Below are 60,948 nucleotides of genomic sequence, written 5' to 3' on the forward strand. Positions count from 1 at the left end.
CACGGCAAGCTAAGAAGGTAAGCTGGGAGAGGTTCTTGTCCGGCATTAATTCACACACACAGGAGACAAAAATATGGAAGGTGCTAAGGAGGCTTAAGAGACAACAAATACATCCATTGCCAAGAGATTCTTAATGGAAAAGGGAGAAAAATTGGATAAAGTGCTGAGCAGTAACTGTCTCTGAGAAGAGGACAATTGCCACGGGTTGATAAAGAAGGAAACAAGTTGGAAGACCGGGCCGGCGCTCTGGGTGAACACTTCCAGCACGTGTCTAGTTCTACTCACTATTCGGAGAACTTTCCGAGGTGTAATGAAATAGAAGAACTTAAGCTACTGAATCAGAAATGTTGTCCGAACGTTCCTTATAACTGTCCTTTTAACATTGCCGAACTTAAAGCTTCCTTATCAGCATACCAGAGCTCTGCACCGAGTCCCTGTAGAATCATGTACGATATGCTTAAGCACCTGCGCTCCGACACACAAATCACCCTACTTACACTTACACACTTACCTCCTACTACTTACACAAGAAGCTGATGTGATCACAGTTTTGAAGCGCGATAAAGGTATTCCATTGCTGTCCAGCTACCGTCCTATAGCGCTTACGATCTGCCTTTGTAAGCTTTTTGAGAAAATGGTCAACTGCCGTCTCGTACATTTTCTAGAGCCCAGCAAAATGACTGACCCATTTCATTGTGGCTTTAGGGAAGGCCAACCTACAACCGACCATCTCGTGCGCATCGAAGCAAACATCCGTGATGCATTTGTATTCAAGCAGTACTTCTTGCCTATATTCCTCAAAATGGCAAAGACGTACGACACGACATGGTGGTGTGGTATATTACGAGACCTATCGTACATGGTCATTCGAGGAAATATGCTTAGTACTATAGAAAGCTACCTGTCCAACCGTACTTTCCGAGTGAGAATCGGCAATATATTGCCGTGTCCATTTCTGCAAGAAATTGTTATACCTCAGGGAGGCATGGTGAGCTGCACGCTTTTCTTTGTTAACCTTATGTTAACAATGTTAACATGTTATCTGTTTTTTTCTATTGGTGAATATGTGCACACTTCTTTCTTTTTCTCTCTCTCTCTCTTATTGACAAATTAACAGGAAGTTTTTTGGTATGAGTGCGTGTATATGCATATATGTACTCTGAATGTATGTATCAATCTGTGCCTGTTGCCAAGAAAAGGGGCAAGGACCTAGTCAAGCTGCTGCTTTGCAGCTTTTTGTTCTTGCCCTAGTGTTCTTTTTCTGCTGTAAAAAAGAATGCTGAAATAAATGAAATAAAATGAAATGAAATGTTCATGTTAACCGTCATGACATCGCTCCGTGCATCGCTACCTCCAGCAATTATGTATTCTGCCTATGTAGACGATGTACAGTTAGGCTTGAAATCTTGTAACCTTGCAGTTTGTGAACGACAATGCAAAGCATGGCCTAAACAAGGTGTCCAACGGGACAGAAGAAAACGAATTCCCCGAACTTTCCTCTATACTTCCATAAAAAAAGAGAGGGCTGGTTCCTGATCCCAGTATCGTACTGCATGGGCAACGAATACCCGTGAACATGAACTGCTGACGAAGCGCTTTTTCGGAGAGCTGTCGCCAGCTGCTGCCGGTAATGTCAGAGCCGAGCAAAGGTTGACGTCCTTCTCGTAAGAGAAGGGAAGGCGCGGCACTGGCGATGTTCTTACAAATCACTTGTGAGAGCGCTGTAATCGCGGCGCATTCGGGCGCACGGAGCGCACTGTCACGTGGTATTTTTTAAACTCCGCGAGCTTTCGTTTTTCCCGAATAAAAACGGCCACGCTAAGTTTATCTCGTAGGAAGCACCTGGGTTGGGCAATATTTGTGAAGCTCCCCAACTTTTCTATGGACGCCTGAACGTTTCAAGCTATACTTAAGAAGTTAATTAATTTATCCCAGCTAATTACTCAAAAGAAGACGAGAAAGAAAACGGTACTCTAAATTTAGATAAACCTTAACAACATCCACGCGATTTCTGTTCTGAATAACGCATAGGTTTTTCCAAAAAAGCGAGAGCGAGAGAGAAAAAAAAATTATTTGCAATGAGATGGGTGACTTCCTCGTAGTGTGGAGCCCTTAGTTCAGGGCCTTTGACTTGCGCCGTTCCGCATCCCCGCTGGATCAGCCGTTGCTGCTCTTGCAGGTCTGAACTGGTCAGCGGAGTCTCCCAGGAAAAAGGTGAAAGAATAAGGGAGTAACACGGAGGTTGTGGGAACTGCCAGGTGCAATGATATACACAGTAGTAACCGTATGAGGGATATTGTGTGGGATGGAAGAGGTGAACATAAAAGAGGCAGGGAAATGAATTAGTTTGAAGCTGTCGCCACGCGACGACATCTCCTCGGCTAAGGGAATTGTCCTTGTGGGGGGAAGTGTGCCTTGCTATCTCTGTAATGTTGTAGAGTTTGAGTGTAGTTCAGTGGTTCTGTCGGTGCGTCGCCTGGATTGGACAGCTCTTCCAAAAGCGCCCGGTTAGCGAGCTCTCGGGCTACCGCATTAGCACGTTCATTACCATGGAGAGAGGCGTGTCCAGGTGTCCAGACCATACGCACCCTGTGTAACGCTGTGGGGTGTAATGATGTGAGGATGCGGTGTGTGCAGGATGTCACCCTCCCTTGTGCCAAAGTCCTGCAGGCGGTCTGCGAATCAGTGACCACTGTGATGGGTCCATGCGGTGCCGGTATGGATGAAGCGTGTACGATGGCTAGGGCGATAGCAGCCTCTTCCGCCGTGCCACTGTCCAAGGTGTTGAGCGTGGCCGAAGCCCTCAGAATGTCTGCACTATCTAGTAGTACTAGACATAGGGCACGTGTCTGTGTGTAGCAGGCCACGTCGGTTTATAGGACCGGTGTATTCGATGTGTAATCGCCAAAGGGTCGAGCCAGGGCTTGTGCTCTTGCCTTTCTTCGGCCTTTATGACAGTCATGTTGCATCTTACGGGGGATTTGAGCCACGTGAATTTTGTTGCCAAAGCTAAGCGCAAGTGTGCGGTCTTCCTATTGTGGTTTTCTTCGTTTTTGATGTCCCAGCCGGGATAGAATGAGGCTCCCCTGCATTGTTCGTTGGAGACGTTGCACTTGGCTGTCTAGATGACGTTCGAATAGTTCGCGGATGGTGTTGTGCACCCCGAGTCGTAGTAGGAGCTGCGTGGACGCATGTTGGGGTAGTCCCAGTGCTGCCTTTAGTACTGTATGGAGGAGGGTGTCCATCTGGGGAATCTCGGTCTGACTCAGGTTATGATAGGGGAGGTGGTAGGTTAATCTGCTAATTATGAGGGCTTGCACGATTCGGAGTACATCTTTTTCTTGGACTCCTTGTCGGCGGTTAGTAATGCGCTTTATCATGTGCGTCACTTAGGTGATTTGTTGGCGGAGTATATGTAGGGTATGTGTGGCCTTCCCGTTGTGTTGTATGGGAAGGCCTAGTACACGTATCATGTGCGTTAGTTGGGTGATTTGTTGGCGGAGTATGTGTAGGGTATGTGTGGCCTTCCCGTTGTGTTGTATGTGAAGGCTTAGTACATGTAGTCTGTCTACCCTTGGAATAACGTTGCCATTAGGATGCAATGTGGTGGCTGGTGGAATATAGCCCTTATTGCGTTTTTTGAATACATGTAGGAGCTCCGACTTCTCAGCTGCGCATATGAGTCCTCCGACCGTTGCATATTCTTGTACTATATTTACTGCTCCCTGTAGTGTGTATTGAATGGCGCCGTCCGACCCTGTGGTCACCCAGATTGTTACATCATCGGCGTACAGGGCGTGCTACACGTTAGGAATTTTGTCGACGAGCAGTTGTAGCTTTGCCATCACCACGTTGAACAGGGTGGGTGAGAGTACCGAACTATGGGGAGTCCCGCTGCTGGAAAGTTTTATTATATCTGACCGAATATCACCTAGGCCAGTGGTGGCCGTGCGGTTAGATAAAAAGGCTCGGACATCCTCATAGATGCTTTTTCCGCATCGGGAGGATGCAGGATAGTCTAGAATGAGGTCATGTCAGACGTTATCGAAGGGCCCCTTGAGGTCCAACGCCAGAATGGCTCTCGTTTGAGCTTTACTCGGACCATCTACCACATCCTCCTTAAGTTGTAGTAGTATGTCCTGCGCAGACAGACCTGGTCGATAGCTGAATAAGGTACTGGGGAAGAATTGGTTCGCTTCGAGGTAAGGCTGGAGGTGCATTAGAACTACGTGCTCGAAGAGTTTGCCGATACACGAAGTAAGGTAAATGGGTCTGAATTTTGAAGGGACAACGGTTTCCCGGATTCCTTAATTAAGGTAATATCGGCATGTCGCCATTCTTGTGGAAGCATTCCGTGTTTCTAATTGACGTTGAAGTATGCTTTGAGTTGCCGTATGGCCTGATTGTCGAGGTTGCGCAGTAGTGCATAGTGAATGCCGTCTGCTCTGGGCGCCGTGTTACGTCTTGTGCCATGTAGGGTGGCCCTCACATCCGTCTCTGTAATATCGCCGTCCAATTGGGTTTCTTCATCGTGTGCAAGTTTCCAGTCAACAGGAATGTGTTGATGAGGGAGTAGTTAACTACATTAGAGAGGTCTTGCGGGGAGAGGTCAAACAATATTATTGCCAGGCGGAGACAAGCACGAATGTTGTTTATGCAAGGCGACTGCTGAAGGCAACAGCTGACATTAGAACATGGCGGCCGAAGCGCCCCAGCAGCAACAACACTTCTTCGTCATCGTCTCTTGTCTGCACGTCCTGTTCGGCATCGCGACACTACGCCGCCGGGGTTGAAGCGCCGACCCGGCGCAAGCGATTATAGCCCGGTAAAGGCACGCACAAAAGGTTTTAAACGGGAGACACGAACAACATCAATTTTTGGCTGTACGGACGACGGGCCTGGCTCTTCGGGAGCAGTCTCGTACGACACGTCCGAAAGCTCTCGCAGGATTCGGTAGGGTCCTGAATATCGCGACAGAAGTTTTTTCGATAGGCCCACAAGAGGAGATGGTGACCACAGAAGCACGAGGGAGCCAGGTAAATACTGCAGGTCCCTATGGTGCGTATCGCGTGCAGCCCTGAGTTGAACGCGGGCAATCTGACGGGCCTCTGCTGCCATAGAAATCGCATCGCGGGCATAAGCGATGGGCCACTGTGTGACTTGTGGAAGGGCAGGGTCCAGGGGCAAAGCGGGATCACGGCCAAACAGTTGATAAAGTGGTGAGTAACCTGCAGTGTCATGGCGGAATGAATTGTATGTGAAGGTGACATATGGCAGAGCGACGTCCTAGTCCTGGTGGTTTGGAGAAATGTACATAGCTAGCATGTCGGTAAGCATTTTCTTCAGTCGCTCTGTGAGACCATTAGTCTGTGGATGGTAAGCAGTGGCTATTTGATGTTCAGTAGAGCACATGCGGAGGAGATCATCAATGACCTCTGACAAGAAGTAACGTTACAGATCCGTGAGGAGATCACGTGAAGCGCCTTGGTGCAGGATGGCGTTGTGGAGGAGGTAATCCGCGACGTCAGTGGCACAACTTGTAGGCAGAGCTCCCGTAACGCGAAAGGCGTGGCGTAATCGGTTGCAACCGCAACCCATTTGTTGCACTTAGTTAAGGAAGAGAAAGGGCCAAGTAGGTTGAGTCCCACGCTAAACAAAGGCTCAGTAGGAATATCTATGCGTTGTGAAAGCCCAGTTGGAGCCATCGGAGTGGGCTTCCGGCGTTGGTACAAGCTGCAAGCAGTCACATACCGGCATACAGAGTGGTAGTGGTCGGGCCCGAAGAAACGGTGCCGGACTCGGTCAAAAGTGCGAGTAACGCCGAAATGCCCAGTGGTGAGTGCGTCATGGAGTTTTTGAAGCACGTTGCGTTGAAGGTGGCCCGGTACGGCCAGCAGTAGGTCAGCACCATCAGGGCGAAAGTTGCGTTTGTAGCGGACTCCGTCGGAAATACAGAAGAGACGTACGCAGGCAAGGATCAGGAGTTGGCGTGCTTAACCGACCGATGATGATTCGCAGAAAGAGATCACGGCACCGTTCATCGCCAATGTTAAGGAAACCTTTGATGGGCGTAACGCTCGTGTCGAATTCGAGGTCTGTGGCTTCCTGTGGGTCAATATGGTGGCGAGACAAGCAGTCGGCGTCCTGATGTAAACGACCTGATTTGTACACCACAAAGAAAGTGTACTCGTGCAACCGCAATGCCCACAGCCCAAGACGCCCTGTAGTGTCCCTCAATGAGGAGAGGCAGCAGAGCGCGTGGTGGTCAGTAATTATGCGGAAATGGCGACGAAATAGGTATGGGCGAAGCTTCGCTATCGCCCAAACCAGTGCTAGGCACTCTCGCTCCGTGATAGAATAGTTGCGCTCGGCCGTGGACAGAAGACGGCTTGCGTAAGCGATAACGCACTCTTTACCACGCTGAATCTGCGCAAGAACAGCGCAAATGCTGTGACGACTAGCATCTGTACTGATTTCAGTGGGTGCTAAGGCGGCAAAATGGGCTAAAACTAGGGGAGCTCGTCAAGAGTCCGATGAATGCTGTGAAGGATTCGGCCAGCCGCTTTCCCTACGCGAAAGCGACGTCATTCTTTAAAAGCTCTGTGAGAGGGTGCACAATGTCAGCAAAATTTTGAACGAGGCGACGAAAGTAAGAGCTTAAGCCTATGAAGCTGCGAACGTCCTTAAGTGAACATGGCACAGGAAAGTCTTGCACATTCCATTGGCGTTTACAAGGTGCCAGAGAACGGTTATTTCACGACAACCGAAGTGACACTTCGCCGAGTTGAGCTGAAGTTTCGTAACGCGAAACATAGCAAGGACAGTCGCGAAATGCTCAATGTGGGCTTCAAATGTTTCAAATATTTTCAACATGCTTAATGTAATACCAGCTGAACCTGGAGCTTTGCCACGGAGTGTCGAAAGAGGTGCTCGAGCTCTTCCATCGGTACCTCTATAAAATCGTCCCCGGATTGAGTCCCTACGATGTTTACCGGCAGCTGAGCTGTAAAGGGCTGTTCTAAGCCTTTAGACATTTTATCTAATGATTCTACCATATGCTTTGGTGACAGAAGAGCTGAGTCAATATTTATGGGCGCTGGAATGGATTTCGAGCGCGGGAAAACCTAAAGGGTGCTTTTTATTACCCCATTTCCACAAAAAAATATAGTGTTGTTCAGCAGGACTATCCTTCGCTAATGAAATTGTCCATTTAAACGTAGCAGCCGCATATATACAATTACCAAAACAATTTTCTTCCATGCAGCTTTTCGGCGTCTATAATCTCGTGCGTAATCGCTATTCCGCCATTGATAATCGGTACGTTTTTTTGTTGAAAACACAACAAACTGATTTTTTTAACGGTACTTTTCAAATTGACTCGAAAGCTTATCGTTTTAATATATCTCTTCATACCTGTCATGGTAGACAAAGTCGACTGCATATTATATTTAATTTCTGAATAGTCCACAAACGTCTGTGCATGCTTATTTAAATAAAATATGGGGTTTGGTATTATCAATGACAGCGGTGGTCACTGCTACTGGTGGTATCGACCACAGACCGAGAAGATATGGAGATTCCTGAGCAAGGAAATGTCAAATTTAGGTCATGCACATCGGGAATGTGCACGAACGAAAATGACAACTTTATAATTTCAAAATGTAAAATTGTTAGCATCAGTCCAATCCCATAAACGTTTTCCAGGTGAGTCATTGCGGAAGTCCCATGACACATGATGTGAGTGAAAGTCGCCCGCAAACAATGTTGTTTTTTTACAGTAAGCCGCTGCGACATAAAGTGAGCATACGTCTTGTAGCCCAGCGGGAAATTAGGAGTTAATTATAGAGAGCGGGGTGCAACTTGGAATTGTTATTTCTAATATGAACAGTTCACAGTCGGACGATAGAGTATGATGTCAAATTTTTGCTTCATCACAAAAAATTGGATGAAATGAAAAAAAGTTAATCCACCATCACGAGAAGGCCTGTCCAATCGAAAACGTTTGTAGTTGTTTAAAAGACGGATTTGATCAGCGGACAAACGAATGTCTTGTAATATTATTAGTCTGGAGATTGTTGGGAAATTATATATAATAAATCTGTATCTGTGGGAAGTATTGAACGGCAGCTCCACTGGAATATCCTTAGACACCCTATGTTGATGGTAGGGAAGCTGCCACACCTGTTTAATTTAGAATGTTCTCCTTCAGAAAGTCATTGCTTGTATGCGATTCTTTCATGCACTTTTGTTTTAGAGTTAGGAGAATAAGAGTTTGTAGTAAGCGATCTTGTGAGTCTAAGAAATTGAGCGCTCATCACGATTGCCTAGAGAGTCTGAATTAGTATAGCATTCATGATAAACCTATGGGAAGTCGGACGTCGGGCTAAATTCACAATGGTAGAGGGAAGATCTGTCTGACACTCAGGTGAAATGAAGCGGCCGAATTTTGTACACTGTAGGTTATTGTATGAGACATAGCAGAGAATTGCGTGGGTGTTTAGCCAAATAGTCAGATAGGTTCAGTAGGAACTTTTTAATGCTTTTTCCATCGCTTTCGCTATCACTGTTGTAATTGTCTGAGAAATTGACGAGTTTATGCGGAGTGACTGACGGATTATTATACCAGGCATATCTCTGGGTCTTGCTATGAACTTCCGCAGGAGTTTCTTCATGACAGTACTGCCTCCTCTCAATTATTTCGATCAAGTGAATCTCTTTAGATATTGCAAGGCAGTTGGAGTAGTTGGGAGCACTATTTGCATTGCACAAACGGCATGGCTAAGCCTGAGACGTTCAATCCTGTGCAATATGGCCGTCTCCGCATAAACGCCATCTAGCATCTGATCAACAGCCCTTAGCGCTGTGTCCGTGCCGCCAACACTTGAAGCACTGTAGCGGTCGTGGAGCTAGGGGTCCAACTGTGTAAATTATTGGCCATGCCTTTATCTCTTATGAGCGAGCCACCCCCGAAAATGTTATTACGACTGTTTCTGCAGGGGCTTTATAATTGTCTATAAGCCTGGTACAGTAGTACACGGAAACTTCCCCTGCTGCAGAAGCTGTCTCTCGGATTTCTTATGAACTTAAGCTTATGTTCATACTGCGGACTAGGCCTATGCAGCAAGCTAGGTGAGGAGGGATGAAAGAGCTCACCGGCTGCGTAGTAAAATTAGTGCATTTCTGTAGATGCTGTACACAGACCTGGTCTGGTGATCAGCAGAGGATCACCCAAGGGCCAAACTGTCGGACCTCGGTTATTTGCTGGAAGTGCGATTAGGCTGTCCGAAGTTTGCATTGAATAGTCTTGGGGTTCTCTATACGAATAACTCATCTATCGGTAGGTACCAAAGTCACAGGAACTCTACTAGTTACACTAAGAAGAAACAATTCGCTCAGTACATCTTGAGGGGGAATGCAAGCGGACCATAGGGTAGACCTCTGGCTTGGAGATGAGCCAGGCATCACCTTATGTACAGCCACAACTTTCAATGAAAGGGATAGGAACGAAATAATAAAGTTAAGAAAGGAAAATTAACTGTCCGCTACTTGTCAGCAAACCCGGATGAGGTCCGAAACAAGGCACATTAGGGCCACCGGGTGGAACGGTGGGGAATCGTCTGAGTCTTGTCCTCACCGTATGTGCTGACGTGAAATTCTTCGTTGTCATGTTCGGGAGAACATCGTCGGTACCACAAAGAAAGAATACATGACAATGATGATGATCAGCCTCAAACACGGCACATATCCGCAATAATGTATACGCCTAGAATAAGGCGCATACATTAAGGTGCGTAGCCAGTCTTTCCCGTTTCTGCTGCTGAAAAACAAAATCGTAAAAAGAATTATGCGTGTTAAATAGTGTAAAAGAAGAAAAAGGAAAAGAAACACTAGCCGATAAGATTTGTCGGTTTCACCAGATATTATGGCAAATTGAACACGTGGAGGTTTGGAAGCTTTCTCGAGCTATTCAATACTTAAAAAATGACATTATCAATCAAAAAGGGAAAAACAACTACTTTTTCCGGTGACTCACCTGTATCCAACATTTTCGTCTGGATTCCGCGTATCCCAAATCTATGAAAATTTGTCCCCTGCGCATTGCTGTACATGCTCATGCATCCCGTAATATTGCCGTTCGTACTTCAGCCCAAGCTTATATGCGGGAGAAAAACAAAAGAGCGAGACGCTGCATACTGTAACACGCTCTAATAAACTTTATAGAATGCCGAAGCTGGCTATTATGCAGTTAAAGTTTTTTTCAAGACATCATCTGAGGATGTACGAATCATCAATAGTAGAATTATACGTTCCAAAAAGCATCGGATGTAGTTGCAGTCACGAAAGCTACGCTATGAAAACGTGAGAGACAGATGATTTTCTGTGAATTTCGTTTACATACTGTCATTAGATTTCGTGAACTTGATTTTATCGGAGACAGTTAGCAGCCGTTCATGTCTGCTACATGCGAGTCATCGAAACTCATTCTTGGACGTTTCTGCACGTAATCTGTCCCGAGTTACAAGACAAATGAAATTTCCAATCGCAATTTTTTGTTCCAGTGAGCCCCTCACAGATTGACAAATGCCGCGAGAGACTTCCGGTGGAGTGTGGGGGTGGTGCAGTAAGGGCCACTCTCTTTTTTGGCCCTGGAATTAGCGCAGTTTCATCTGCATGGATGTGTTGTGAGTATCTGCATGCATTCGAAAAGTTTTGATTCATTTTTCATGCGCGACCATGGCGTTATGGTAAAATTGTCAAAAAAAAATATATTTCTGTATGTTATCATGTACAGATAGCCGCGTCTAATATTTTAATTAATAAGGAAGTTGTCCATGCGTTCCTTTGCATTAAAATTATAGCATTCACAAAAGTACATCAGCGTTAAAGTCTTTCAGAGCTAAAGGCGCATATAGTATGCGTGCCATTTCAATCACGAGTTGTGCTCGTTTTGCCCTTATCAATAGTTTTATGCCATAAGGTTCAAAACACAGTAATAAACTATTCTATATTTGCAGGTTTGATTTAAACGAATTCGCACACTTATTCTTCAATACACTGCAAAAAAAAAAAATTGGTGCCCCACATTACGCAACGTACTACAAATCATGTGACTGCATGCGGGTGTAACTCGAGTGTTCCGTACTTTGTTTAGCTTCCATCTCTGTTTTCGCATTCTCCAGCTTGGTAAAATGGGAGACACATTTTCCTAAATATTTGTGGAGGCGTGCCTTACACGAATCAGGCTTACGTAGATATTCACTGAGTATATATATAAGATAGAGTGGATTATGAGTGAGTACATGTATAAGTGTAATATTTCATTCACAATTAGTGAAAGTGGCTCCTATGGCGCTCATGGTAGCACAAGAATATCGGCTACTAAAAACACCGAGCTTTTACGTGTGCCTTTGGAGGAACATTTAAAATATAATCTTTACCTTCATTTGCTAACACAGAAAGTCTCGTGTGGCGTCCACGTATTCAATAAATCCAGTAACTACTTCCGGAGACACATTATTCTTTCCCTATATTACTCTTACATTCATAGTCATCTCTCTTACTATATATCATCTTGGAGTAACAATTATCACTGTCACCTAGACGTTCTTCAACGACTTCAACATGAAGCGCTCCGACTGGTGACATTTCGTAACATTCTTACGCTCTCAAAACTAGGGTACCAAAGCCTGAATAGTATACCACTAACAGAACTGTTGAAATTTATTTATTTTATTGATTTATTTCACAATAACCCTAAATAAGTTAAGGATATAAAAATGAAATTAAAGGCTATCACTAAATATATTCAAGCTTAAACGGTATGACATCTTAACCTCTGTTGTTGCAAATGATTTCCTCAAAAATACTAACATTATCAGGTTTTCTACAAACAATAATTTACTTCTTCCCCGCGTTCGAACAAACTACAAAAAATTAAATGCTGTCTGCTTTGGGGCATCATTCTGGAATTCTAAACCATACGAAATGAAGTCATCCTCATCGGTACATATGTTTCTATACCTCCACAACAAATACCTACTAGACCACTTAAATGAAAAATAACACCATAAAAATAATTATGACATTCTTGTTTTCTTTATATTACCTGTTTCTTGCTTCTTCCGTTGTCCTTTTTTTGGTTATTGCGCATGTGTAAATCATGGAAAATATAGTTGTGTTTCTATTGTTCCCGAAAGCATCAGTTTCGCCTTCGCTTATTGCGGCACCGCTTTGTAGATTTTGGTTTTCTTCTTCAGTTTTGTTGAATTCCTTATTTTAAATAATATCATGAAGCCTGTGCAATTTTTTCAGTTGCAAATGTTTTCCCGCTTACGCTAATGTATATTGTCATTAATTTATATTATGTTCTCATTAGATTTGTTTGCTTCTTTTATAGCGCTGCGTTTGCTCTAGCTTTTCTGTTAGTATTTAATGTTGATGTATTCCTTTTGTATTTAGCTGTAATCTATAATTGATATGTAGCATATTATCTGGCTCCCTAGACAGTTTCATAACTATGGGACTACCGAGTGTAATAACGTCACTAAGGATGTTGTCATGTGCGTAAAAAAATTTGAATAAACTTGAGCTTGATGCGCTGAGATGCGCAATAACTGCTATGAAAAATAATGCAACCACTGGCGGCCGACTATGAACACTCACACTGTCGCCGACTGACTTTTCAGACACGGACAATGCCTCGAATTGCGGCCTGTTTTGGATGGTTCGCACAAATATTCAGAAGTTTTGATTATTTGTCGTATTTTTTTTTCTTGTAGTCACGCTCCATCGTATTCTGTAAGGGTTTCTCACTTTAATACGGCCACCTGCTCGGATGGAGCAAAGTATTACAGCATCACAATTCAGAAGTGCGCTAGAAAGGCGGTATAAGTCAAACTTACTCAGCCAATTAAGGCACGTGATAAGGTTGTAGATTGGTTTCCCTTTTGTTTATTTGGCATTTCCTGCATTATTCAATAATTATGTAGCTCTCTTGTGTGAAGTGTTAAGGACTGTGAATTATTGAAGGCCAGTTCTCCCTGTGCCCTACTGATCTGCGGAGGCTTAATCTAATTCATAATTACTTAGCTTCATTACATAAACCCCATTGGAGTCTATTTGCGAGGACGCATAATGGCACGTTTCTTGCTACTTGTCCGGATCAACCTGCACTTTTCGTTTTAAGGTTTCCTCTAGATAGGGGCTGGTGAAATTAGTGCAATTTGTAGTCTGGCGGTAAGAGTGGCTTGCACGTAGCGCTTGCAGCATTGTGTGTGGCGGGCAAAGGTCCCTGCTTGGTGCTTGACATCTTGCTTTTCTGCAGTCTAATCAGAGCTTATCTCTCGAGTGGCCTTTGGCCAGAAAATCCTCCTCCTTGGGAACTGCGGCCCCATGGCACTGAGCAGCGGAGGCATCAAGCCGGCCGAGCTGCGTCGAACAACTCGACCTCCCGACGCACCATCTGGCGGCAGGGGTGCTGTTGTGTTGTCATCGGCGAGCGCGCAACTATGGAATGCTATCCACGCTTCGTCGTCTTTTCGACACCAAAAGAGCTGGCGACGAAACCAGTGTCGCCTCAAGATAATTGACAAGCGATTATATGTCGTGTCTTCGTCTGTTCAACGACCCAGAGCTGTTGAACGAGACGAGTTCTGGAACTCTATCATCGGCGATGCGCGTCCCTAAACGGGAATGTCGTTCTTTGTGTGCTTCCTGTGAAAGAACCAGCGCCCTCCCGGACCATGATGGCGCCCAGCGTCGACTATTGACGGGCAGACAGAGAACCTCCCTTCAAGGTGACCACAACCGCCGCCGTTTTTGGAAGTGGTGGTGACAGTCAAGACGAAAATCTCTACAAGCTGGCCGTTACGGACAGCATACTAGTTGCTGCGAATAGTTTACGCTGATGATTTCGTGAGAACAGCATCGACCCCGGTTTCATATGAAATTTCATCTTCATTGCATCGAGGGTTGGTCGAATGTTGGACACCAGAGGCGGATTCCGGCAGGGTGGTGCGACAAAATGGGTGTATTTTCGCGGACTGCGCGACAGTTCCAAGTGGCCGAGAAAAACATTTATTTCTCTCGCCGAGTGACAAGGGAAAATGAATGGCTTAAAAAGCGGAGCTGGAGTGTTGAAAAGGGTGCTCGGAAATGTAAAAACTGACACAGTGTGCTCCGACAATCAATGAGCTGTTCTTGTAAACCATGGTCATGTTCTTGTAAACCATGAACACACACCATGGCTGAACATTTACGTCGCATGTTTGCGCCGCGAACAGAAATTTCTGCATACTGTAGTTATCGCTGCACCGAAATGCTACACAGTGGGCCACCGACGGCCTTGTGTGAACAGGCATCAAGTGAATTTCACTTGATGTCAGGGGAACGAGCTAGGAGATCTCCAAATTGTTCCGCAACATGCGACGGCAACACACTTAAGCATCGCCGCGCCGGCTCGCACAAGCCAGAGATGACGAAAGGCTCCGCGCGTGCCCTTTCCTCCTTGCCCGATAAAAAGGTCTATACCAACCGCATCTTATCATACAGCAGGTGCCGTCCTCTACTGGCGTGATGCTACTAAATACCTAGGAAAGTGACAGGATAGTAGGTTACTACTCTTTGACTTTTACGGAAACACAAAATTAGGCAACTGCGCAGAAATAAGCACTGGTGATGATAATGACCTTACGATACTGGAGAAGGTACCTGATAGGAAACCGTTTCAAACTTCGCAGATAACCAGGTTAACTTACCCACTAGAGTTTTCGCAGTCGAAGAGCAGTATAGGTTGATGGTTTAGCGAAATAGAGCAATTCAGGTTTGCCGTCGTACATTGCCCTGGACAGAAACATCACGCAGGGTGCCGATACCCAATTTCGTCTCCACGTGCTACAAGAAATCTAAAGAAGCAACCGAAACGTGTTGCAGCCTTCGGAAGGCACACATGCGATGGAAGTAAAGATTGGCAAAGTATATGTTCCGGAGACACAAATTACGTGAATACTTATTATCAATGCCAGCTTGTGAAAGCCAATACAAGGCTCGAGGTAACAGGCTAGTTTTGCCAGAGCGTTCTGATATTCTCTTCGAATTCGTTCATCTTGATTTTGCCGAAATCAAAGAGTAGGGGAGCAAGTTAGGAAGACGCAAGCGTTCCTTGTCGCCGTGGACAAATGCACATGTTTCGTCGCTGCCAAACCTGGAAAAGAGGACGCGAACTGCATGATACCGTTGCTGGAATGAGGAGTACTCAAGAACGTCAAAGTATTCGTAGCAGGCAATGGCTCAACTTTTAAAACCAAAGAACTGTGACTCTGTGCTGAGGAAAGAAATATTAGTCTTCATTTCCTAGCAACGTATACCCTTTGAAGGCGGATTCCTTTGCAGAGCTAAAAATGGGCGACTTGAAGATGTACATGCGATTATACCCAGAATTCAAAGGTAACTAAAACTGTCTTAAAAGGAGCCGTCCTGCATCACAATACATCGTATATAGTAGGCTTAGGTTGCAGCCCACATTTTGCAGAATTTGGCAGTAGCGGACAACGAATAGAGCGTGGTGAAAAAAAATATTGTAAAGAACACCACAAGACTCCTTAGAAGCGATAGAAATATGGAGTGACGATGAAAAATCAATTTGGCCTCAGACGCAGCCCAAAGATGCCGATGATGGAACCAGGTGCGTGGATTCTTGTCTTTAAGGGGCTTCGTTCGAAAACTCCTTTTAAAGGTCCCTAATATGTCGTGAAGAGAGCCAAACAGGAAGGACTGCTGAGGACAATATACTACCAAGAATCCAGTGAAAAAGTGGAAAAGGCTTTAATTGGGAATTCCCATCAGTGTTTCCCGGGGTGGAGGGGGCAACACAGCCAATTGGGAATGTGCGGCCATTCATATTGCCAGCGTGGTTAGGAAGGTAGCGAGAAGATGACGACGAGATTAGGAATTGAAATATAACAATAAAATGGGGGGTCACTAAATGCAGCAACTTTATTCAAATCGATCCAGCAGTTTCCTGATGAGAGCACTTCTGCGTCTTAGATGAAATTTAATATAGCGCAGTTGTGGTTGGCCCCTTTAAAGCCGATGACCGCCGCCGGAAGGCATAGTGCTCTTTAGGAAGGATGGAATAAAAACAGAAATTGAACACAGCGAAAATAAATACAAACATAAATTGAAGATATGAAGACAACGATCGAGAAAAGAGCAATATGTCAGATCAGAGAGGCTGAAGTAAAACATAGAGCGTGGCAATATGAACAAAGCTTACAATAAGAAATATGGTTAATCCCTCATTAATAGGAATTGGTAGAACGCAAAATTGAAACGTGCCTTCGCAGAAGCTGTGGCATGTTTGCTCCCTGAACTCACGGTCCGCTGCAGAGAGAGGCGCACGATTTGCGGGTCGGCGACCGTGTGGCAGGCTTGCTTGGCGCGCGGCGTACTGCTGCCGAGTCGATTCGGCAGAGATACGAGGATTTCGGTCTGGTTCCGTAGTGTCTTGGTTAGCCGGTTGATTTGCGACGCGCTCTTCTTCAGGAATGCGAGTGGCAAATTTCGCAGCGTGCGCGGCGAACGCTAGAAGGCGTTCTGCTTCACACTGACGTGTCTCTCGGCAGACCAAGGCAAGATTCGACAAAGGATTCGCCAATCGAAGTCGTTGCCTTTCTGCGCCGCTTAGCGTAGGTGACCGTATGTGACGACGCGTCACAGGCTAATCGTGCGGGAAGGACAAACCTTGATGGATGTGATGTTATTGGGGCCGGATCACTCCAGAAAAAGGGAGAAGCAGCACGCGATAGCACAAACACACATCGGACTTGTATTGACGTACACGACACAGATAACGGCACACACACGTGACAATGCCTCATAGGCGACATGCACTATCTCTATGGATCGGTGGATTATGATTGGCCTACAGTTCCGGCGGAAGCGTGTGTCGCCTTCTCTGAGACCTCGCGGAACTGATGCTGGCCAGCGGGGTCGGACAGCAGTGTCGGCCGGCGGGTCGGACAGCCGTGTAGGACGGCCGGGTCGGACAGCTGGGTCGGACGGCCGGGACGGACAGCTGGGTCGGACGGCCGGGACGGACGGCCGGGTCGGACCGCCTCGCGGGGCTCAGGTAGCCGGCCGCAGTCACCGGGTCGCGTCCACAGCTGGCGGGGTAGCCCTGTGGCCGCTCACCCGAACGCTCGACCGCCCCGGTTCAGGACCGCCAGCCCTCCTGGACCAGTGCCCAGCGGAAGAGCGGGGCGAGGTAACCTCCCAGCAGGCGACAGTGTTGCTTCGGGTGTGGCGTATTGGCGCGGGCGGCGATAGCTCCTCTGGGCCAGACGCCCAGCGAGGAAGCTGTTTTCCGTCGACCGCCGAACCTCGCGCACTGCTCACGCCACGGGCCACACACTCTCGCGCCACGCTTTTCGAAGTGCCACTGCCGACGCTCCCAAATTGGTGTCGATGATGATGAGGATGATGATGATGATGATGGCTCTCTTGCGGGTATTCGCACAGAGTCGCTGTCATCTTCGCCACCGCACGGCGCACTGTCTTCGTATGTTTATACTTTCCACTCCCGCGTACCATATATTATGACAATACCCCCATTCTCAAGAAAGTTGTTCACAACTATTCTAAGACAAGGACGCAGGATGGAAAAAAAAGAGAGAAAGGAAAATTGCCGTGTACGTTTGTCCACTTGTTCATGTACGCACACGACACACATTGTGCACAGGGCGTTGCGCCCAGATAAAGTACTAACGCACAAGTCTGTTCGCTTTCAAATAAAGTATAAATACTTGAATGGTCGCATTGTGCAATCGCATTTTGCAAAATGAGCATGTGATTACGCGCGACTGAAGTTGTCAGCTCCGACATTGTCACAATCTTTTATATAGTTAATAGTAAAAGAATACTCCTGCAAAAGGAGACTCCAACGTAACACTCTGTTGACGTGCCTGGCACGCTCCTCTGTGGGCTTGTTTCCGCTGTCCTGGTCCCCGGCGCTTTCTCGACTTCGGAGGATCTTGTGTCGGCGCTTCTAAATTTTCAGGACCGAACGAACTGGTCGTATTTTTGCAGGCACACACAAGCATGCACTGACGAGGAAGTGGAGCGGCCTGTACTTTCCCTTTAGCGATTGTCTTTTGGCACTTGTCGCACGACTTCACGAAGCGTTTTACGTCTCAGGCCAATAAAATTCTTGTAGGACACGGTCGGTTGTTCTCCTGATACCTTTATGTCCTGCAATGATGTTTTCATGAGCCACTTCTAATACGCCATGTCTAAATGCTTTTGGTATGACCACCTGCTTAAAGGTTCTGCCAGTGGCCTGGTGGTAAAGGCGATACAACAATCCTTTTTCTTCAACGAATTCGTAACTGTGACCCTTTCCCGAGTTAAACAACTTGCTCACTTTGGCAAAACTATGTTTCAGCGTGTGGTCTTTCCGCTGTTCCTTAATGAGTTGTCCTTTTGTCACGTCACGTGGAACGTTTGCCGGAACGCACAAGGGGCGAATCTTGCCTTGTTCTTCAGTTCTGGCTTCAGCCACGCTCGATACATGCTGAGGCTTCCTAGGCGCCTTATTCAGCTTCATTTCTATCGGCGACGACTCAGCGTTGGGAGGAGCGGGGTGCTTCCAGTCAGAATCCGGATCGTATGGTCCTCTGACGCCTGGAAGATTTCCCAGAACAAGGTCGTAGAGGGGCTCGTCCATAGATGCCACTGTTAACTTGCCTGTAAAATACGGCGTGTTCACTTGCACGACAGCTTCAGGCAGGTAGATTGTTGAGCCGTCCAGAAGAACAACTTTCCTCTTCCTTCCCGTCGTATACACCTCTGGAACGAGTTCCCGTCTGGCAATTGCGGTATTACAACCGGTGTCTCGTAATACACGAACACTTCTTCCCATCAGCCGGCCTTCAACCACTGGCATCCCGTCGATGAGGAAAGTTACAGCATTATCAGGTTTCTCGTCGTCGCTGTCACTTGATCGGCGAGTCTTCTTTCCTGGACGCTTTGATTCTTTCACTGGACGAGTCCGGACTGGTCGAGATTCGGTGAATGCACACGCAGAACTTGGTTTGACGTCCCCGTACCGAGTTCGGCAATTTTCAACTGTATGTCCCGTTCTGTCGCACAACTCACACTTCAGCATACGCTTAGGTGGGTCACGGCAGTCAGGAGCCAAATGTCCAAACCGGTGACAGAAGGTGCACATAAGTTGCGGTTTCCTGGGAGCTTCAATGTTTTTTCCACCAAAATCCTTTGTGTTGTCGGTACCTTTTCCTAAGTTTGTCCAGTTCTGCGCGTCAAGAAAGCGATCCGTCAAGCTAGCAAGTTCGTCAAGGGATTTGCACTCTCGCTCCTTCAATAAAATGACTAGCTTTGGCTCACAACAACGCAGAAACTGTTCAGAGATCATGTGATCTCGTAGACCTTCATATGTTTTAGGCACATTAGCCATCTCAATCCAATGGTCAAAATAGGCTGAAATTCTTGCTGCTAACTGTCTTCCAGTTTCGCCCCCTACTGCTCGTGCCTTCCGAAACTTCTCTTGGTAGCCTTGAGCCGTGAATTGAAATCTCTGTAGCAAAGCTTTCTTCACCTTCGGGTAATCTAATGAATCGGCGGCAGTCATCCTACCGATCACAGTTAATGCTTCACCAGTTAGACACATGCTCACAGCAAGACCCCATTTTTCTTGTGGCCAGTCCTGCCCTGTTGCTACGCGCTCAAATCGCTGTAAATACGCGTGTAAGTCATCGCGTTTCTCGTCGAACAAAGGAAGTAACTTCTGTGGTTTGAGGGATGACGAGGAGGTGCTTGGCGCAGCCAAAATTTCAGAAGCTGCTGCCGGCACATTCCGAGCTCCTTCCTGAAGCTGAAGCTTTAGTTGGAGGATCTCACGCTGCCTCTCGTCAGCTTCCTTGGTTGCCTCTCGCTCCGCAGCTCTCTCGTCCCTTTGTTTAGCCTATTCGGCTTCAATCCATCTGCGAAGTTCTGCGCCTGACAATCCTATTTGCAGTCCTATAGCCGTGATTTTCTCTAAATCCATGGTGCCGTCTACTAATGTGTGTCTGCGCTCAAGCGAAACTGCCCCCTTTCACTGTATTTGCGAGTGAATCCTGGCAGGCTCGCCAGTTTGTGATGTTATTGGGGCCGGATCACTCCAGAAAAAGGGAGAAGCAGCACGCGATAGCACAAACACACATCGGACTTGTATTGACGTACACGACACAGATAACGGCACACACACGTGACAATGCCTCACAGGCGACATGCACTACCTCTATGGATCGGTGGATTATGATTGGCCTACAGTTCCGGCGGAAGCGTGTGTCGCCTTGTCTGAGACCTCGTGGAACTGATGCTGGCCAGCGGGGTCGGACAGCAGTGTCGTCCGGCGGGTCGGACAGCCGTGTAGGACGGCCGGGTCGGACAGCTGGGTCGGACGGCCGGGTCGGACAGCTGGGTCGGACGGCCGGGTCGGACAGCTGGGTCGGACGGCCGGGACGGACAGCTGGGTCGCACGGCCGGGACGGATGGCCGGGTCGGACCGCCTCGCGGGGCTCAGGTAGCCGGCCGCAGTCACCGGGTCGCGTCCACAGCTGGCGGGGTAGCCCTGTGGCCGCTCACCCGAACGCTCGACCGCCCCGGTTCAGGACCGCCAGCCCTCCTGGACCAGTGCACAGCAGAAGAGCGGGGCGAGGTAACCTCCCAGCAGGCGACAGTGTTGCTTCGGGTGTGACGTCTTGGCGCGGACGGCGATAGCTCCTCTGGGCCAGACGCCCAGCGAGGAAGCTGTTTTCCGTCGACCGCCGAACCTCGCGCACTGCTCACGCCAAGAGCCACACACTCTCGCGCCACGCTTTTCGAAGCGCCACTGCCGACGCTCCCAAATTGGTGTCGATGATGATGATGATGATGATGATGATGATGATGGCTCTCTTGCGGGTATTCGCACAGAGTCGCTGTCATCTTCGCCACCGCACGGCGCACTGTCTTCGTATGTTTATACTTTCCACTCCCGTCCCGCGTACAATATATTATGACAATGGAAACGGCGTCGTCAACTCAATAGAAGGTCTACACCGCTTCATCATCATCATAATCAGCCTGGTTACGCCCACTGCAGCGCAAAGGCCTCTCCCATACTTCTCCAACAACCTCAGTCATGTACTAATTGTGGCCATGCCATGCCTGCAAACTTCTTAATCTCATCCGCCCACCTAACTTTCTGCCGCCCCCTGCTACGCTTCGCTTCCCTTGGAATTCAGTCCGTAACACTTAATGACCATCGGTTATCTTCCCTCCTCATTACATGTCCTGCCCATGCCCATTTCTTTTTCTTGATTTCAACTAAGATGTCATTAACTCGCGTTTGTTCCCTCACCCAATCTGCTCTTTTCTTATCCCTTAACGTTACACCTATCATTCTTCTTTCCATAGCTCGTTGCGTCGTCCTCAATTTGAGTAGAACCCTTTTCGTAAGCCTCCAGGTTTCTGCCCCGTAGGTGAGTACTGGTAAGACACAGCTATTATATACTTTTCTCTTGAGGGATAATGGCAACCTGCTGTTCATGATCTGAGAATGCCTGCCAAACGCACCCCAGCCCATTCTTATTCTTCTGTTTATTTCCGTCTGATGATCCGGATCTGCCGTCACTACCTGCCCTAAGTAGATGTATTCCCTTACGACTTCCAGTGCCTCGCTGCCTATTGTAAATTGCTGTTCCCTTCCGAGACTGTTAAGCATTACTTTAGTTTTCTGCAGATTAATTTTTAGACCCACTCTTCTGCTTTGCCTCTCCAGGTCAGTGAGCATGCATTGCAATTGGTCCCCTGAGTTACTAAGCAAGGCAATATCATCAGCGAATCGCAAGTTACTAAGGTATTCTCCATTAACTTTTATTCCCAGTTCTTCCCAATCCAGGTCTCTGAATACCTCCTGTAAACACGCTGTGAATAGCATTGAAGATATGGTATCTCCCTGCCTGACGCCTTTCTTTATTGGGATTTTGTTGCTTGCTTTATGGAGGACTACGGTGGCTGTGGAGCCGCTATAGATATCTTTCAGTATTTTTACATACGGCTCGTCTACACCCTGATTCCGTAATGCCTCTATGACTGCTGAGGTTTCGACAGAATCAAACGCTTTCTCGTAATCAATGGAAGCTATATATAAGGGTTGGTTATATTCCGCACATTTCTCTATCACCTGATTGATAGTGTGAATATGATCTATTGTTGAGTAACCTTTACGGAATCCTGCCTGGTCCTTTTCTTGACAGAAGTCTAAGGTGTTCCTGATTCTATTTGCGATTACCTTAGTAAATAGTTTGCAGGCAACGGACAGTAAGCTGATCGGTCTATAATTTTTCAAGTCTTTGGCGTCCCCTTTCTTATGGATTAGGATTATGTTAGCGTTCTTCCAAGATTCCGGTACGCTCGAGGACATGAGGCATTGCGTATACAGGGTGGCCAGTTTCTCTAGAACAATCTGTCCACCATCCTTCAACAAATATGTCGTTACCTGATCCTCCCCAGCTGCCTTCCCCCTTTGCATATCTCCCAAGGCTTTCTTTACTTCTTCCGGCGTTACCTTTGGGATTTCGAATTCCTCTGGACTAATTTGTCTTCCATTATCGTCGAGGGTGCCACTGGTACTGTATAAATCTCTATAGAAATCCTCGGCCACTTTAACTATCTCATCCATATTAGTAATGATATTGCCGGCTTTGTCTCTTAACGCATACATCTGATTCTTGCCAATTCCTAGTTTCTTCTTCACTGTTTTTAGGCTTCCTCCGTTCCTGAGAGCATGTTCAGTTCTATCCATATTATATATCCTTATGGCAGCTGTCTTACGCTTGTTGATTAACTTCGAAAGTTCTGCCAATTCTATTCTAGCTGTAGGGTTAGATGCTTTCATACATTGGCGTTTCTTGATCAGATCTTTCGTCTCCTGCGATAGTTTGCTGGTATCCTGCCTAATGGAGTTACCACCGACTTCCATTGCACACTCCTTAATGATGCCCACAAGATTGTCTTTCATTGCTTCAACACTAAGGTCCCCTTCCGGAGTTAAAGCCGAATACCTGTTCTGTAGCTTGATCTGGAATTCCTCTATTTTCCCTCTTACCGCTAACTCATTAATCGGCTTCTTATGTACCAGTTTCTTCCGTTCCCTCCTCAGGTCTAGGCTAATTCGAGTTCTTACCATCCTGTGGTCACTACAGCGCACCTTGCCGAGCACGTCCACATCTTGTATGATGCCAGGGTTAGCGCAGAGTATGAGGTCTATTTCATTTCTAGTCTCGCCGTTCGGGCTCCTCCAGGTCCACTTTCGGCTGTCCCGCTTGCGGAAGAAGGTATTCATTATCCTCATATTATTCTGTTCCGCAAACTCTATTAATAACTCTCCCCTGCTATTCCTAGTGCCTATGCCATATTCCCCCACTGCCTTGTCTCCAGCCCGCTTCTTGCCTACCTTGGCATTAAAGTCGCCCATTAGTATAGTGTATTTGGTTTTCACTCTACCCATCGCCGATTCCACGTCTTCATAGAAGCTTTCGACTTCCTGGTCATCATGACTGGATGTAGGGGCGTAGACCTGTACAATCTTCATTTTGTACCTCTTATTAAGTTTCACAACAAGACCTGCCACCCTCTCGTTAATGCTATAGAATTCCTGTATGTTACCAGCTATATTCTTATTAATCAGGAATCCGACTCCTAGTTCTCTTCTCTCCGCTAAGCCCCGGTAGCACTGGACGTGCCCGCTTTTTAGCACTGTATAGGCTTCTTTCGGCCTCCTAACTTCACTGAGCCCTATTATATCCCATTTACTGCCCTCTAATTCCTCCAATAGCACTGCTAGACTCGCCTCACTAGATAACGTTCTAGCGTTAAACGTTGCCAGGTTCATATTCCAATGGCGGCCTGTCCGGAGCCAGTGATTCTTAGCACCCTCTGCTAAGAATCACTGGCTCCGGACAGGCCGCCATCGGAACACCGCTTACACCGGGGAAAACTTCTCATTCTTCAGTGTGGCTGGGGGGGGATGGGTCGGGCTGGGGCCTCACGATCTTTGCAAAAGCTGCCCATGTATATATATATATATATATATATATATATATATATATATATATATATATATATATATATATATGTAGACTCTTCTTTATTATCCCGAGTGAGTGCCCCACCACCAGCCCCAAAACGGTTATGATGAGTATGTGCAGATGAGACTATGAAGCGTATCAATAATGCTCGAAGAAAAATGAATAATCCTCACACTAAGTTCCCTACGCGCCCAAGCAGCCAGCCAGGGCGCGCCTTAGCCAGGAAGGAGGGAAACGCCGAAAGAATTGTTTGAGACGCGAAACGTGAACGATCTTTGAACCACGATAACGATTGTCCGAAGAAACGTCTACGGGAGGAGCGCGATAGTTCACGGGGGATGTTTGTTCTTTAATAATGTAGGGTCCAAAAAAGTGGGATTGAAACTTCTGACACAAACCGAGTGTACGAATAGGCGTCCAAAGGAGCACTTCCTCTCCAGGACGAAAGGAGTCGTCGCGACGAGAGATGTCGTAAGGTTGCTTGCGATCAAGCTGACTGACTTGTGTGTTGAAATGAGCACGTTGACGGTATTCCTCAAGTCTCGAGACGATCTGTTCTGGTATACTGGCCGAGGTGTTAGTTCGGGAATTGAAGAAAGCGGCGTCGATAGTGAATGTCGGTCAACGGCCGTAAACTAGGTGAAAGGTGAGTGCCCCGTAGTTTGTTGGATAGCGGTGTTGTGAGCAGGTGTCACAAAAGGTAAAAGTTTGTCCCAGTTGTTGTGGTTTGACCCGATATACATTGATATCATATCTGTTACTGCGCGATAAAATCGCTCTGTTAAGCCATTTGTTTGAGGGTGATATGCGGATGTCGTCTTATGAACTGTGCCACAACCTCCAAGTACTTCTTCAAGCATTGTTGACATGAAAGCCTTGCCGCGGTCACATAACAGTACACGAGGTGCACCATGACGCAGCACAATGACATCCAGAAAGAAGGTGGCAACGTCTGAGGCCGAACTAGAGCGTAGAGGAGCGGTCTCTGCGTAACGTGCGAGCTGGTCAACAGCTGTCACGATCCATCGATGACCTCCCGTCGTTATGGGCAGGGGGGTGACTAGGTCTATACCATCGATAGCAAAGGGTGTCTCGGGACATGGGATGGGCTGTAAAAGCCCAGCAGGAGGCGAAGTCGATCGTTTCCGCCGTTGACACTGGATGCAAGAAGCGACGTACTTGGCCACAAAGGTAGACATGCCTGGCCAAAAGAAACGCCTCCTAACGCAGTGGTATGTCTTGTGGAAATCCAAATGTCCAGCAGATGGGTCGTCGTGAAAGGCTTCAAGGACTTGTGTGTGCAGCGAACGTGGGAGAACATGTACCCAGCGGTGTCCGTCAGAGTTATATATGTAGCGGTGCAGCACATCGTCGTCTAGCTTAAAGAGCCGCAGTTGTTGACGTAATCTGGCATTTTGTGCGGTAGTAGTTCCGCATGGGCGTTGGATAATGCTGTTGCAGTAGGGGTCACAACGTTTACACAAGTGAAGTGAGGGATACCATTGCAAGATAACGTACCAGTAACTGCTACAGGTAATAACTGGAGTGGAGACAGTCTCATCATCAAGTGGCGAGCAATGGAAAGATGTGCTCAAAGATAATAGTGGAAGGGGGCAGCGAGAGAGAGCGTCGGCATCTTGATGCTTTATCCTTGTAGACTTGTAGACTTGTAGACGTCAAAATCGTACTCTTGTAAGCCGACCACCTAGCGACCAAGGCGTCCAGACAAATTTTTTATTGACTACAACCAGCATGAGGCGTTGTGGTAGGTTATGACCATGAAGTGGCATCCATAAAGGTATGGTCGAAATTTTTGTATGGCCCAAACTAATGCGTGACATTTTTGCTCTGTGATCGAGTAGTTATTTTCGGCAGCCGTTAATGCGCGACTGCCATCGGCAACAACTCTCTCGTGAGGTGGTATCACGCTGTAGAAGTACAGAACCGATCCCATGGCCACTAGCGTCGGTGTACAACCAAGTCGGTGCGTTCTCATCGAAGTGACAGAGGACAGGGTCGGTGGTTAATGCTTGCTTGAGGGCTTAAAAAAAAGTTCGCAGTCGTCTGTTCAAGGGAAAGCAGTGCCCGACGTGAGCAACTTGTGCAGCGGCGACGCCATGGCAGCAAAATGACTGATGAAGCGGCGGAAGTAGGATGCCAGGCCCAAAACACTTCTGAACTTTTTTTTTATTTTCAGGGCGAGGGAAGCGAAGCACGGCCGCAAACTTGTCGGCATATGGTTGAACGCCATCTTTACTGATAAGGTGGACGAACACTTTGATGTTCTATCTGGCAAAATGGCATTTGTTTGTGTTGAGTTGGAGTCCAGCGTTGCAAATGCATTTGAAAAACTGGCGCTGACGAAAAGTTGTAGAAAACGTAACGATGTCATCTAAATAACACAGACAGGTCTTCCACTTAAGGCTCCGTAAACCTGTGCCGATCATGCGTTCAAATGTTGAGGAGCATTAAATAAACCGGAGGGCATGACGTTGAACTCGTAAAGTCCGTCCGGTGTTGCAAAGGCTGTCTTGTCCTTGACCGCTTCGTGCATGGTGATTGCAAGTACCCGGACCGGAGGTCTGGATTTGAGAAATATTCTGCACCCTGGAGGGAGTCAATGGCATCGTAGATTCTTGGCAACGGATATAAGTCTTTGAGCTTGACCTTATTAAGGGCTCGATAATCGACGCAAAATTGTACAGAACCGTCTTTCTTGCGAACCAAAACAACAGGAGACGACCAAGAACTGGACGTTGGCCGAATGATGTCTCTATTGAGCATGTCGTCAACGTTATCCGCAATGATTTTCCGTTCTGTGGAAGACACGCGATACGGGCGGCGGCGTGCAATCGAACTGCCTTCGGTTTCGATGCGACGTACTGCGACGGAAGTGCGTCCCAGAAGCTTGGAGGGAACGTCAAATAAGGCGCTGTGTTTTTGCAGTAGCACGAAAAGGTATTCCTTCTGGGCGGCAGTCAGATCAGGGTTTATCACGGCCGTTAAAGCAGCGGCAGCAATATGATCATCAGTTGTGGTAGACAAAGGCGGTGATTCGGTGTGAAGCGGTGCCAGCGAAAGAGGTTCGGTGTCAGTAAGCAAGTCACAGTGATGCCTTGGGAGAGCATAACTGGCGAAGAAGTAAGGTTGCAAACAGCGACGAACGCTCCACCATCCTGAAACCGCACCGGGCTATGAGTAAGGCTAAGCTCACCAGAAATGCAGGGACCGCTCGGCCCAAGGAACACATTACCATTAACAATAGTGTCAGAAGTAAGTGTTAGAATATGGTCATTGCTCGCGGGAATGAAACAGTCGGTAGACGTAACGAAACGCAGGCTGTGAGCATCGACAGCGGACGAAGATTCAGTGTCCGTCATATGAATAGTTAGCTGACGGCAAGAGATGAAAGCTGAGACGGAGGACCGGAAGTCCCATGCCAAAATCATCGCGTAGGTACACGAAGATAGCACGACAAACTGAATGTGGTGAAAGATACCATCAATGAAAACACGCACAGTGCAAACACCGGAGGGTTGAACAATAACTGCATTAAGACAACGGAGGGGAGGGCCATTACACGGTGTCTTCACTTTTCGCAATCGAGAACACAAGTCACTACTAATAACGGAAAGCGATGCGCCTGTGTCAACCAAGGCTTTGGTTCCGACACCTTCAACACACGCCAAAAGTACATTAGACGGGCGCTTTGGAGGAGTTTCACGTTGTCCAAAAGATGAAGCTTTCCGTCCTGAAACTACACCATGCAGTTTTCCGGGTGGTGATCGGAGGTCTAAGCAGCCTGTCGAAGAGGGGAAGAGGAGCGCCGCATCGGTGATGGAGTGCGACGACGCGAAAACGCAATGAACCAGCAGCGTTGAATTCTTGCGGAGGTGGGGAACGTCGTGGATAATAATTGTAGTAAGAATGCCGACGTTGTGGTACAGGGCCAGAAAACTCATCCCTTTCAAACCCGTCATAGCCACGCCTTTCATCTTGCTGACGGCGTCAGCAAAACCTTGAAATGTGGCCACGGATGCCGCAATAGTAGCAAACCGGCCGAGGTGGGCTCCATGCGTTGTAAGACGGTAGAGGCGGTGGTCTTGTAGTGATAGGATTCAGGTACCCGTGCGGTGCAGGTGCCTGTTGTGGTGGCTTCTGGGAGGGTGGCACTATAGAGGCAACGTGAGCGTAATTTGGTGTAGAGATATGGTGCGGGCTCGGGACATGCGGACGAGTCATGGCAGCTAGCTCTTCCCTCACGATATGGCGTAGGCCGCCACCAGGAGGCGTCACATGGACCTCAGGAGCGGTTGGCGAAGCTTGGGCGTGCAGTTCCTCACGGATGATGGAGCGAATCAAGGGACGTAGCTCGCTGTCGTTGGACGCCTTGAAATCAGATGTGTCAGGGTGTAAGCGGGGCATATGAAGCTCATCTTGATGATCACGCGTACTGATGATGTCTGCGACGGTAGTGGGGTTCGGCACTACAAGAGCATTGAATGCCACAGTCCCAATACCCTTGAGCAGGTGGCGTACACGGTCACTCTCTGTCATCGAGGTGTTCACGCGGTGTTCACGCGGTGGCAGAAGGCGTGGATGTTCTCCATGTACGAAGTGTACGACTTGCCCGAGTACTGAACACGCGCAGCAAGCTTCTTGGCGATATTGGAGCGGACAGACGAGTTCGCCAAAATCTGTTGCAGGTGGTGTTTAAAGGTACTCCAGTTGACGAAATCGAGCTCATGATTGCAAAACCAAGTTTTCGCGACGCCGGTTAGGAAGAGGGCGACGTGAGCAAGTTTTGCAGAGTCGTTCCAGTGATTAAGATCACACACGCACTCGTATATCTCCAACCAGTCTTCAACGTCATCACCTGGAAGTCCACTAAACACCGGTGGATCCTTCTGAGGGGTGGTGACCATCCAATAAGGGGTTCCCACAGGACCAGGCAAGGTGGATGTTGTGGTATTAGCCTGTTGGTCTTGGGAGATGGTAGAGTGCAATTGGTAGAGGCGGCGACCCGAGCGGAGCTCCAGGGATATAGCGTAGGTGAAGCTGGAAAGAGACCGGGAGCGAGAGGACGAATGAACCGGACAGCACACTCCACCACTTGTCAGACAACGTTTAAGCAGCCAATCTCTTCTTTATTCTCCCGAGTGAGAGCCCCACCACAAGGCCCTAAAACGGTGATGATGAGTATGTACAGATCAGAATATGAAGCGTATGAATAATGCTCACAATATATATATATATATATATATATATATATATATATATATATATATATAGCATCATCAGCCTAGTTACGCCCACTGCAGGGCAAAGGCCTCTCCCATACTTCTCCAACTACCCCGGTCAATATATATATATATATATATATATATATATATATATATATATATATATATATATATATATATATATATATATATATATATATATATATATATATATATATATATATAAATGCAAAGGAGAGTTCTAGAGCGTAGTTCTTAGGCGCCCATGCATGCGTTGAGCGTCGGCGTGCCTCGGCGTCCCTCGTAACTGTGCAAACAAGCACAAGGAAAGATGAAGGAGCGAACGTGGAGTGCAGCGAGTGGAGGGGGGGGGGAGGAAAAGCGGTGATAGCGAAGAGAGCGCGAGGAGAAAATCGGAGGAGGAGACTACAGTTTAAGCATGAGGTAGGAGGCTGAGGAGGAGAGTATGGTGATAGGGTGAGAAGAAAAACATAGAGCCGCACGATACGGGCTGTGCTGCAACGACCCCTACGACCGCTACGACACTGCGCTAAAGTATCGCAACATGGAAGCGCTGTGACCTTTTCACCGATGGCATGCGGCGAGCGCGTTGAAAGATAGAAAAACAAAGCACTGCATAAGCGGAGGTCTGTCTGCGGCAGCTTCTGTGAATCACGCTCCCGCGTCACCTACGCGCTGCCTCTTACGGTCTTCTGATTAGCGGGGCAGTCGTGCAGCTCTTCGCTCCGTTTGCAACGTGCCGCACGAGAAGATTGTCCGCGCCAACCACTATATCGAGAAATGAAAACATGTATAGGACTGCGCTCAAATTTCGCGTTAGAGGGTATTGCACTCGGCGGTGAAACTTTTATTGCGATAGCAATAAAATTATATGGACACTCCAGCCGAATTTCTGCCGTCGCCGTGAGGTTACTTGTATCCGCTTAGTATCCGCTGTGCTTTCTACGTTTCGTACGCGTTGAAGCGAGAGATGCACGGAGGTCAACTGGCTCGCGGCTGCTGGCGCGATTCCTAACTCCAGCGTTTTCACAGGCAGTTTCCGCTGTTATCGAGCTATGTGGGTTCGTGTTTACCTGTGTGCGCGTGAAACCGTGCTGGTTAATTTAGTTAAAACACATTGACGGGCTAGGTGGTGTGAATCCATGATAGAATGTGTTAGCGTGACTGAACAAGGACGTAGAAAGAAGGAGTCACCACACAAGGACAGCCCTGTCTCCGTGTGTCTGTTTCTTTCTACGTCTTCGTTGAGTCACGCTTGCACATTCTATTATTGTTAATTTAGTTAGTAAGCGAATGTTTAGAAGCTTATACGGCCGATAAAACTATTATCCTTGCTTCGTACAACTGTATATTAATTTGATATCGCAATCGATGCTTCGCCTTCCCGGCGGAACTGCCAATTTTTTTTCATGAATCGTTAGCATTGCTTAATGGAAAGAGAAGCAATAAAGATGCACATATAATCCATGTGAAATTCACATACCGTTGATAAAAGACTCTGTCGAAGGGGTCACCGAAGTGTGCAGACCTTTTGCAGGGTCAAAAAGCACGCAAAACACTTAGAAGCGGGGATAACATAAAGCGACACATTCATTCTCTAGACTTAGGCTATTCATAAGATTAGAAAATATCGTTAGTAGGCTACCTCCTTCTCTTTGAAAACGTATTAAACTTTGTCGTATGTATATATTTAAATATGATGTGTGTCTGCATGGTGTTCAAGGTCAAAACAAAAAAAAAACGGTGAAGTTAAAATATACGGATGAGGTAGCTGGCGCTCGTGCTTCTGTAATGCGCTTGTCCTCCTATTGTCAGAATTTGCAGAAATAAAGCGAAAGGACCATTTAAGAGGCGTGCATGTCTGCGCCCACAATGATGTATTAAGCTTGTAGCCACAAAAATAATTTAGGTGAAAAGGTAGAGGTAACTCAGAACAAACCTCAAATGAAGTAACAGAATTCTGGTAATGACAATTTAGGGGCCGTGTGTGTGTGTGTGTGTGTGTGTGTGTGTTTGTGTGCGTGCGTGCGTGCGTGCAGAAGTGGGGGGGCAGAAGTTTTCTAGCTTACTATGTTTTCCCCCTTTAAGTGAGACCACAATATGTTATTTTTACAGTAACAAACTACGATCCTAGAAGAGCTGCAGCTTCCTTATTGTCGACATGCCAGGACCATGGCGGCAGTAGAGTGTCCTGTAGTACCCCTCACAATGGGTACGGTTGCTGCGAGTGCTGTGAGTTACATTATCGATTGTATTAATGTGTTTATTTGGGACAGGAATTACACAGGATGTTCTTTTTTTTCTGTCGACATGCATACAGATATTATGTACAAAGGCTATTATTAAAGACATGTTAATGCGCCCTTATTTTTTATTCTGGAAGATCGCGCCTGATTTGCGATATTTATAATCGAATTTCAACGCTCAGTCGAAGCAATGTCGAGACCCTTCTCGCGCCGAAGCTACGTCAGACGAAAACCCTTTGTCACGATGTGTGTGTCGAAGTGTCAACGATGGCAACCCGCGTCAAATGCTGATACAGCACATGGCGGCTGATGCTTTTGCCTGGCAGAACGTGCCGTATCGGCATGTGCAGAAGAAGAAGTGCTAGCGCAGCGGACGCACTTCGCGACGGCTCTGCCTTAATGAATATTTTCCGCTGAATTATCGAGTCGAATACCTGAAAACCGACCACCATCGGATAGAGCAAATCGACCCGAACCCAGGGACACCGAGACCCGGGGTGAGCGACCATTTTCGAAGATTTTTCGAAGTGAGAAGCCCAGCTAAGCTTAACGCCGACTAGGCCTATATCGGAAGCCTACCGGCCCCCGGTAGGGCGGAAAACGGTGTCGCAGTGTAAGCCAGAGGTTCGGAAGCACTTCCGAAATGGAGGTAGACGAGGCAGAAGTGGGGGAAACCCTGAATACCAAGTCGAGAGAAGACAGAGATGATCCCGCGAGCCGCGCCGAGGACGGCGACGCGGATGGATGGATCGAAGTTACGCACAAAAGAAAGGGCCGCGCGAACGCTACCCAAGAGGCAGACAAGCGAGGCACCCGCTGGAGAAGCCCGACGCGCAAAGGCGGGAAGAGCATAGTGAACAAGATTCTACGAGCAAGCAAGATGCCCAGGCTACCTAGAGACGACATCAAGATAATCGTAAGACCGAGAGACGGGCTGAACATCAGAAACACGTGCAGCGCCAGCCTAGACGAGGCGATACGCAATGAAGCAGGAGTGAGCAGTGACGAAATCATCACGATCTGCCCCAACCACACGCAAAACATCTTGGTGGTAAGCACACCTGACGAGACGACGGCGACTAAAGTCGCCAAAATCAAGGAAATAAAAATCAACGGGAGGAAACACACGACCAACGCGTACGTCTCGGCACCAGAAGAGATGGCCAAGGGGATAATCCGCAACGTTCCCCTCAATTACACACAAGACCAGCTCGTGCACGCACTGGTGAACGTGAGGAACCCTTCCCTGGCGTACGCCAAGAGACTGGGCAGCACGACCACCATGATACTACTGTACGAGGGCAACAGGGTCCCCGCGTGGGCGCACTTCAACAGCATCATGATGAGAGTATCCCTCTATCGGAAACAAATAGACTTTTGCAAAGAGTGCGGCAGGCTCGGGCACAGACCCGATGTATGCCCCAGACCGGACGACAAGCTGTGCCCGGCGTGCGGTAGCAAAAACCCGGCCAAAGACCACGAATGCACACCTAAATGCAAGCTCTGCGGAGAAGCTCACCCCACGGCGGACCGGACTTGCAGGGCTAAATACAAGACACCGTACATGGTAAAACTAAGAAGATGGACAGCGAGAAGAAACGAGGAAGAACTCTTGCGAGTAACCGGCTCACAAGAACCTGACGGCGGGGACAGCAACCACACACAACCATCTCCCGCGCCCAGATCCAAGTCCAGCTCCAGGTCCAGATCCAGATCCATGTCCAGGCCGGAAGCGCGGGGACGACCGATCTCGAGGTCCAGGGACAGATCCAGATCCAGATCAAGGCCGGGAGCGCGGGGACGACCGACCTCGAGGTCCAGGTCCAGGAACAGGGACAGGACCGGGAGTGGATACATATCCACCTCGAGGGGGACGAAGCCCGAAACGAACGGGAAGAAGCAAGAACAGACGACACCAGCAAAGGTGAGCTGGTCAGACGTAGTGGCCAATCGCGAATCGGGAAGGTCCGGCAATACCAGTAATGATAGGGGCAGGTACGATCACATAGAGGAACGCGTGAAGGAATATCGAATGGAAAACCAGCTACTCAAACAGGAGCTAGCAAAGGCAAAAAAACAAAACAGCGAATCAGCCAAAAAAATTGACGAACTACAGAAAACACTTAATGAAATACTTACCAAAATGCAGACACAATCGTCGCCCCCGTCAGCCGCCTTCGCTTCCGTCTCCACCCCATCCACCGAAGCAATGGAGGAGGAAGTGGATATGGTAGCAGCTGTAGCACACCCACTGGGCGCCAAGCGTAAAATCCCGGAGACCAAGACCAACGAACAGGTCGCTTCGGTACAGGAGGTCAAGAGACCCCGACCTAGCACAAAAAAAACTGACGTCCTTGAGGACATGCTCAACAAACTCTCTGACAAAATGGAGAAAATGTTCGAGATGTTGGCGGCGCGCATTAGTGACAGCGAGGCAGAGAGGAAGGCGCAGGCCCTAAAGTACGACAGGCGGCTCGCAGAGCTGGAGAAGAAGCTCTCGTAAAGATGGCGGGCACAAAAAAGGGAAGACTCGTCATCTGGCAGTGGAACTGCCGCAGCTTCTCAAACAAAAAAGCAACAATGACACAACACATTAAATTGACCGCAAAAAGACAAAAGCCCGACGTAATCATTCTCCAGGAAACATTCGACCACGCCAAAATTGCCGGGTACGCCACCCACAAACAACGCACAAAAGGGACGGGGAGGGACATAGTCGTGACCACATTAGTCAAAAAAGGACTGGTCGCGATCCCGAGAATTATGAGAAAAATTACGGACATTAGCCACATCCTCATAGAGGTGGTGCCACGCAGCAAGAAGGAGAGCAGCACTTTCGTCCTGAACGTCTACAGCAGCCCGTCCAAAAAGGGCCTAACACATAATTTCGAAGATTTAATAAACGAAACGTTGACCATCGCCGGCGACAACAGGCTCGTCATCGGAGGGGACTTCAACGCTCCACACACGCAGTGGGGATATGGACACTCGTCCAAGAAGGGAAAAAATCTGGCCGACCTCATAGAAAAGGCCGGCCTAACCCTTCTCAACGAACCGGCCTCACACACCAGAGTGGGTGCGGGCCCCCATAGGGACACCACACCAGACCTAACGCTATGCAGGAGAGCCGGGAGAATCACCTGGGAGAACACCTTCGAGGACCTGTGGAGCGATCACAGGATACTCAGCATAGCCCTAGGAGAGGCCCGCGTCACGAAGGGAATAAAACATAAGTTCCGGCTAGTAGACTGGGACAAATTCCGCAAAATCAGAGACGAAAAAGAACAGGGACCCATAAGAAACATAGAGGAATGGAACGGAGAGCTGCTACGAGACGTAGAAATGGCCACGACCGAGATGGAGTGGGACGACTGGGAGGCTCGACGCGAACATGAAGACGACGACAATGGTGGTGGTCACTCTCCGCGGATGGACAGCAGGCTCGCGCACCTCGTACAAGCCAAAAAATCCATCCAGAAACGGCTGCAAGGGCAAAAACACAATAGAAATCTCAGGCGCAAGATCGCGGAACTAAACAAGACCATCGAAGCACACTGCGCCTAGTTATGCAATCAGGATTGGGACGAGGTATGCGACGCCATGGACGGCAACATCAACACGGGCAAGACGTGGAAGATCCTCAAGCACCTGCTCGACCCGTCGGGAACGAAGACAGTGGCGAAAGCGGAAATGACCAAGCTCAGACACAAGTACAAAGGAAACATCCGTGAAATGGGTGATGAAATCGTCAAGCTCTACCTTGAGAGACCTCCAGCCGTTGAACACCGGAACTACTCGGGCTCTGCCAACGAAGACCTCGACAGAGATTTCTCCCAGCAAGAAATCAAGGCCGTCCTGCAGACCATCAAGACCAAGTCGGCTCCGGGCCCCGACAAAGTGACCAACAAGATGCTCCGGAACCTGGACGACCAGGCAACGAGCCGCTTGACAGACTACATCAACGAGTGCTGGCGGAATGGCGAGATACCCGACGAATGGAAGAGGTGCGACGTGATCCTCATACCGAAGCCAGGTAAACCCTTAGAAATACAGAACATGCGGCCGATCTCTCTCACTTCCTGCGTTGGTAAAGTGATGGAGCACGCTTGCCTGAGTAGAGTTAACGGCTACCTGGAGTCAAACGACCTGTACCACAGCAACACGATTGGCTTCAGACGGGGGCTCTCTACACAAGACGCCATGATACAACTAAAGGAGCAAGTCATAGATACCACGGGGCGGGGCTTGAGGGCAATACTTGGACTTGATCTAAAGAAGGCCTTCGACAGGGTCAAGCACACGGCCATACTCGACAGAATCGTGCAACTCGGCCTGGGCGAACGAACGTATAATTTTATCCGAAATTTCCTTACGGGAAGAACAGCCAGAATCAGACTGGACGAGGAGGAGAGTATCCAGGTGGACATGGGCAGCGCTGGCACGCCGCAAGGGTCCGTCGTGTCACCGATGCTCTTCAACCTGGTCATGATTGGACTATCGGAAAAACTGGACCGAATAGAAGGCATTAATCACACCGTTTATGCAGACGACATTACGATTTGGACCACGAAAGACGCAAGCGAGGGCGATATGGAGAACAGACTTCAAGGGGCGGTGGAGGCAATCGAAAATCACCTAGAGGGCACCGGACTTGAATGTTCGCCGGAAAAATCGGAACTGCTGCTCTACCGCCCCAGGAGGTTCGGCAAACCGTCCAGGGACGTAGCGGAACTACACAAAAGGGGAATCAGATTAACCACGAGGAAAGGCACGGAGATACCCATGGTCCAAAAGATTAGAGTTCTGGGTCTCTGGATCGAAGCCAGGGGAACAAACACGGACATTATAACACGCCTGGAAAAGAAAGTCACGGTGGCCATTCGGCTAATACAGAGAGTCTCCAACAACAGGAGGGGCATTAAAGAAAGAAACGTTGTGCGGCTCGTTCAGGCCTTCGCGATCAGCCACGTCGCGTACGTGGCGGCATTCGTCCACTGGAACAAGGCCGAGAAAGACAGGATCGACGCGCTCATTAGAAAAGCGTACAGAACAGCACTGGGTCTCCCCCGATACACAAGAAACGAAAGGTTACTACAACTCGGAGTGCATAACACGCTGGAGGAGATCGCAGAAGCACAGAGAATAGCGCAACTCGAAAGACTCTCCGGAACCAAGGCGGGCAGAGAAATCATGGAAAAGATCGGCATAAACTACCACGGAAAGAACGGCCCCAAGATGCAGATTCACCCAGACTTCCGAGCCGCAATCAACACGGAAAATATCCCGAAGAACATGCACCCCGTGCACAATGTCGAGAGAAGAAAATGCCGCACGAAAACGATTCTCAAAAACCACGGCGCGCGGGAGGGGGTGCTCTTCGTAGACGCCGCGCGGTACCCCCGACACAGGGACGACAATGGTGGTGTCGGCGCTGACAAAGGTAACTCCCTCTTCTCAATGGCGGTCGTATGCACGAAAGGAAAGACCGTGACTGCGGGCTCCGTAAGGACTAGATCGTCGGAGGCAGCGGAAGAAACGGCAATCGCATTGGCTATAATCAGCGGTCGGCAACAATACAGAACAATAATCAGCGACTCCAAGACGGCTATTAGGAATTTCACAAAGGGCTGGGTCTCCACCGAGGCGGCCAAAATCCTGAACCACAGAGCAGAAGACTTTAAGAACGGCACAATTACACCCAAATACCTCAAATGGATCCCGGCACATATGGGAGAAGTTACCATGAATGCCCCTCCCAACCTCAACGAGAAGGCCCACCGAGTCGCGCGAAAACTAACCCACCGCGGCACGGACAGTGACGGCCCGACACCCCGGAACCCCCGGGGAAGGGAGAAGGATTGCGGCGGAGGCGATGGAGAAGACGGAGGCGACGACGACGACGAAGAAGCGATAAAAGACGACAGGGACAGACTGGTCACGTACCACGACATACTGACACACTACACGAAACAAAGAGAAGCATACCCACAACCCCACAAACAACTCGACAGGTCTCAAGAAACAGATTGGAGAAGATTGCAAACCAGAACGTTCCAAAACCCAGTACACTTAAACAGAATAAATTCAACACAATATCCAGACGCAAGCTGCAAGCTCTGCAAACATGAACACGCAGACATGGCACACATCTTGTGGAAGTGCACACAGATCAGTTCAGTATACGTAGAGGACAAGATAGAACCGGACCTTCTCGAGGAGCGATGGCTAAGCGCTCTGACTAGCTCAGAACTACACGACCAATTATGGGCTATCCAGCGGCCCCGGGCAGCGGTGGAAAGGCTATGCCTCACCGCACACAATGCCCGGGTGGCCTGAGCCCGGGCTGGCAACCTCGCAGGTCCTTTTTCCATTAAAGTTTTTTCCGTCCGTCCGTCCGGCATGTGCCGGACGTTCAGTTTCATCTTTGGCGCGCTTTTCGTCCTAGCGCGTTTCCGTCTGATTGGCAACACTCACGCCGCGCTCGGCGCCGATATTGCCTGAATTGAGCGTTCAAATTCAATTACGAATGTTTTAAAGTTAGGTGCAATTTTCAAGAATAGAAGAAAATAGGGGGGAATTGAAATGTGACTGAGTCCAAATTTGACATTTACGCAACTGTCCCGAGTGTTCAACTTAAAAAAGAGGTAATTGACGATTATTTGTTAATTCTTCTTCTGATATGTAATTAGCGGCAAAATATGCTCGCCTTACTGAAAAACCAATTAACAAAAAGGTCGCTTTCTCCTAAGTGCACATTCTATCTATAATAAGCGTGTATATATGGTTTAGAAACGCTTTTTACTCACCCTCCAGGCGAGTTTTCACCGTCTTCGCCACGGTTACCGTCACTGCGATGCTCCGTATGATGCTTCGGAATCTTACACTCTAAAGCCGTTTACCCACTTAAGGGTGTTTTGCTGTGTCAGTCATACGCACAGAAAACACCCTGCAATAGGTTTAGCTGCAGCTAACACCGAGAGTCATTTATGACTTTAGTCAGGTAAAAGGGGGCTCAAACGTACATCAGCGCCATAGTGACCTCCTGCCAGCACACTTCAAAACATTAGACTTTAAACCCACCACGCATCCAATCTGAGTGACCTTTCTGTACTTCAGCGATATGAATTACCTTTTGCTCATTTAACCTTACATGGTCACCAGACTCTCCTCTCCCTCACCTCATCCTCGCCAATCTTCCTTAATGTGATTCTCACCTCACCCTCAACTTACTACCTGAGCGTTAGGGCAGATGAGGGTGAGGAAAGCCCTCGTGGTGTCCATGTGCGGTAATAAATGTACTCTTTCGAACAGCCTCAAATAACCATTTTGTCGCTGTCGTAAACCATTCAGCCTCCACGACTAACTTTCATGGAACTGTCTTAAATTCATCTTTCTAGAATTTTGTTCTTCGCAGTCGTAACACATGATCCTTATCCTCGTTGAATCTATCAGTTTACTATGTTTTACGCATATTTCTTCAAAGATTTCTGAAACGGCTTCTTAAGGTAAATAATAAATGGGGAATGCAAAAGGTATGGATATATATAGGCCGAGGATTGCGAGTGATGATTTAGTTCTTGTTTAACTTATATGTCTATTTTTTTCTCTATTTAATTGCAGTGAATTAAGTTGGATGATGACAATAACAGATTATGCATTTGTGGGGACGGTACTTTTATGCTGGTGGTGACGACCTATGCTGGACGCTCTTTTGAAGAAATTAGAAGAAATTAGAACAAATAAAATTTTCCAAACATACTTTGTTCATAAATATATTCGTAATCTGGCATGAGGTTACGAAAACATTATTCTGTAAACAAGTTGAGTTTTTCGGTATCCTTATGTAGGGGCAGTCCTCGTTGCGGCGACATCCATATCGTATATACACCTCTTCATTTGGCCTGCAGGAAAGGTCTAGCAAGCTGCAAACGGCGAGCCTTTCCTCGTCTCTAGCTTTCGCGAGCCGGCGGGGTACTGCTTGAATGTTGTGCTATCGCATGCTGTGGAACAATGTGGAGATGTTTTAGCTCGTTCCGCGAAAATACTTACGTTATGTCTATTCACACAAGGATGTCGGGGAAACACTACGTAGCCTTTTGGTGCAGCAGTAGCTATGCTTAGTATGCAGAAATTACTTTTGGCTGCGCAAACAGGCGACGTGCATCGCAAGCCGCGGTATGTGAAGGCACGAGTTGTGATCTATTTTGGCTGCAACTTGTGGATTGCCGGCTTAAATTTGACAAACTTCTCACTTTTTGATCGCTTGGCGTAGAAATTGACAAGTAAGTGTGCTCGTGTACAGTCAACCTAATGACAGCCAGAAACATCTAAGCTCCAACTGTTACAGAACATTTGCGGCATCGTTCTGACGCACTTCAAGTCTACTATGTGGTGACCGCGTTGGTGCCCTGTGTGATGTTGATGAGCCAACGGAGCGATCACTGTGCTTGGTAAACCAACAGGATACATACACATTGTGCTTTGGCACTGCCTATTTTCCCTGTCAAGCAGTAATATCTAAAAGGGATCGCATAAAAATAATGTGACGTCTATTTTTTAGGACAATTTCCGTAAAACTCGTATTGGACGGGCCGGAAAAGACTGAACAAGAAAATCAGTTTGCACGCTTTTGCAGCTTGTGCGGTTTGACTCACGCCTATCTGCTTATCTGGAGTGGTCAATCGAATAAGTTGGTTGGTGTCTAACGAAAAAAAATCGGCAGAGACCTTTAAGACTGCTTGCGTGTGGGAATGCGAGAGCATTATGGTCTTTTTGGTGAAGTAGTTTTACACCAAAGCTGTATATGGCTAGCCGACTTGTCCGTCTGTCCGTCTGTCGTCTGTATGGCGAAAACTCCTCCTGCGCAACCCCATGCGCATGCGCGAAAAAGAAGTTAGAGAGGCACGCGATTGGCCGCGCCAGTCGACGTCGTTGCTCTCCGTCGGAGCCGAGCGCGCGTGCAGCAGTTTCGCTCCGGCTTCGAAATGGGTAGGCCACGCTTCATAAGTGCTCCTTAGAAGCAGGCAGATTTCAATCAGCGACACGGCGAGCAAAACCGGGAACGAGTTCGTCTACGCCGCGCCGATACTGTAGGCCGGGCACAAGAATAAGCTGGTGCAGCCGTGCGCAAGCACCAACTGCCTACCGACGATCCGGCAGCCTACCAAGCCGTGGTGTAATGAACCGTTGGGATTAACCCGGTGATCAAGACCTGGGCGGCACATTTCAGCTTCACTGGTTGACCATCTGTGCGTTGCGCTTGAGCGGTGATTTCTTTCTCTGCATGTTCCTTGTCTGCGCAAGCTCTCGCCTGCGTTTTAAATAGGCCTCGCTAAGGCCAAATGAAAAAAAAAAAATTGGGAGGACGCTTGAGCTTCGCCTTCTATAGTGGAACGCGATAGCATTCAAAGATCCCTGATTGCTTCTCACGCTTGTCGCCAACTGCAGCTTATGTAACCGTAATGTTTATTGGGAAACGCTGGCACGGAAAGCTACACACGGAGGCGAGCTTTCTGGTAGAAACGGCATGCGACGCGGCGGAGGCGAGCGCCATCTGGTGGTTTTGCAAGGAAACGGGCGCGCCGCTCCATGGCCTCCGAGAATGGCCCTTATGGAGGTCATGGCCGCTCTATGAATGGTAGAAATGCTGGAAAATGAGTTTGTGTTTGAGTTTCCGCCTAACAGAATTGTGTTTTCTCGTATACTCAAATTACAGTCTGACGCTATTCTGCCTTAGATTGTGCCTGTGATTTCACTTTACAATTTTTCTCATGCATGTTACTTTGAAGAATTGAATGAGTTCAGTAACGCCTCAGCGCCATTCGAATGGCCTGCGTGGTTGTGGTTCGGAATCATTTTTTCGCCAAGCGACGTCCCATGCCGACATGAGATTTCTTGCGACAGGGGGCCCTTAACGCTACCGCGCTAAAACTCGCCAAGCGTCTCAACGCGCTCGCTTGCCCGCGAAGAGTGCATAATTGGAAGGACCCCTAAGCGGTGTTCAATTGGACATTGATGCTTTTTATCTTATGCACTCATCATAAAGACATTCAACAAGACCGGACACTCATATAGAGACCGGCGGCCGAATTGACTGTAGCGCACCCGGCGGGTTGGATTAACATTTTCCTGTTTTGGTTCGGGGCGCGCGCGTTTTGAACGCTAGCTTGCACGCACTGCACCGGCTGCGCTAATCAGTGCGGCATCTCCCCCCCCCCCTTTTTTTTGCTTCTGGTACTCAACCACGAGGGTTCTTAGCACGGAATCGTTTTATTTAGTACAAATGATTGCGAACGATCTTTACGAGCCTCCATCGAATCTGTTTCACGTGCAATTTCATAAAGCAGACACAAGACGCCTTGTATATGAGGAAATGTTTATTTGGCTCTATATAAATGCTCGTTCCGGGCTTTTTCGTGCGTTCATCCAATGTTGTGGCGCCAGTAAGCAGCAGTAGTTCTTGTGCGAGGCTCCACCGGACGGCATCAGCAGAAAAAAAAAATTAAAAGCACGTGTCATTTTGGGGTTTAGATCTTTTAGGAATAGAGGCGAAGCGTGCAAAATTTGTGAATAGGCGGCATTACAAACTAAAGCAGTTCGCTTCTTCATACAAATGGCGTAGGAAATATCCGACTCATCCCAAACAATACCATAATATATGAAAAGACCTGATTTGCGAGCATTCCCTATTCCGGGACATTATTTCCGGCACTTAAAGAGCACATACACGGGCGACTGCGCGTTTCCAAAACAACTTGGCCTTAGCCGACGCGGTGATAAGCTACACGCACAGAAGTGGCCCCAACATGGGCTTGCAGCTAGACCATGCTAGTCGCTGGCAGAATTCCTTCTACTCGCACTCAAGACAAATGCGTGGGTGCAAAGTCTGTTTTCAGTAGTTCAGAAGACAGAATTTTCTAGTTCTTGGCTTTTGAGCTCCTCGGCGTTATCTTTTGTGCGTTCTGAAGGCACAAGCAAAACACTCTAGTGTTATCCCTCCTGGAAATTGCTCGTCACGTTTTTGCAAGCGTGAGTACCGAAAGAAGGTGTATATTGTTGCGGGACCACAAAAAGCGTCAGACACTTGTCCCAGTGACATTGAGTGCGCGCCAAACTTACTTTCTCCCCACGACCGAGCCGCTTTTCGCTAACTGCGTCCCAACGCCAGGCACGGGGAGCGCATATGAACAGTATCCCAAAAAGTAAGTAAATAATTACAATAATGTTGGGGGTCACAGAATGTGTCACGAACTTGTCCGAGCAAGATTCAGCACACATGAAACAGCGTGACAAGGCCGAGCTGCTTTTCGCTAACTGCGTCACAACGCTAAGCGGGATGAGCGGGCCTCAAAAGTAAACCAAAAAGTAACGAAATTATTCACAATAATGTTTGCCGTCAGAGAAAGCGCTAAGACTGGAGGTAGAAGAACGCGCGACCGTGCAAAGAGGGAAAGCTGCGGTAGATACATCTGTAGCATTAATTCATATATAGATGAAAGTAATGCCTGGAACTCGTCATCTACCTCCATCCTCTGCTTACCCTCTACCGTAAATAAATAGACATGAGACACACTTATTGACCAAGCTCATTTCTCTAGGGACATATTTAAGAAAATACTTCAGTTCATCTGAAGTTCATCTCACTACTCAGATACATTTCTGAGATATCTGAAACAAGCGCAGATACTGCCTCTGAATCGGGAAGGAAATAGTAATAAACCTTACAACCGTCCATTTACCATGACTGAATTTCAGTCTGCACTAAATGGTTTTAACAAATGTGCTCCGGGAAGTGACAGAATAATGTTTGAACTGACGAAACACCTACGCTCTGAAACCCACAAAACACTACCGTCACTTTTTACCTCTGTGTTCTCTGCATTCCATCCGCCAGGAGAAAAAAAAAGTAATAATCATTCTCATACTAAAAGACGGCAAGGGCACTTCGATCAACAGTTCTAGTCCTATAGCCTTGACAATTTGTCCATGTAAACTCTTTTAGAAAATGGTTAGCTATCGCTCTCTTCATTTTTTTAAAAAGTAATAAACGATTTGACCCGCTAGAGCGGAGTTTCAGGTAAGGTAGATCCACAACAGGTCAGCCCGTCCGCATCGAGACGAATATTCGCGGTGATTTTGTGCATAAGTTCTTTTTCTCAGTATTTATGTATGGAAAAGGCATATGACAGCACGTGGCGTTTCGAAATTCTTCGTGACCTGGTTGAAATGGGAATCCGAGGCAGTTTGCTCAATGTCATCGAAAGTGACCGGTCTGACAGCACGCTCCATGTTAGAGGGGCTAATGTGCTACCTTGTCTATTTAGACAGGAAACGTGTGAACGACAAGGTGGTGTGTTGAGCTGCACTTTAATTGCTATAAAAGCGAACTCGCTCCCCCCCCATACTGTCATATTTATACAATATTTCATTCTGTGTATGTGGATGACCTACAAAGATGCTTTAAATGAGGTACTATTTCAATCTGTAAGCGACATTTACAGCTTTGACTCAGCATATTGCCAAAATGGCTGACGCGAATGCCTTTAAACTAAACCCGGAAAAAAGCGCATGTGTTCTCTTATCGAAGAAGAGAGGCAAATTCCGTGAACCTGCTATTTACTGTATACAACAGCTACCTGTGAGCAATGAACATAAATATTTGGACCTCATTTTAGGCTCTAAATTAACATTCATCCCCCACTTGAAAAATTTGAAAGGGAAGTGGCTGAGGACAATGAATCTACTGAATCTTTTGTCACGCACATCTTGAAGGTGCCTCTTCTGTGTGTATAAAAGTCTGATAAAGTCACGCCTTTACTACGGAGCTAGAGTATACAACTCAGCTACGCCTAATGCCTAGAAGATGCTAGATTCAATTCACCAATTTGGCATCCATCTTGCTACAGGTGCTTTCAGGATTAGCCCTGTAGAAATCCTGTACGTTGAATACAACGTGTGGCCTCTACATCAACAAAGGACATATTTAACTTTCCCCTACGCCCCGAAAGTTCAGTCAGATACTCAGCATCCATGCCATTTTGCTATTCGCGACATGTTTAATGTCAGGCTGTTCCATAACCACCCAGCTATTCGGCCACCTGTGTCCCACCTGTTGGAAGCGCTCTCAGAAAAGAGTCCCTCTTATACAGAATGTCCTAATTGCTCCTACACGCCTACCCCCACCATGGGAATGGCAGAGCATTCAATGCGACATCTCCTTTGCACAAATGTCAAAGCGTGCGCCGGAAGCACATATCTACTCCCATTTCCATAAACTCCTGAACAAGTATTCCTGCACAGAATACTATATGGACGCTTCCGATTCCTCTAGGGGTGTGTCTTACGCAGCGCTCGCACCTTCACTAAATCCACATACAAGTATCTTTACAGCTGAAGCCTACGCGATACTCTCGGCTATTCAACACATAAGGCTCGCTGAATGTTACTGACTTACTAAGTCTAGCGAGAGCCCTAATTAGCCTACGAAAACACAAGAACTCCGTTTTGAATGAACTGTACAGCTTGTTGTGCTCCACATATATATGCAATCAAGTGACTGTCTTCTGGGTGCCTGACCACAAAGATGTAAAAGGCAACGTAGCTGCTGACGAAAATGCACGTCACTAGATTTTAGCGACACAAATGGAAATATCCCCTTCCATGCCTGAGACTAAAAGTCTTTCCCGCTCCGCAAACTGAAGAAGCATAGGCAATGAGAAGGGAATACCCAAGCATTGAATAAGCTATAAGCGGTAAAACGAAAAGTAGGGAACTCTATAAGTGAGAAAAGATCACGTTACAAGGAAGTACTTGTTTGCCCATTCACAGCAGGAGACACTTACAGGTGGGGACCGAACCCACAACCTTCGCATTTCGCGTGCGATTCTCTACCGATTCAGCTATCGCGGCGCCGTTTCCCCATCCACTTGCTTGGGTACTTATGCTTCCTAGTAGAACCCTGGGAGTGTTAGCCAGCGCCACCACTCACAGATCTTGGCGACGGACGCGGAATGTCCTTTCTTGCACAGGCGTCGCGAGAGCGTGATCTTTTTGGGTGAAGGCGACTGGTCAATAAGCCCACACATGCTACCTGAAGGCATCAATTTTGCCGGATTCGAGACCCTCGTTATGTAATAATCGAGGAGGAAGGGGATTAACCGAGGGGGCCCAATATTTTTTATTGCTCATATCAGAAGAAGCCAATGAACACTGACACCAAGGACAACATAGGGGAAATTACTTGAGCCTAATAAATGAAATAAAGAGATGATAATTTGCTGGAAATGAACGTGGATGAAAACACAACTTGCAGCAGTCGGGGACCGAACCCACAACCTTCGCATTTCGCGTGCGATGCTCTACCTATTGAGATATCGCGGCGCCGTTTCCCCATCCACTTTCTTGGGTACTTATGGTTTCCTAGTAGAACCCTGGGAGTGCTAGCCAGCGCCTCCACTCACAGACTTTGGCGGCGGACGCGGAACGTCCTTTCTGCCGCAGGCGTCGCGAGAACGTGAACACCTTGTGCATTATTCACAAAATTGAACCTAAGGAACTATTTGCTGGTTTGTTATGCAAATAAAAAAAATGGTAATGAGTGATTCTTCACTTTTTGTGCGGCCCTGTTTTCTGCCATATGACCCTTCATTTCATTCTCATGTGCATGTTAAAGCAGCTACTAATGAAGAAAGACCAGCACAATACCACTAACTACATCAACCTTTCAACACCAAAGAGGTAACTGAACTCGCTACTAAGTCAAGTCATTTGATAATCTCGGTTTGCTTTCAAATAATATACAGGTGCTGGCCAGCTGTTTATGTTATGCTATGTATTTTTCGTTTTCCTAGAATATGGCACAGTGCATCAGCTAGCTAGGTTTTCACTGCATAAATACATAAACAATATGCAGCCCATGCCTAACTAACTCAAATAACCTGAGTAGAGCTTACAATAGTTCATGTATCATGTGCATCCTGTATGAGCTTATTTTTTATATGTAGAGCATTCAAAATAGAACACGAATGTATGATGCTGACAGTATCAAACTGTCCCAAGTCGATCATCCTTGTTTGCTGCCATGGGTGAGAGAGGGAGCATGCTTGTCATGGTACTGCTTAATTTTTTGCAATTTGGCAATGTTTTGTACATTGTTGAAATGTTAAATTAGGTGTCTAAGTAGTAAGGTGGCAACAGATTGGCCACCCAGGCTGGCAAGAAAGAATACAATTGTTTCATTTCACTCAAAATAAGTTCTCTCATCAGCAATATAAATTATTTGCTTTCAAATAAATACTCCCTTTGGAAACATTTCATGAGTGTATATCTGCATAAGGTCACCGCTATACATACATATTGCTCTTATGCTAGTCATAATGAATTCTACACTCGCTGCTTAACCTTCAATTCCTTGCTGCATGAAGTTAACCACTTATGCACAACTTTTTTGCACTCAGGGTGAACTTCATTCATCGCTGAGCACATCATTTAAGGTTATATTTTGTTTGGAAAGTTTATAAGCAGCAAGTATTGCATTTTTAATATGAATGTTTGATGCCTCATATTTCGTGGCTTTATGTATGTAAATAAAGCAAATGGCATTTCATGCATCCAAGTGCTTTAAACACTCTTAAAATTGGCAGAGGGAAAAAAAGCATGAGCAAGCAAGTGCAAGCATGTCAGCAAGCTGTACTCAGAGCTTCACACGCATGCTCATTGGTAAAGAGGGGTGTCTTGGCGACCTATGCTGCTGTATTCCGCGAACGATGTGCCTGTGTTTCGTATTGCAAGCTGTCACTAGTACCCCAGAAACTGCGCCATACTTCTGGCGGAAATATCACTTTTGCGTGGCGTAGAACGCAGCACGTTGGATAATTCGAGAGGTTTTGCTCAACCAGCCAAGGCAGCGCGCACTCAAAGTAATCGTCCGAGAATATGCCGCATGTTGCCGGCATGATGCGATTGCAATACATATTTAAAAGGTGGCTCAGATAAGATGTCTGTGCAGTGTTTCGAAGAACCATGACGGTGCCAGTGCAACACATGCGGCTGCAGAACAGAATGCGGCAGCCTAGAGTCGCGTTTTCAGTCACGCGAAAGCTTGAAATCACATCTGCAAAAATGTGCAGTGTTGTCTGCTGCAGCGCCTCCTCTACGTAAAGCAGGCGATGCCAGCTGTCAAAGGTAGTTGCCAAGCTAGAACACCTTTGCTCCGCCGAACGGATGCCAGCTGTCAACAGGCCACGTCGCCCTATAGGAGTGCGCGTGCGATCCGCTCGTGCGGATTGAACATGCACCGGATTTTGCGACACCACCCGCCTTTTGGGTGTCCGCATGCGGGCGTACAAGGGCGGAATGGACGGGTGGATTGACCATGTTTCTGCCCTAAGCGCTCCCCATAAGTGGGCCGATACGAAAGATAATGCAATGCCGGGACGGCCCCCGGCAGAGGTGCAGTACCCCATTAAGAGGAAGCTTTAGCTCGGGCCCAACTCCGACGCGGCCTATTCAAATACATGTAAAACGCAAAAACATTTTTATGAGATAACCCCTGGACCGATTTTGATTAAATTTGTTGCATTTGAAAGATAAAGTTAAATTCTAGTGACTGTTGGAAGCGGAATTTTCATTTAGGGCATGAATTTTCTTAAAACGATTTTCAAATATTTGACCGTTTGAAAAAAATAGAAGCACGAAGTTTGCAAATTCATAGCTCTGCATCAAAAACTGATATCTCGGTTCTGTAAACGGCATCCATTAGATCATTCAAAGCGGATAAATTCAATATGTCATTTTACATTTTGCGTGAATTTGTTAGGTTGGTTACAACGGTTTTACAAAAGTTGTATTTCCCTATGATTAAATTTTTTTACATTCATGTGTAACATATCAATTTTGTCCGCTATGGATGTACTTTTAGATGCGATTCACAGAATTGTATTATCATTCTTAGTGGTTGAGTTACATAGTTGTAAACTTGATAGTTTCGTTTATTGAAAATTTTTGATTTTCGCCAATTTTTAATAAAAAATTGACGACCTAACTCAAAAATTCGAAACCAGCAGTCACTAGAGTTTAAGTTTTTCTTTTAAATGCAACAAACCTCGTCAAATTTGATGCAGTGGTTGCCGAGAAAAACGAATTCTCCTTTTACATGTATTTAGATAGGAGCACTCGAGCTAAAGCTTCCTCTTAAGGGGCCCACATACACAGCTTCACCGGTCATACTTCTCCACAGAGTGGAAGGGCACTGCGTTTGTTTAGCATTCTTGTATAGATCTCCTTAAACTTCTTTTTTTCTTCCCCATATCTTCTCTAACTACCTCGTACCACTACCTGTGCATCTGCTACAGTGTGTTCTACGTGGTGTAATAATATGCCACTGCAGCGTATGTACTTATCGACGCTACGCGGAACGCATCTCATATCGCAAGACAAGTGGCACGATACGATGCTAATGATGATGATGCTGGTTTATTGGCATCCCCTCTGAAACGCGGCGGTGACAGTCACCGATCTAGCTTGATTCAATCAGATACAAAATATATGTTTTTTTAACATCCTTGTATAAATCTCGTGAAACTTCTTTTTCTTCCTCAAACTTTAACTACCTTGTAACTATATCCGTGCATCTGCTACTTGGAGTTCTACCTCATACTGTCCCTACTGTAGAGCAAATCCCGCAGTATATCATTGCACCTGGGAGTGCCCACACCCTCCGGGTTACTCCACTATTCATTCACCTTCCTCCTGGGAGACTGCGCTGATCAGCTTTTACCCCCAAGAGCAGCGACGGCTGATCCGGCGGGCACGCGCAGTGGCGCGAGGCAATGGGGCCCTGAACTAAGGGCTCCATCCTACGAGGAAGTCACCCTACTCATTACAAATAAATGTTTTTTATCTCTCTCTTTCTGTACCTGGTGGAATAGTATGCAAAATGTAATACCAAATGGGTATGTATCGACGTTACGTGGCGCACAAGTCACATCGCGTGTCTCCTCGCGTGCTAGGAAGCGTCTATAGGACATTTTCCCGCTGCATGCTAGCAAGCGCTGGCATGGTTCAGTGGTGGCGCAGCTGATTCCGCCCAGCGGGCCAGGGTTCAATCCTGGCGGGAGCTGGGTTTTTTCTCATTCCCAGCGATAGCTGCTATGGACACCGGCGGTGGCGGTGGACACCATTGCCAACCGAAAAGGCTGTTGAAATGAGCACATAACAGCTTATGCTGTAAAAGGAAAAGAAAAAAACTTGGGGTAGCGTTGTAATAAGGACGCTTGGTCATGCCCTATCCTCTGTCCATGCGCTGTAGCGCGAACATCTTTAACCAGGGTGTTCAACGGAAAAAAACAATCAGGATTGCAAAAAGACGGGACAAGATACGAGGGTTTCTCCAGAAATAAGGTTCTCAACAATTTTGAAAAGACAAACATTGTTTATTCTCATATAAATTTACATGAATAGAAAGATGAAACTTTGCTCTATTTTTCTACATAATCGCCAGCTTGTTCAACGCATTTTTGTATACGGTGCTTCAATTCCTGTATCCCAATGTCGTAGAACTCCGCCGCCAACCCGGTGAGCAAGCGTTTCACGTCTTCTTTGACTTGGTCGTCGCTCTGGAAGCGTTGGCCTCTGAAATGTTCCTTTACCTTGGTGAACAAGCGATAATCACTAGGCGCGAGGTCTGGACTGTACGGTGGGTGGGGCATGACAGTCCACCCAAAGTTTGTCAAAAGTCCCTGGGTTTGACGGGAGACACGAGGTCGGACGTTGTCGTGAAGCAGCGTTACACCGGCTGCCAGTCGTCCTCGCCGGCGGTTCTGGATAGATCGCCTGAGTTTTCTTATTGTTGCACAACAACTGTCTCAGTTGATTATTGTCCCACGTTCCATGAAATCGATCAGCAGTATCCCCTTACGATTCCAAAAAATACTGGCCATGACTTTGCGAGCAGAAGGACTTTGTTTGAACTTCTTTGCGAGTGGTGACTCTGGGTGACGCTACTGTTCGGATTTTTATTTCGTTTCGGAATTGAAATGAAACACTCATGTTTCGTCTCCCGTAACAATGAAGTCCAACAATCCTTCAATATCTTCCTGATACTTTTGAATAAACCTGCGAGCGCAGTCAAGGCGTTTCTTCTTGTGGTCTGATAATGTTTGACCTGTTTCGCATATTTTGATTCATTTGAATTGACCACGGAGCATCCGTCAGACAACAAGCTGCGTTTCTTAGACTTGGAGCTATCATTCTCAAGCAATCATGTATGTTGGGGTTATGCTCCTCGGTCTCATAAGATCCTTCTTCCCTTTTCCTCCGCGCACTGAAAGATAGTCAAGCGCGGTATTGCAAGATCTTGCATGAAAACGGCCTTCTTCAGGTTTTGTGACCACCAAGTGGATGCAAGCTTCGAATTACAAGTTGCCAGGCTGAAGCTCGCAGGTTTCCCGTTACCGCTCTTAACCAGCATCGCTGAAAGCCTCCCAACAAGCCTTAAAAGAAAGCATTCGGCAAGTACTCAATCTGAGAATCACTCAAGGCAAATGGTTGCTGTTATCTCATATGTGCACCAGGTTGCGCATATTCTCAAAAAGGTTTTCAGCAGGGCAGGCGTTAGGTTGATATGTAGTGCCAGAAATAAGTTAGGTAGCCTGTGCCATCAAGTCAATCGGGTGATCGAGAACAACAAGAAAAGTTGTAAAAAGCAGCACAGACAGACGTTTGTTGATGACTGTTGTGACTGTGTGGTTTATAAGATTCCTCTTTCATGCAAGCGTTTTCATATCGGTCAACCGGGGCGGTACATCAATGACTCCATGCGCGAACGCTCGAACAAAGTTCAAAAACGAGCTAGAGATAGATAGTTATCACTGCATTGCAATGAATGCGGCTGCAAGCCGTCTTTTAAAGATGTGACCTATCTGTCAAAATACCGCGATGACCGCGCACGTCTTATTTCAGAAGCATTCAACATTCATATTAGCGGCGAAGCACGTGTAAGCCTTCCCTCTATTTCTCTCTTTCATAAGGAGATTGCCTTGCTATCGCATTATTTGCATCCCCCCCCCCCCCCTGCGCAGGCTGAATTCTGTTGATTGTGTGCTTTGAGATAGCGGCGGAATGTATATATGCTGACTGAAAGAATAAAGACATTTGGTTGTTAGTCAGCGCTGATGTCTGTGTCCCTCTCCTTGTCATGTTGGTTAACGCTGTTTTACTGCTCGCAATCATGAACCAACCAGCCCAAATGCGTACTCTTCTGCCCTTAAACAAATCAGACACCGTGTTAACACGCTTTGAAAGCATAGGAAATAGAATCGACCGCCTTATCGACATTGTCGAAAGACTCGCCCCAGCCTACGAACATCACGAAACACGCCAGACTCTGCCCTGATAGAGATCTTAGCTGCGCAGACAAAGACCACATATGTTAGTAGCAAAAGAGGCAACTTCCTGATGACCCAATCGACACCTCCAGGAGCGGACTAAGACCTCAAAGGTGGCTAATCCATGGCACAAATAAGTGATGGAAACATTTGCTTTTGGCAATGGAACTGCCGCGGTTTCAATAACAAAAGAAAGCAATAATGACGCACTGCTTCCTAAAATCGAAAAATCTCTAACATATCTTACTTCTGCTTGCGGCACACAAAGAGTAGAACATACCGGGATACAAAGGTGCACACTCCGCGCACAACGAACACTACCAGCCATTAACTTCGACACAAGTAACCCATAATATTAAACACTACATTGAAATAGTACCATATTGTTTAGCAAAGTATGCTTTAATGCCTGCAATATACCCGGACAACTCGCAATGACCCGTCAAGCTATACAATGTATAGAATGCACCAAAATTCCCGTAAAACCTTAGTCACGTCTTCAAAGACGCTAAAAAAGAAGAGAAGAGACATGATATTTACATCGTGAGAGACTTTAATGCGCCCAACACATCATGGGGATACAAGGCGAATACGAAAACGGGCAGGTTGCTAGAAGACAACATAAACAAATTTCACTGCACATTTCTCAGCACACTGGGGGTAACAACTCGGACAGGGACGCACAGTCAAGTTCCTACTACAACGGACCTCGCGTGGCACAAAGGACAATATGCTAAGAGTTACGAAACAGCCACGAAAACCTAACTATAGCGACCACAACATAATAAACATCACTATACACATGGCACCTCGAAAGCACCGCGCTACAGTCACTTTCACAAATTGGGACAAATTTCGGAAACTTAGGCAGAATATCATTCCCAGTGGACCCGACTTACGCATGTGGAATAAAGACCTCAAAGAAACTAAGACAGTAGTTACAGGCACGCATATAACTTCAGCGCCGGCAGACCGGCCCGACTCACACCCACACGCGCCTGAAAAAAAAACGCAAAAGCTTTTGAAAGCCTTATCGAAGCAACGGCATAAGAATTAGCTTCGTGAAACGGTAGATGATACAACAATTCAAGCGATCAAACATAGCCGGGCGCTCCAACAGACAGAGTGCAACCAAATTTGCGACAGCATCCAGAATACGTTGCACAAAAAACACTCGTGGCATCTTTTGCTTGCTCTGCTCGGCCCAAGGAAATAAGTAACCCCTACCATAGAGAAGCGCGTCAGCACACAAGGTATAAACAAAACTTTCGGGGAACTTCGGACCTTTTACATACTTTCGGCACATCAGCAGGGAGAGAGAGAGAGAGAGAGAGAGAGAGATAGCAAAGAAAGGAAAGGCAGGGAGGTCAACCAGACGAGCGTCCGGTTTGCTCCCCTACACTGGGGGAAGGGAAAGGGGAACAGAAAGAAAGAAAGCGGGATAGAGGGAACACTGTCTCTGCACGCAGCAAAGTGCTTGGAAATCAGTCAAGTCAAAGCAAGTGCTCCGTCGATACGTTAGGCTGCCGTCAATCTTGGTGGTTCATAGCTGGTGATGCACGTTGAAGTTACCAGGGAAGACCAAGGATCCGGTGGGCGTCAGCAGTACGTTGCAGTACTTGGCAGTATATTTTTTAAGCTAAACCCCAGCCATTCTGACTTCAGTGCGAATATAATGATGCGGGTGAGCCATGATGCTTACTCAAGAGTTGCAAGTACTGAATTGAGAGCATCCAGCACTTGCATTGCACTTCGCGCTGACGGGGTGTGCAGGTTATTTAAGAGTATTCGAAGGGTATTCATCAGAGACGGGAGCATCATAACGACTTGCCGGTCTTCTTCGGGCAAGTTGTCAGGAACCCGCGTTGTTCGCTCTACAGCCGTGTGCAGCTGTATCACTTGGCGTGGCTCCGGCTCGGGTTGCGGCATCAGCTGCGGCATCACCTCCGGCTATGGCATCGGCTGCGGTATCGCCCCCGGCTGTGGCATCGGCCGTACCACCGACTGTGGCATCGGCTGCGGCAGCAGCTGTGGCTTCGGTTGTGACTTCCGCTGTTGTTCTGGCTTTGGCTGTTGCTTTAGTAGTGAGGACCTAGTTGTATTGTTCTCCGCCATGGTCTTGTCAGAGTTAGATTGAATTGCACCAGGCCTATGGGGGGGGGGGGGGCGGGGGGCAATAGACTACATGGGCTACCCAAACAATATCGACGGCGACTTCACTATGGCAGAACTAAACAAAGCAATATTACAAAACTATGGAACGAGCGCATGGGGTCCTGACGGCATCACATATTGTCACGTTGTAATGACGGTCGAGGACTCAGCAACAAAACTGTCAACGGAGAAACTAACTTTATTGGGCGAAGCTGTGCCCAGAAAAACAAGTTACACTCAAAGCTCAACGACAGTGGTAAACACAGTCGGCGATCACCAAAAATAGAGCGTTATACACGAGCCATCGAACGTTCCAGATTAATCGCTCGTGCCCCCGTGTTTTCCAGAAAGTTCTACACCCTTCGCGTCGCGCATACATGCAGTCAGATTACACGAGGTTCGGTGACAACAGACCGCGAATAGAACCATCGATAAGACTCCAGAAACTTCCGATACATGCCGGCGCGTCCGGCGCTGAGCGATAACAAGAAAGCGCTCATCCGTTAAAGATAAGGGTCATTCCATGCCAACTGCCCCAACCTTGGCGCTTGACCATCAGCGATTTCCTTGAAAAAAATTGAGGGCAATCTATTCAAAGCAAGAAGTCTTTCTGTAAAACATTTCTGCGAAAAGACAATTTCAGCACCGCTAGGTACATGTGAAGTATTTAGAAAGCTGGAAAGTATGAGTCGTAAAACGCATTGTCAGAAAATTTTCTCTTCTTAAATTAGGCGAGCCTACGATTTTCCCTTGAGAATGAAGATAGGCTTTTCACTTAAGAAACGTGTTATCGGTCTTGACATTTGCGTGAATTTTTTATACGGCACGGAATATGCAAAATTTGGTGCATATAGGGAATTTTTTAGCAGAAAGATAACATTTACCGAAAGGTTATATTTCATAGTAACTAATTGCCAACAAGTTGTACTGTAAGTGAAAAATAATTTGGGAGGAATATAACGTGGAATCGCCTGTACTGCTGGCGACAAAGTTGCAAGAAAGTTAGTTTTAGCCTAGGTTTAGTCTTAAATTTAGCATTGAGGTGGTCGGGGTAAAAAGACTCTAAGTAGTGTATTTATTAGAAACATTCATTGTCTACAAACTGAGGAACCTCTATCAAATTACTTCTTGTTATAAGCAAAAAAAGACATTTTGAATTTGTGTTATACAGGTCTCTGTGCTTGAACGTGTTTCCCCTTCGTAGGAAAGCGTCCTAACGCTAAGTAGAAGTTGCGCGGACGCAAAATTTCCTGAGTCGATGGAGGAACATCGAGACAAGATAATCAGCTCCTCAAGTTATTACATGAGTGCTTCATTAGAAATTATTAGCCTAGCCAATAAAGAACGCGATCCCCAATAGAGTGCATTTAACCGGATGTCGCCGTACACCGACGGCCGGCATAGCATCGTCACGCGGCATGGGAATGTTACGCCGGTGAGTACAGAGTGCAGTTACGTACACTAAGATTTAGAAATGGGCGAAAACTTTGTGAATAAGAAACCAATCTGTTGCTTTATTGCGGCAAATATGTAGCAAATATCAGCCAACACAATCGTGCTTTAGCGACAATGTTGGCAATGATGTTAGAGGAGTGATGTCGACTCGTCATTAAATGTTTTGGCATGCTTAAGTTCAAATTACTGCATTTAAAAAGTTGATGGAAAGAAATAAATACGTATAGTTGCCCGCCCTCTCTGTCTTTCTTGTAGTTAAATGTTAAATTCCGACCGAATGAGGCAGTCCGCTGACCTTTGTGAAGCGCAGGATATAACTTCCAGTCTGCGATAACTGAAGAAAAGAATGGTAAGGCTCGTTCGAGTTATCGACTGTAAAAAGGTTGCGGCTATAATCCTAAAACGCGCTCCTATGCTCCTCAGATGCATTATATTTTTTCACACAAAACCTAGTACGTTTCAATGCTTGCAATTCCCCTGGTGGTCTTCTTGTAGCAATGTTCAGAATAAGGTAAGAATGACGTTTCTTAGGCATTAACAGGTAACAATTATTGTTTTAAATAAAATAAGGGAGATTTCAAGTGCAAATACTTCCGGTACCTACAGCTACAATGTATTTCTCTAGTGACTTTAGCACGACATGAGAACTCTTATTGGCAATATCTGCCAGAGAAGTCAAACTATATATGTTAAAGCGTGGAAAGACTAATCCAGATCCGCCTATAGGATTACAATTTTGACTGTGCCACTTCTGCGTTATAGAATAAGAAGGACATCAGATTCTTTTCTTCGCGGTTGTGCTTAATAGTCTTTTTGTATATGCATGTTTAGAGTGGTCGCACTCATCATTTCATATGTCGGAACGCAGGATTAAAAAAAACGCATGCTATTGATTTGGCACACGTTTATTGCATCTGACATGGATGAAGGAAACCCAGGACAGGCCCGACCAGCACGAACGTATTGGAGAGAGTGTGGCGGAAGTCACGTGCTGTTTTTCGCAAGGTAGCACAGGGACGGGTACCCCAAATGTCAACGCTACCATAGCCACCACGCTCACGAAGCTTTCGCTGCTCCTCTCGGTCTCTGAAAAGTGAGATAAGATTTTTCCGCCGGTGTCTTTTTCGCAGCACATTTTGCTCGCGAAAACAGCTGACTGTGGAGTGTGCTGTATAAGCTTGAAAGTTTGGGTCTTTGAGGGTGAGTGTCAGCCAGCAACATATACACTCAAGCAATCACGGCGCGGTTCTTCGTCGTCTTCTTCAACGTACCACGGAAAAAAAACACAGGAGCGTGTCTGCTTCACTAAAACTGCCTCAGAAGTGCCATAGGCTTTGTTTTTGACGCGCATCGGCAGCACACAATTGCGCGGTTCGTAACAACGCAAGCTCAAACTTCGCGCCCATCTGCTCGAGCGAGCAGCAGAGCGGCTGATTCGATGCGCAACCTTTTTACAGTCGATAGCCTGAACGAGCCTTCCCATTTCTTTTTCTTCAGTTATCGCAGACTGGATGTTAAATCCTGCGCTTCACAAAGGTCAGCGGACTGCCTTATTCGGTCTGAATTTAACATTTAGCTACACGAAAGACAAAGAGGGCGGCCAACTAAACGTATTTATTGCTTTCCATGATCTTTTTAATTGCAGTAGTTTGAACTTAAGCTTGCCAAAACATTTAATGACGAGTCGACACTACTCTAACATCATTGCCAACATGGTCGCTAAAACACGATTGTGTTGGCTGATATTTGCTACATATTTGCCCCAATAAAGCAACAGATTGTTTTCTTATTCACAGCGTTTTCGTCCATCTCTAAATCTTAGTGTACTTAACTGCACTCTGTACTCACCGGCGTAACTTTCCCATGCCGCGTGACGACGCTATGCAGGCCGTCGGTGTACGGCGATATCCGGTTAAATGCGCTTTATTGAGGCTCGCATCTTTTTTTTTGTCTAGGGTAATAATTTCTAATAAAGCACTCAAGTAAAAACTTGAGGAGCTGACTATCTTGTCTCGATGTTCCTCCGTCGACTCAGGAAATTTTGCATCCGCGCCAGTTCTATTTACCGCTAGGACGCTTTCCTACGAAGGTGAAACACGGCAAGCGCAGAGACCGGTATAACACAAATTCAAAATTTTTTTCTTGCTTAAAACAAAAAGTATTTTGATAAAAGTCTCTCAGTTTGTAGACAATGAACATTTATAATAAATACGCTATTTAGCGCATTTTTACCCCGACCATCTCAATGCTAAATTTACGACTAAACATAGGCTAAAACTAACTTTTTTGCAACTTTGTCGCCAGCTGTACAGACCATTTCCCGTTATATTCGTTCAAAATAATTTTTCACTTACACTACAACTTCCTGGCAATTATTTACTGTGAAAGGTAACTTTTCGGTAAAAGTTATCTTTCTGCAAAAGGTTCCCAATTTGAACCAAATTTTGCATATTGAGTGCGGTATGAAAAACTCACGGAAACGTAAAGATCGATAATACCTTTTTTAATTGAAAGGACTATCTTCATTCTGAAGGAAAAATCATGTGCTCGCCTAATTTAAGAAGAGAAAATTTTTTGACAATGCGTTTTATGACTCATACTTTCGAGCTTTCTAAAAAAACTGCACATGTTCCTAGCGGTGCTGAAAAAAAATTTTTTTTCGCTACAATGTTTTACAGAAATACTTCTTCATTCAAATAGATAGTCCTCATTTTTTTCAAAGAAATCGCTGGTGGTCGAGCGCCAAGATTGGGACAGTTGCCGTGGAATGACCCAGATATAACAAGGCAGCTCAGTACACCCTTGAAAACGTTTCATAATGTTATGGAGATGTTTTCGGGCTATAACTGTGAGAGGCTGCGAGATCTTTGGCCTGAGGTGGCTAAGGTTGTCAAGATTGCTTTGACTATACCAGTTACGTCATGGACATCTGAGAGATCGTTTCATGCCTCCGTCGCGTCAAATCGCACCTGATGTCAACAATGGCACAAGCGCAGTTAAATAACATAGCAGTTCTCCATGGGCACAAAGAGTTCGCCCCAAAAGTAAATCTCTGTGACATCGCGGACGAGTTTATTCCGAGATCAACTGGTCATAGGAACCCGTTCTTAATTGTGCGGTAGTCTTTGCATAAGAGAACAGGGAAGTTCATCACAGTTTAATGTGCCCGCTTTATTCTAGCTGTCACATCTCCTGACCTTACGTTATCTCCTCCCATAAAACCTGCATTTGCCCTCTACGTTATTAGAACCTCGGCCCTTTGAGTTTTGTTCTTGTCTTTTAGTTTTCTATCGAGTCGGTATTTCGATGACATTTCTGAACGGCGGAGAGCTTATGACCTGTCTTCAGAGTTTATATTGTTAGCTAATTGTGGAAATCTCATTCTGCTTGGGCTAAAAGAAAGTAGCGGACACCATATAAACAAGCTCATGTAGCTACCCTCGTCGATGAAAAAAAATTACTAGGTGAACGAGCGTAGGTGTCTTAATGGTCTTTATAGACTTGCCACGACCGTTCTAACGTGTCATTAACCACGCGGAACCAGTGGTGATGCATAGGCGACCGAAAAATGGAGTAGGAAATAAGTTTTTTAGACACGAACATTTTAAAAGCTCTCTTTAATTTTTCGGATGGCTAGCTTATTCTGGAAATGTTTGTATTGTCCAGTGGTTCTTACAAACGAAGGGTTCGTAATGGGTTATTAATATTTGAACTGTTAACTTGTTGACGAAATTTTCCTATTGCCCACTGTTTTCTCACACTTTTTCAGTTTCCGTTTTCAATTATTTATTTAGCAGTATCTTGAAAACCAAGCTGTCATTCTTTTTAGCGTATTCGCTAGGCTTGAGAAACAAATAAAGCTGTTGTTTACATATATTACCTCCCCGCCTGTGTACATCTCTTGCCAAGGAGCATGCAAGAAGGGTGGGGGGAGGGCGAAAAAAGAAATGGTAGGCGACTCTAATCTTTGACTTAGGCGTCTCTTAGGGGCACTCGCACCTCGGCGTTGGTGCTCTTTAGGTAAACTGTAGGCGAACGCAACGCACGAACGGAATTCGGAGGCAGCAGTTTTTCATTGATTGATTAGTCGGTGAAATATCAGCCCACCTTCTTGTGTGTGACGTCATCACTTCCATTTTCTACTTCCGGGTTTCCACGTATTTCGACAAACTCGTGCTCACGTGGCGGGTCTCAAAATGTATACCATTCAGCGCTTTGGTTTGTGGTAATCTAATTCTAATTATTCCAGAAACTTCGTTAACTGACCTTGTAATAAATTGCTGCTCTAATATTAGATCTCTAATGGAACCCATGAATTTTTTTACTATATTTTTTTGCTGTTCTTCCGATTTATTTTGAATTTCGTTCCTGGTCGTTTCATTGATTTTGACTTTATTTTAATTATTCCAGACATTACAGTAACTGAACTTGTAACTAAACGTATGCTCTGATATCATGTCTTTAATGAAACCTATGAATTTGGTTCTGTACTATGTCTTCTGTTTTTTTCTGCTTTATTTTGAATTTCCTACCCGGTCGTCTCAGGAGGTGAACCGGAAGTGCTGCGAAAGAAACGAGAGTGTCACTCGGTGCTCGTGCCACTAAAAGAGAGCGTGCGAATTGCAATGTGTACATTACATGTACACAGACACGTGTACATTGCGAGCAATGTACACCTGTCTTACTGTGTTTTTAGGTGTATAAATACACCTGCGTGAACTGGAAATAAATCTGTTGTTGAAAGTTAACGCTGTATGTTTGTCTAATTTGCCTTTCCATGTCCCTCTCCTTCTGCCTGGGCTACAAGAAAGTAGAAGGTGCCGTATACCGGGTGTCCAAGGTAAATTAGACCAATATTTAAGAAAAAAAGCCCGAGAGCTCTAGACAAATTGCATATACGGACGGCATAGTAGCCGTTGTCGTGTGTTCTTAGAGGGAGTATATTCTTCATCGCGAAGTATTAATTAATTAATTGCTTTTAATTACTTATATTTTATTACTGCTTGAATCGCAAACATATCAATTACACAGTTGTAGGGTTCCTCAAGTAACCTCCGAATCAAGGATTTGTTTCGCGCTCAGCTTTGCCTCGTTGGTTTTTCCGAAAAACAAAAACAAGCACGCGAAAAATCCAAAATAGGAAATAGATACGCTCTCGCGCACCTCTACTGAAGCGCTCCCAAGCGAATAGCCGCGGATACCCGGCTTTACTAACAGCGGCAGCTCGATACAGGGCTTCACGCTATGTGATGGTCGTGGCATCATCATGAGAACATGCCGCTGACGCATTGATAAGCGTAGTGGAGCCGTATGG

The 60,948-nt window shown here is 46.7% G+C and overlaps 1 long non-coding RNA gene across 1 annotated transcript; it reads left to right on the forward strand.

Annotated features, from left to right (window-relative positions):
- Positions 1–10,565: 10,565 nt before the first annotated feature.
- Positions 10,566–39,386, forward strand: LOC142587204 (uncharacterized). Its single transcript, XR_012829394.1, has 3 exons — positions 10,566–10,682; positions 31,511–31,627; positions 39,262–39,386. It is a non-coding gene; the product is annotated as an uncharacterized LOC142587204 (long non-coding RNA).
- Positions 39,387–60,948: the final 21,562 nt, after the last annotated feature.

The sequence above is a fragment of the Dermacentor variabilis genome, chromosome 7, assembly GCF_050947875.1.
Source record: "Dermacentor variabilis isolate Ectoservices chromosome 7, ASM5094787v1, whole genome shotgun sequence".
Lineage (NCBI taxonomy): Eukaryota > Metazoa > Arthropoda > Arachnida > Ixodida > Ixodidae > Dermacentor > Dermacentor variabilis.